The sequence below is a fragment of the Malaya genurostris genome, chromosome 2 (assembly GCF_030247185.1).
Source record: "Malaya genurostris strain Urasoe2022 chromosome 2, Malgen_1.1, whole genome shotgun sequence".
NCBI classification, from domain to species: Eukaryota; Metazoa; Arthropoda; class Insecta; order Diptera; family Culicidae; genus Malaya; species Malaya genurostris.
The window spans coordinates 141,285,583-141,357,671 of record NC_080571.1 but is presented as its reverse complement, the minus strand read 5'-3'; positions in this window follow the sequence as shown (position 1 = coordinate 141,357,671).

Below are 72,089 nucleotides of genomic sequence, written 5' to 3'. Positions count from 1 at the left end.
ATGCAGCATTGGGTTTTGTGTTGAAATGAAAACGAGTTGAATACAATAAAATGGGTATTGTAAGAAATCATTTATTCTCTTCATTTATTTTTTTCATTTATAATGCTAAAAATGTCCATCTCTTTTGAGTTCAATGCATTGATGTTTCTGAAACAATAATGCTTGGCTGTGTAATACAATATAATAGGTATAATTTTAGATTGTAGCAACTTTAATAGCAAAACTAAACCTTAAACCTTGACAGTGTTCTGAATGAAATGAATACAAACCAAGTATTATCGTTCATGTAGAGTATTTTAAAATATAACTTTTATATATCCTGTGATACAAACAATGTGGCCTGGTGAACTACTGGCAAAGATATCGAAAATACTTTAATGTTCTCTTGTCTTCAATCGTTCTTTTGGAGAAGAATCCATGCTTGCTACTAAACTCAGGCAGATACATGGTTAGCAAGTTATTCAATACATATACATATAATTTCCTACAGCAACTATTCGTTTTCGACTTGCTCTCAAACAACATTCACTGTGATGCTCTTATAGCTAAATCGGATATCAAAGTTTCAAGCAGATTGCTACGCCGACTGGATTTCTTCCGATCATCAGTTCAAAGAACGCAGTACGGCCAAAAAACGCAGCACATTTGCTGTCAGCAATTCAATAGAGTTTAAAATTTATTTGATTTTAATGTTATCAAAGAGACTTTCAAACAAAGAAGTCTGTGTCTAAATTATTTTTTAACTCGAAGACAAATAAATAAATAAAAATATAAATAAACATTCCACTGATAAAACATTTATTACGACGATCTTCGGTCTGAACCAAAAAGTTCATTTTTACCTTTAAAATTTTCATACATTTTTCGACGGTATCATTGGTTATGAAACACTCTCCGATTTAGAAGCTCTTATTGACGTGAGCAATTATAAATTATTCCTCTCACAAAAAACACTTGCCATGCAAATAAGAAAATTAGGTCCGCCGCAGATCACACTGACTGAAAATTCGACGAGAATCAAATTTGGATCGTACTAAAAATACTTGATGCTAGTGGCAAGAAGAAATGATTACCGCAAATTAAATTAAAAAACCGTGGATAGGCTTGGTCTTAGTACCTACTTCACTACGTTCCACCAGATTGAAGTCCATCCCAAAGACAGGCCGAAACCCGCTTTCAGTACTGAATAGCTTGTATTGCCGCGAAGGTGTTTTTCACAATTAGAAATAATAATCTCTTTTTTCTGTTCTTCTTTAAACTTCTTTTATTTACTTTCATTACTTCACAATTCAGATTTTTACACAATGGCGTCGAACTACACAATGGCAGAAACATCATCGCAAAAACTGTTATCACTTGTTATCTTTTTTCGGTAACACTAAAGTGGATCTACGTTTCTTGTGCTGAATGTTTTGTTCACGAAAAATAGCTATTATCCTCCTTCCTTCTTCCACTTGCTACCATCAGGCTATGTGCTGACAAATCCGATAATTACTTTCATTTGTCACTATTCATTAAACTGCTTTCACGCTTTTCTGTCAGCTAGATTTAGCGGATTCTTTTCTTATCACTATTCAAAACTCTTTTCATGCTTTTCTGTCAGCCACATTTAGCGGATTCTTTTCTTACAACGATATTGTACAAGAAATGGTACTACTTGAAAAACGATTATTAACACGAGAACGACCTTTTTCTTTTTAGTGTTAATCGCACAATGAATAATATTTTCATTTCGTCCTAAACTTTCGCCGACTACGCTCTAAACTGTGTTGACCGTGACTTTCGACTGATTGACCGCTGATTGACGAACTATTATCCGTACAGTATCCGAAAACTGACTGACACCTAACTCTTCCCAACTATGGGTTTTTAAGCTCCTAACATGTACTTTCGCGTGAAGCCCGAAAATTTTAGTACAAGCTGAGCTTGCGTTTTTAAGTCGAAGGTTCATCCGACTTTCTCCCGAAGTTCTCCAACATTGCTGCGCTAACTAATGTCCGGAACTGTCCATGTTTTTATTACAAAATTTCTACACCAAGGTTGTCTTAACGCTGATGTGAGAGTTTGCTTGACGAGTCTCCTTCACAACTTCCTACTGTTCTACAATTTTGTCAAATTCACAGAAAAATTGACTAAGGGCGCTGCATGCCCTTTTACTTACTGAGCTTGATGTTACTTGAAGGGTTATCAAGTCGAATGTGTCGGCTTGTTTTCTATTTTTTTAGTTTTTTAGTTTTTTACTAGCTTAATTTAGACAGATCTACATTTTATTCGTAATTCTTAGGCTACAGTATACTTGCGCAAAATCATATTTCGTTTAACTTCCGGAACCGTTGCGGCCGATACTAGCGTTGGTCGACATGGATGAATATCCGGGGGTAGGACACCGACGACGGGAAACGGGAACTAGTGACAAACAGATCGGGTATCTCCATCGGTCAACATCCAGTTGCAGCGGCCTTTCAGCCGCGTAACGGGTGGCCTACGCTTCCGAAAATGGTCCGGGAGTGGTACCGTGTGCACAAATTGACGCGAGCGACTTCGTAACATCTAGTGGGGTTTATAACAGTTTGGGTCGGGAAGTTTATTCGTAGCACCAGTCCGCAAACGATTAACGTGACTTTCATCCAACCACCTGTTGCACTAGTGTTCAATTCTTCTTGGACTGGGCTTGTTTTTACGGAACACTACACTGTCACCCCACTCGACTGATCTAACCAGGAATTAACGTCCGTGTAGTGCTTCTGGTAGATCGGGCTTCGGATCTCCTGGACCCCACTAGTAACGTTCAAAATAGTAAGATTTATCGGAAAAAGTCCCAAGATGGCGACGGGACTACGCTGCCGCGAATCCTCACTCCTCGAACAAAAATTCATGAAAACCTCTTCCTTGATGCTGACGCTCTTCCTTTTATATCCTCTACCCGCCGGAAACATTACTTTTGTAGATCGATGACAGTTGGTTAGAAACAGGAACTTGCAGGCAAAATCGATGTACAATATTATGCCGATTGGTGCACTGATAGAAAAGATCCTTTATATTTTTGACTTGAGCCGGTTACATGCGAAACCTTGAAATTATTTAATTATTCAGTTGAGTGATATTAAAGCCAAATAACACAAATAAATAAATAGGTAAATAAATAACGTTGTAAACAAGTCAAATATTATTTCATGTTTAGACATTCACTGACAATGTTAGGAAACAACTATATTACAAAATGCATATAGTACATATTAAGCTGGCCCAATAACCAGCGGTGACAAAAACATCGAAGGCTTTTAACAGTAAGGTTTGTAGCTGGATCACAAATTTCTGTATTTATAATTACTGTAGCCGGATTTATTTTCACATGGGATGTTTTTTTCTTGTTTTCGTTTTTTACAGGGGAATTAAATTTCCCAACCTTACGATGGTCGTCTTATGTGTGTTCTTCTTTGACGCCATTCGGTTCCATGGTATGACGCTATCGTTGCTTTATCTGTGGGGTGATCGAACGGTTGCTAGTCTCGGACTCTGGGTACCGTGTCGTTTTCATTCCTAACAGATTGTTATTCTGGATTGGTGATTCGTATTAGAGTTTCTCGTTGATTAGTCATATGGTTTATTGACCATAGTTTTGAATTACTTGTCTCATTTGCGTTTTGGACATCATTAGAATTAGTGCCAGGAGCAAGAAATTGTTCCACAAATTGTGATGAAGCTTCTTCGTTGGGTAAAATATGTTGAGGCTCCTAGCGGCTTTTCATGTATTTCATTTGATTTCGTGATCGTGTTTTCTCAGTACTGTTTTAGTTTTCTACGAATTAATAACTTTGATTTTCATATGTTTGTTTATGGTATTCAGTTGAGCTTGGCGATGCTCACTGAGTAAAATATGGGGTAGCAATTTGTAACGTTGTGGCATACCCACGCAAGTCATGTTTAACTTCGTTGACTGCGTTTACTTCCTTCTTGTTTTTTTTTAGTTGTACTGTCGATGTAGTTAGCTTGGTTAAGCTACCGACATCCTTCCTATTTTTTGGCACACACAGTTTAGGACTCCAAATTGAGAGAAAAAAAACTCCTACTCATTTTGTGTGATTCTGTGCCTCTAGTGTAATTTATTTTCTATTCTATGATTGTTATTATTATTATTTTTATATACGTTTTTTTCATAATTGCATTGTACATCATATTCTTATTTTCATTTTCATATTCGTGTGCATCGTATTTTTTGCCTCTCTCATATAGAAAGGCTATGTAATCACTGTGAAAATCGACTTTTTAACCGAGGCCCGGATGGCCGAATGTCATATACCATTCGACTCAGCCCGACGAACTGAGCAAATGTCTGTGTGTGTATGTGTGTGTTTTTTTTTTTGTTTTTTTTACAAGGTGAAATGCATTTACGCACGGAGTGTGGGACTCTCCACAGGACTACCCAACTGTTGATTGGAACTACCCACTAAAACACCTTGGATCACCCTACCTCCCCGGCACCACCGCTAGGTATTACTTCGGGGTGGAAGGCTATTGGTGCTCACAGCACCCTCCCCAGATTTATGCAGAATGGGGATCAGCATCCTGCTCTCAAGGGATCGACCAGTTGGATGACGAGGTCGGTCCAGTGATGCCGGCTGGAGGGTAACTTCCGGTTCACTGGCGCCTCGACGACCCAAAACTGATGCTACGTCGCGGAACTACTCGACTAGTCTCCGCCAAAAGATCTAGTCTACACCGACGGAGGGTTCCCCGACGAGGGAAGTCCTCCCGAACCGACGCTTACGGTACGCGTCTACGACCCGACCAAAAGGATGCCTAAGTCGATCCAATGATTCCGGTTGGAGCGTGACTTCCGGTTCACTGGCGCTCAGACGATCCTATCGGTACCACGCGATGATCTACTCATCTAGTCCCCGACAAAGGATCTAGACTACTCCGACGGAGAGTTCCCCGGCGAAGGAGAATCTCCCGACACCGAGTCTCTTACACCACACGGGACACCCGATGGAGTGCCGAGGTCGGTCCCGCGATTCCGGTTGGAGCATGGCTTCCGGTTCGCTGGCGCCTCGACGACTCGAATCGGTGTTGTGGCGGCTACTCGACTAGCCCCCGCCGAAGGATCTAGCCTACACCGACGGAGAGTTCCCCGACGAAGGAGGCCCTCCCGAAACCGACGCTTTCGATTCCCGTCAACGCCCGACCGAGAGGATGCCTGGGTCGGTCCAGTGATTCCGGTTGGAGGAAAGCTTCCGGTTCACTGGCGCCCTGACGATCCTAGCGGTATTACACCACGATTTACTCGTCTAGTCCCCGACGAAGGATCTAGACTACTCCGACGGAGATTTCCCCGGCGAAGGAGAATCTCCCGACACCGAGTCTCTTACACCACACGGGACCCCCAATGGAGTGCTGAGGTCGGTCCCCCGATTCCGGTTGGAGCATGGCTTCCGGTTCGCTGGCGCCTCGACGACTCGAATCGGTGTTGTGGCGGCTACTCGACTAGCCCCCGCCGAAGGATCTAGCCTACACCGACGGAGAGTTCCCCGACGAAGGAGGCCCTCCCGAAACCGACGCTTTCGATACCCGTCAACGCCCGACCGAGAGGATGCCTGGGTCGATCCAGTGATTCCGGTTGGAGGAAAGCTTCCGGTTCACTGGGGCCCCGACGATCCTAACAGTTTTACGTACTACTCGTCTAGTCCCCGACGATGGATCTAGACTACTCCGACGAAGAGCTTCCCGACGAAGAAGGTTCTCCCGGACCGACGTTTATTCGCTGATCCCTCTTGAGCCTGCTACGGTACGCGGCTGACCTGTTGTTGATCCGCACTCCATTTCCGCTGCAATATTCCCACAATTTGGGATGCCGCGGTCGACACTGCGTTCCAGTTCTCTACGCAGTGGCACATTCTCTGGATCAGGTTTTCCGGTGTGGTGTCCCTGCCGCATGCCTCCAGTAGCTCACTCCTTTGAGCCGCGAAACGGGAACATGCGAACAAGACGTGTTCAGCCGTCTCGATCTCGTCTGGGCAGCCAGGACATACAGGGGATGTCGCGTGGCCGAACCTGTGGAGGTACCATCTGAAGCACCCGTGCCCTGTGAGGAACTGCGTCAGGCCGAAGTTCACTTCTCCGTGAGGTCTATCTAACCAGCTCGAGACCCTAGGTATGAGCCGATGTGTCCACCTGCCCTTGGTTGAGCTGTCTCACTCTTGTTGCCATCTGCGTAGAGAAGCGGCTTTGGAGGCCCTACGGGCGTTCCTGTCTCCTCGCATGCTGTAGCGCTCCGCGTCTTCCTTCACTAACAGACTGATAGGCATCATGCTTGCAACCACGCAGGCCGCATCCCTCGATACAGTGCGGTATGCACTGATTACGCGAAGACACATCAGTCTATGCGTACTCTCCAGCATCTGTGCGTTGCGTTCCACATTCAGTGCCGACGCCCATACCGGGCTGCCGTACCTGAGGATCGAAAATGCCACTCCTGCCAGTAACCTTCGTTTACTGGAGCGCACAGGCGAGCTGTTGGCCATCAAACGAGAGAGCGCCGCGATCGCTGTTGATGCGCGCTTGCAGGCGTATTCAACGTGCTTGCTGAAACTGAGTTTGTCGTCAAGCATCACACCCAATTGCTTCAGTGATCTCTTGGAGGGGATCACGCAATCTCCGGCATGTACCAGCGCCTCCTGTTCCGATTGGCGGTTGTTTACCACCATCACTTCTGTTTTGTGGTGCGCGAGTTGCAGTTTCCTGCTACGCAGCCAGTCCTCCACCAAGCAGATTGAGTGTGATGCACTCAGTTCGACCTCTTCGATGGATTCGCCGTAGACTGTCAGCGTGACGTCGTCCGCGAACCCGACTATCTTGACACCCGGAGGGAGCCTCAACCTCAGTACTCCATCGTACATTATATTCCACAGGATCGGGCCCAAGATAGATCCCTGTGGTACTCCAGCCGTGATTGGAGTGCTACGTGTGCCTTCGTCGGTCTCATAGAGCAATACTCGGTTCTGGAAGTAGCTTTCCAGAATCTTGTACAGCCCTTCCGGTACTCCTAGTCGAAGTAGGGAATCAGCATTGTCTGCCCAGCAAGCACTATTGAACGCGTTCTTGACGTCTAGTATTACAACCGCACAGTAGCGGATCCCTCGTCGTTTGGGCTGTATAGCTACCTCCGCCGTGGTTACCACCGATGTTATGGCGTCCACCGTCGACCTGCCTCTGCGGAACCCGTACTGTTGACCGGACAGTCCTCCTGCCTCCTCTATGAAGGGGGCTAGCCTGTTGAGGATGATTTTCTCAAGGAGCTTACCCACAGTGTCTATCAGACAGATTGGTCTATACGCCGAAGGATCCCCTGGGGGTTTCCCAGGTTTCGGTAATAGTATAGTATATCTTTTCCAAATGTCTGGGAACATACGCTCGTCCAGACATCTCTGTATGACCTCCCTGAACATGTCCGGTTTTGTCATTATAGCCGCCTTTAGAGCCACGTTCGGGATACCGTCTGGCCTCGGGGCTTTCTTTGTATCGAGTGATCTCGCCGCAGTGAGCAACTCCTCGTTCGTCACCTTTACGACTTCATTCGCTGGTAGCGGAGCTGGCTGCCAGGGGGACGTGTCGTGGTGGGGAAAGAGAACCGTTATGATTTCCTTCAACCTCGCCGGACTACGTTCAGGGGGTGCTAGCGCCCCTCTCGTTTTGGCCATCACCATCCTGTAGGCATCGCCCCATGGGTTGGAGTTGGCTCCCTCGCATAGCTTGTCGAAACAGGCTCTTTTACTTGCGCAGATGGCCTTGTTTAGTGCTATTATCGCCGCTTTGAATGCCGTGTTCCTCCCCATCCTCATCTCCGCTGATCGAGCTCTTTGCATCCTTCTTCTAGCCCTGAGGCAGGATGCGCGAAGGCGTGCAATTTGCTCGTTCCACCAGTAGACCGGTGGTCTATTGGTCCTCGGTTGAGCCTTTCTAGGCATGGTCGCGTCACACGCCCGTGACAAGATAGCGACCAACTCGTCCCCTCTCAGGTTCGCGTTGTGCTCCTCTAGTTCAAGGGCAGCGCAAAACGTTTCGCGGTCGAAGTTAGCCACCTTCCACGCTAGAGTTTTGGGAGTATTACTCCTCCTTGTGTTTCTCGCCAATTGGTTGATCGTGTAGCGAATGGCTAGATGGTCGCTATGGGTGTAGCCATCATTAACTCTCCAATTAAGATCTCCAGCTAGGCCGGGACTACAGAAAGTCAGGTCGATAAACGACTGGACTCCGTTCCGCTGGAAGGTACTTTTCAGTCCATCATTCGCTAACATGACGTCCAACTTGGCGAGGGCCTCCAGTAACGTCTGTCCTCTCCTATTGGTGAAGCGGCTGCCCCAAGCCGTTGCCCAGGCATTGAAGTCTCCGGCTATCACCACCGGCTTCCGACTCACCAGGTCTGCGGTCAACATGTCGACCATCCGAGTGAACTGGTCTATTGACCATCTCGGTGGAGCGTAGCAGCTACAATAGTAAACTCCGTTTACCTTAGCTATGGCTACTCCCTCCGCTTGTGTTTTCACCACCTCTTGCACTGGGTATCGACCAGTCGTCAAGATCGCCACCGTCTTGGCTTCGTCAGACACCCAGTTCCCGTTATCTACCGGTGTGTGATAGGGATCCGAAAGAATCGCGACATCAATGCCCCATTCCGTCACTGACTGGTGCAGCAATTGCTGGCCAGCTGCACAGTGATTAAGGTTCAGCTGTACTACTTGCATGCTGATTCACTCCCTCCACTTGTTGAGCAAGTATGTCCGCCCATGACGTGGTTTGTGGCCTTCTTCTTGCTCGCGCATAGCATGCAACGTGGCGTTCTTTCGCATGCATACGCCTTGTGCCCCTCGCCGCCGCAACGCTTGCAGAGGTTGCTCCGGTCTGGGCCTTTGCAATTCCACGACTTGTGGCCAGGTTCGAAACACCTGAAGCACATGTCGACCAACGGCGGTTGGTAAGCGGTCACTGGGCATACCGACCATCCGACCTTTAGCCTGCCCACTTTGAGGACCTTATTGGCTTCCGTGGCCGATAGCTTAAATGTAGCTATCTGGGTGCCCTGTGGTCCTTTCCTCATGCGGATGGATTCCCGTGAGACATCCACACCTCCTTGCTCCTTGATGGCCATGGCAAGTTCTTCTGCGGTGGCGATTTCGTCCAACCGTTTGCACTGGAGTGCAAGCTCGTTACGCAGGGCTTTAACTTCGGCCGTATCGCCCAGGACTTGTTGGGCAAGCGCAACAAGCTCCGTTCCGCCCTGAGCTCCCTTTTTAAGCTCGAGCAGCATCTCTCCCGTCTTCGTACGACGAATGCTGCGAACCTCTTTGCCAAGCTCGGCTAGCTTTGCCTCGCTCCGCATGGCCTTGAGCACATCGGCGTACTTTTCTTTGTCGACCTTAACCAACAAAGCCTCTCCTTTGTCCCTAGCCTTCCTCGCGGGAATGAGCCCGGCCTCTTTTGGGACCTTTTTCTTTTTGGCGACCTTCACCCATGGATTCTCGCCGGGTTCGCTTACATGGCTCGGATCCGGGGTTCGAGTGCCGAGGTTTGGGTTGAGCCCCTCGCCACGTTCCTTCGCCCCATCATTTCCGCCATGGTCTTTGCTCCTTTTGGCCTTGGGATTCAGGCGTTCACTGCCTGGAGAATCCCTGGCGCGTTTTCGGCGCTGTTTATTCCGCTCAATCGTGAGCCGGAGCGCATAGTCGACCGCCTCCTGTTTTTTGTCGGTATCGAAGGTGAAGGGCTCTGTTTGAGAACACTTCTCCGACTTTCCGCCACCCTCTAGCCGCACTATCAACGCCTCTTGGTCCCTTTTAGCTACGTTCACGGCCTTACGTAGCTTCAGCAAGTTCGCCTTCAGCTCCTTGCTGATGTTGGATTTCTCCTGCGCGAATTCAATAATCGCGTCGAGTTGTTCTATGACCGCTGTCATACTCGGCTTGATTATTTCCTTCCCTTGCTGGGACTCAGGCTGGTTCACTGGTTTGACGTGGACATTGCTGTCACTCGTCTCCTCAGCTACTGCCTCGCTCTCCTCTCTCGCACCCGTTCTGGATGGAGACCTCCTCAAACCTCCTCTTGCGAAAGGGTTTACCTCCTTACTCGACGCCGATGTTGTTGATGAAAAGCTCATTTTATATGGGTCCCCCTTATGGCTAGTCCTAACGTGCCGAGTCGGCACTCCCGTTGGGCTTGTGCACTTTGAGCGGCACACGATCGCTTTGGTAGGACTTGCTTGCGGATACATGCAGCTTTTTGTAGAGGATTAGCAGAGCCCACTGCCAAACCCCACCGCATCCTAGGCAAGCCCTACAACTCGCAGTTGCCGGGGGAGGGGTCGGCAAGCCCTTAGACATAGTCCCTGCTGCCCCATGTGTGTGTATGTGTAGTCGTCCGTGTGTGTGTATGTGTGTTTTATGTAACAAAAATATGCACTCACTTTTCTCAGAGATGACTGAACCGATTTTCACAAACAAAGATTCAAATGAAAGGTCTTATAGTCCCATAGCCTGCTGTTGAATTTCATTCCGATCCGACTTCCGGTTCCGGAGATATACTATGATATGTACCAAAAAAATAAAAAAAATATGCACTCACTTTTTTCAGAGATTGCTTAACCGGTTTTCACAAATTAAGATTCAAATAAATGGTATTATGGTCCCATAGTTTGCTATTGAATTTCATTTGAATGTGACTTTCGGTTCCGGAGTTATATGGTAATATGTGAAAATTTGAGAAAAAGTTTACACTAAATTATCTCTGGAACAACTCGACCGATTTTCGCAAACTAAGATTTAAATGAAAAATATTACAATATCCTGGAAATTTGTAGAACATTTTATCTCGATCCGACTTCCGGTTCCGGAACTAAAGCGTTATAATTTTAAAATTACCGATTTTATTAGTATTTTTCCACGAACGATGGTTAAAAACAGGTACAAATCCCATAAAACTGTCTGATACATTCTTCTAGTTTGCAGAGCTTGTTAGTTTGTGAGCATGAAAACTTAATTCGGCCTTACTGGTCCCCTCTTTTCCGGTTCCGATAGCACCGAAAGTGGAGAAGAAAAACTTATAAAACTAAATTCACCTCGATTTCTCTGCGATGCTTGAACCGATTTTCACAAATCTTGATATGAATTAAAGTTCATACTGCCTAAAATTTACCACTGTGAAATTTCATTTGGATCCGACTTCCGGTTCCACAGTTACAGGGTGATGAGTGTCAAAGTTTTCAAATCGCCATATAGAGTGACAATATGTACAACACCGAAAGAAGACGAAAACACAAAACGAACATGGCGTGCTTTGTTCTATTTCGTACACGTTGTGTAGTGAGGTCAATAATAATTATAATATAAATAATAATAATAATAATAATAATAATAATAATAATAATAATAATAATAATAATAATAATAATAATAATAATAATAATAATAATAATAATAATAATAATAATAATAATAATAATAATAATAATAATAATAATAATAATAATAATAATAATTATAATAATAATAATAATAATCTTACTACATGTATTATGCTGCTGATTCACGCTGTTTAGATTGACTAACATAAGCAAAAGTAACAGAAACGCAGGTTCGTTTCATTTGTTAGATTTAGTTTAATTGGTTTAATCGAAATAGAGCATTAGATAGTAAGTATAGGTTTAACTACGTTCAAAATTGTTCCAATTTGTAGGTCATATTTGTTGGTAGCAAGCGATCCAACTTCGGCTATTCCGTTTATCTGAATCCGGTTTGGAAATAGTGATAAAAAGCTGCAAAAAGGATCTCGCTTACTTTTCTTGGATCGATTTTCACAAACTTATACTGCCCATACTCGCATATCAGTTCCATATCGATTTTCGATAATATTGAGTTAGCTTGAGGAATGCAATCCATCCTCAATATACTCTCAGAAATTTCAATAAAAGTTGAGGGTTTATTCTGTAAAATGTGAAAAAAATATCAACTCATGTCTGTCCCATGTACGAAATACCCGCATATCAGTCCAATTCAGTGCAAATTTCAATAATTTCATTTGTTGCAATACTGGAATAGCAAAGGTGTATTACCGATATTTCATGTAATAATACTATGATTTAGCATTAGGTAGCACAATAAATCAAAAAATTTGAAAATAAAATTTTGATCGTCTTTTTCTCGACATGCCGATTTTCCATATGGGACTGATATGCAAGTATGGGCCTTATAGGTTCAAAAGAAAAGTCTTACAGTTTCATATGGAATTCCTTAAGGCCATCGTCCAAGTACCATGCGCGCGGGTGGTTTTAGGAAATTTTCGATGGAAATTTCGAAAAATTTGACAAAACCAAAAACATACAGACCTTTGAAATACTTTTATCTATCTACAGGGTGAAAATGACTAGAAAATTCGGAGGATTTTACGAGTCTTATCAAAAATAGCGCTGAAAAAATGAGCTTTTTTTGTAATTTTTCACAATTATTTGAAAAAATAATTCGATGGAATGAAATTTTTTTTTCAAAAAAAACCTCATGCTGGCAACAAGGATCACATTCGGACACATTTTTGGAAAACCTTTTCACGCTTTTCATGGAAAATCAACGAATTTCATATAACCGATTTCGTGGAAATTTTTGAAATTCGTGGATTTTCTATGAAAAACGTGAAAAGGTTTTCCAAAAATGTGTCCGAATGTAATCTGTGTATCCATAATAAAGTTTATTTGAAAAAAAAAGTTTATGTCATCGCTTTATTTTTCCAGATAATTGTGAAAGATCACAAAAACACTTATTTTTCAGAGCTATTTTTGATAAGACTCGGAAAATCCTTCGAATTTTCCAGCCATTTTCACCCTGTAGATAGATAAATGTATTTCAAAGGTCTGTATGTTTTTGGTTTTGGCAAATTTTTCGAAATTTTCATCGAAAATTTTCTAAAACCACCCGCGCGCATGGTACTTGGACGATGGCCTTAATTTATTGTGGACACTACTTTCGGTTCCAGAACTACAGGGTAAACAGGATTTATAGAGTTTGTGAGATTAGGTCCAAGCAAATTTTCCTATTTCTATTCAATAAACAGTTGTTTTTGCGAATTTCTCGGTTATATTTATGATGTAATGAGTAATATGAGAAAGGCATCATTACACCACTAGGTGGATTGAAATAGGTTTTATTAATTGAATCTATGTTTATAACTTCAATGCATTTAAGTGTATCTGTCGATATATTTATTCGTCTATATGTTATCTTGACTGAATTTCCTTTAACAGAGAAGTTTTCATGTTTATGTATATTTTTTTTCGTTGAGGTACCTCGCAGATTCATCCATGTGTGAGTGACGATCATGATAACTTGTGCATCTATTGTGCCGAATCAAATTGTGATAGAATCCTTCTGCTGTCTCGGACCGTTTGGTTTGCGCAGAAATGATGGGTGAGTGTGGCAGGTGCAAAGAGAAGCTAACAGTATCGGATCGGATAGTATGTTCTTTTTGTAATAATGGTTTTCATCAGAAGTGTTCAAACCTTACGAAGGCAATGATGAACTGGCTTTCCGAAACTCCGATGCTTTTGTATAAATGTGGAGAATGTCTTTCAGGTGCATCTAATGTGGTGTCTGGTGGTGGTGATCATTCGTTCAGTAGCTATATGAGGAAGGAGATTCGTTCAGTAGCTATATGAGGAAGGAGATCCATCGCGGAATCATTTGCTGGTGAGCGGCAGAGCATCATATCGCAGATGAACATCGCATTGGAGAACGGAATTGAGAGACTGATTAAATCCTACAATAATACTCTTGAGAGTAAAATGACATGCTTGGAAAACAGTGTGGCCAGAAAGTTGGAGGATTTGAAAGGTTTCTTGATTTCGAGTATTAAGCGAAATGATAATGAATTGGATGTAGTGAACAGAAAAAAAGTTGTTGTAGGAAGAAAGACTTACTCTGAGTCTGATGGTAATCCTAAACGAAAAAGAAAGTTAATGACTGATAATGAAGATGAATCGACAGGTATGGACATTAACGATTTTAAAAATAATGACGAGGTTTTTAATAAAAATAATAAAATGACATATGCGAATGTTCTGTCTGGAAAATTTACAAATAAGAACAAAAGTAATAAAAATAGTAAGACTCGTTCATTTTGATAAAACCAGTCGAGACATCACAAACGAGTGATGATACAAGGAAATTTTTAAAAGACAAGCTAGATCCAAGAGCACATAAGATTAGTAACTTTAAAAACGGTAAAGATGGCTCGATTATTGTTGAGTGTGCAGCCGGGGAAGATTGGAACATGTAGTTAAGGACCAGTTGATGAACTATTTGAACGGTAATAATTTGCTAATGCCGGAACAATCTGGATACCGAGAGGGACACTCTTGCGAAACCGCTTTGAATCTGGTATTAGCAAAATGGAAAGAGAGAATCGAAGTTAAAGAGACTATTCTTGCAGTGTTCTTGGATCTAAAGCGCGCTTTTGAAACAATCTCAAGACCTTTGTTGTTACAAACTCTACAACGCTTTGGCATTGAAGGAGTAGCATACAAATGGTTTGAAAGCTATTTATATGATAGAAAACAAAAGACTGTATTTAACGATTTTGTGTCCAGTTCTCTAGATAACTCACTTGGAGTGCCTCAAGGCAGTGTCCTAGGACCAATTTTATTTATTATGTATATTAATGATATGAAACGAGTTTTACTGTTTTGTGATATCAATTTATTTGCTGACGACACGGTTCTGTTTATTGCATCTAAGGATTATAATGAAGCTGTTGCACACTTAAACGAAGACCTACATTCTCTAGCACGTTGGTTAAAATTCAAGCAATTGAAATTGAATGTCGCAAAGACGAAATACATGGTTATTTCTTCTGCGAGCACTAGACATGATGCTAACGTTGAAATTGATGGTGAGATTATTGAACGCGTTAGAGAGATGAAGTACCTTGGAGTCGTAATTGATGAAAAGTTAACATTCAAATCTCACATTAATAACGTGATCAGGAAGATTGCCAAAAAGTACGGAGTATTGTGTCGTTTGAAAAATGATTTAACGATCAGTAGTAAAATTCTTCTGTATAAATCAATCATTTCACCACACATTGACTTCTGTCCATCCATTCTGTTTCTTGCTAATAGTACACAAATCATGCAATTACAGCGACTGCAAAATAAAGTCATGCGATTGATACTTAAATGTAATAGATACACTTCCTCTACTTTTCTGCTGAGTGCATTACAATGGCTTTCGGTCAAACAAAGAATTTATTACTTAACAATGGTGTTAATTTTTAAATTAATAAATGGTATGCTGCCTCGATATTTGTGTGATCGAGTTGAGAGAGGAAGTGATTTACATAGATATAATACCAGAAATGCATCAGATGTAAGAACACCAAACTTTCTATTAGGCAGATCACAGAATTCGCTACTGTACAAAGGAATAAATTTTTTCAATTCGATGCCCAGACAAATTAAACGTGCTACAACTCTAAATGAGTTCAAACAATTATGTATTTCACATGTAAAATCTGTCTTATGAACCGATTTTAAAATATATATTATAATGTTATTTCTTTAAAATTATGTAAAATGAAGAAGAATGTATTTTGACTATTTTTTGTAGATGTTAGAAGTTATTATGATCTGTATGATGATGATGGATTTTTTTTTGTTATTAGTATTTTAGAGTTGATAAAGATAAAAAGTAAATGAGATGTCTACAAAAGTTTGAGCCCGCGCGCGTAAAGCAGTCAAAGACAATCTAGAAATGGAATAAGGCTGAATTAAGAGATGTTATTGTTTGAGACCAATTATGATTTTCTTGAGCTATGCTGGGATCTACAGTTGTTGATGAAATTGGGCTTGGCTCTGCTCATTCGCAGTCTCGTTATTCCATCGTAGCTGGTGGTGATAACGATGAACTGGTCCGGCGGGAAGGGCCTGGTGAATTATTGTCTGATACTGGTCGAGATATTGGGTTCGATTCCTAATTTGTTCAAGGATCTTCCCGGGTTGGAAATTTTCTTGATCAACCCTGGATAGTAATTGTAATATATAATGTAGTATAGTAATTTCTTTTTGTTCAGCTGCTCTATCGAAGGAATATCTATGCCTGCTAAGTTAACCAGCTCGTTTCAATTTTTGATTACTGGTTAAAGCATGTAATAATATTAATTATCACTTAGATAACTCGTTCAGCTCACACCTTTGTAGGGGTATGAGGTGGGACCATCATCATCATCAGATGCAGGTCGACTTTGTCTGTAGAAAGAAATTTATTATTGTAGTTGCGGCATGCCAATGCTTGTTGCAAGTTATTAATTTCAATAATGTATATGCCATCTTTTCTAAACTGTGCCACAACTAGCTTCAATGCCGTATTCATTTTAATGATGCCTTACCATCCTCGCCTCCATAGCTTTAGAAGTCGTCCTTCCGTTCTATTACTGGAGTCGTTTCCAAACAGTAACCGTTCGGTTATAGTATCCATGCCGTAGCTCCTCTCCCCGACTACCCGAGCTGGTTCTTTTGGCGTGTGTTCCTGTTTTTCCTTTCTAAAAATAATCTTAAATCTGGACTTTAACACCTTTCCGATAATAAGAGTAACCATAAAGTAACTTAGATTCTAATTCCTTGTTGAATGTGTTGTTTTAAAATTTTACATTTTCGTATTGTCGTCTGTGTTTTATTGAAATCTTGATTTGAGTGCGTAATTTGCACTTAAGAAATTATCAGTGCATTTCATTCCGGGGTCGCGATCCCCCTTGTTCACAAACACACTTAATCACTCAGTTTTCTTCATATTATTTTATTCCGGTGGACTTCTACATCTGCGTTTCTGGATTCATTTACTCCTCTATATTTGGCCCCATGTAAACATGGATGGAAGTTTATCGCTCATATTCACCGTCACTGGGGCCGATATCATTTCTTTCGTTATATTATATTTTTGCCTTTCTCATATAGAAAGGCTATGCAATCACTGTGAAAATCGACTTTTTAACCGAGGCCCGGAGGGCCGAATATTATATACCATTCGACTCAGTTCGACGAACTGAGAAAATGTCTGTGTGTATGTATGTGTCAGTGTGTGTGTGTGTATGTGTCCGTGTGTGCGTGTGTGTGTGTGTGTAACAAAAATATACACTCACTTTTCTCAGAGATGGCTGAACCGATTTTCAGAAACAAAGATTCAAATGAATTCAAAGGTCTCATAGTCCCATAGCCTGCTGTTGAATTTCATTCCGATCCGACTTCCGGTTCCGGAGATATAGGATGATATGTACCAAAAAAGTGAAAAAAATATGCACTCACTTTGTTCAGAGATGGCTAACCTGATTTTCACAAACTAAGATTCAAATAAAAGGTATTATGGTCCCATAGCTTGCTGTTGAAATTCATTTGACTTCCGGTTCCGGAGTTATATAGTAATATGTGAAAATTTGAGAAAAAGTTTACACTCAATTATCTCTGGAACAGCTCGACCGATTTTTGCAAACAAAGATTCAAATGAAAGGTCTTATAATATCCTAAAAATTTGTGAAATATTTTATCTGGATCCGACTTCCGGTTTCGGAACTAAAGCGTGATAAGTGGAAAATTACCAATTTTATTAGTATTTTTCCACGAACGATGGTTAAAAACAGGTACAAATCCCTTGAAACTGTCTGATAAATTTTTCTAGTTTGCAGAGCTTGTTAGTTTGTGGGCATGAAAACTTAATTCGGCATTACTGGTCCCCTCTTTTCCTGTTTCGAGAGCACCGAAAGTGGAGAAGAAAAACTCCTTAAACTAAATTCACTTTGATTTCTCTGCGATGCTTGAACCGATTCTGACAAATATTGATTTGAATTAAAGTTCATACTGTTTTTAAACCTGCTGTGAAATTTCATTCGGATCCGACTTCCGGTTCCGCAGTTGCAGGGCGATGAGTGTCAAAGTTTTCAAATCGCCATATAGAGTGACAATATGTATAACACCGAAAGAAGAAGAAAACACAAAACGAACAAGGCGTGCTTTGTTCTATTTCGTACACGTTGTGTAGTGATGTCATTAATAATAATAATAATAATAATAATAATAATAATAATAATAATAATAATAATAATAATAATAATAATAATAATAATAATAATAATAATAATAATAATAATAATAATAATAATAATAATAATAATAATAATAATAATAATTATAATAATAATAATAATAATAATAATAATAATAATAATAATAATAATAATCACCTCAAATATATAATATTTGCGACAATTTTAGCATGACGGTACTAAATATGGGTAGCATGACACGGACCCAAGACCTCCTGCACGTCCAAGTGCATTAGATTTATCTCTTTGCTCGACTTCAATTCGACTAGATTGCACCTGGAAAGTATTTCCTGATTTACACGGTAGCGATCATTATTTACCAATCATCATCTCAATTAGCTGTAACAAATGTATTGCTAATTCAGTTAATATTCCATATGATTTGACAAAAAATATTGACTGGATTAAATTCCAAAGTAATATGTCAAGCATCTTAAATTCCATGGAAGAGCTCCCCCCACTTGAGGAATATAACTTCCTCATTTGTTCGATACTGGAGGCCGCTGAACAAGCACAAACCAAACGATTTCTCGGCCCATCGTCTAACAGAAGACCTCCAAATCCTTGGTGGGACAAAGAGTGGTCAGATGCTAAACACGCGAAACAAAATGCTTTCAAGACGTTTTTAAAACGAGGAGGAGGAACTCCTCAGAATTTTGAAAAATTCTTGGTTTTAGAAACCAAGTACAAGAACATACTTCGGGTCAAGAAATGCATCTATTGGAGACATTTTGTGTAAGGTTTGTCAAGAGAAACCTCAATGAGCACTCTTTGGAATACGGCCAGACGAATGAGGAATCGTAACGTAGGAAATGAGAGTGAGGAGTACTCGAATCGATGGATATTTGATTTTGCGAGGAAAGTTTGTCCAGATTCTGTTCCTACGCATAGCATTATTAGGGAGTCTTCTTCAAATGATGATTCCATTGATAGCCCCTTTTCAATGATGGAATTTTACATAGCACTCATGTCTTGTAACAATAACGCTCCTGGGTTGGTCAGAATTAAATTCAATTTGGTGAAGAATCTGCCCGACCTCGCAAAAAGACGTGTGTTGGAATTGTTCAACAAGTTTCTTGAGCAAAATATTGCTCCACCTGACTGGAGACAAGTGAAAGTTATCGCCATTCAAAAGCCGGGGAAACCAGCTTCCAATCACAACTCATATAGACCTATTGCAATGCTGTCCTGCATCAGAAAATTGTTCGAAAAAATTATTCTTCGACGTCTCGACACTTGGGTCGAGACGAAAGGTTTGTTATCAGATACTCAATTTGGCTTCCGAAGAAATAAAGGGACGAATGATTACCCTGCATTGCTTTCGTCTGACATCCAAATTACCTTCGCTCAAAAACAACAAATGGCCTCTGTATTTTTAGACATTAAAGGAGCATTTGATTCAGTTTCCATTGATGTTCTTTCAGACAAGCTCCACCAACATGGACTTCCAGTAATTATAAATAATTATTTGCACAACCTTTTGTCAGAGAAGTGCATGTATTTTGTCGTGAATACGACTTACTTTACTATGGGGTGCCTTTTCAAAATTTACTCTCTGAGAGAGTGATAAGTTTTTGATCGTGAATATCTCTTGTTGTATCTAACGAATCAACATAATTTTTGCTACATGCCATCGGAAATATGATCACAATTTCATGATAAAATATTCAGTTGTGTGACATAATCTCAAATAATTCAAAATTAAACATTTCTGAAATGTTTGGTATAAACGAGTATCAAAGAGGATAATTCATAAGGTGCGTTTGCCTTCTTGTATTTTTAGAGCTCATAGCTCAGTGATATATAATCTAACTACCAGTAGAATCGAAATTTTTCAACTTAAACGTGTATAGAAAAAGCATTGATGTATTTCAATAGTACACTATTGAAAAACCTGTCTCATTTTACCCATGTCAACACCAGCTAATCAGAACCCGTTCTGAGGAAGAGAACAAAATATCTGCTGCTGTACAACAAATCGTTCAAGAAAAATATTCCGAACAGTGCTTAATATCGCAGTGAGTTCCGCAGTTTGACCTTTCTGAATGCTAGAAACGAATCCCTACAGCATATTGATAGTTTCTTTCAATAAATTATGCAAATCCGAAATGAAATAATCGACATTCAAATTCTGTATGCGGCTATTTTTATAGCCGTTAGGACAGCCCATTAGTGAAAAAGCTACAAACGAAATCACGTAAAAAGAAAGCTCTCAACAAAAATTGGATCAGTTCGGATTCTATCGCCACTGCGAGCAGATGTATTTTGTGTCGTTTGCAAAGCTAGTTTCGCTTCCGACAAGAGCGATTACGTCACAGCTGCCAGTCATTTGCATTGGTGAAAAAATAACGGTGGAGAGCATTACACAAAATCAGCCGTTCTAATGGTTCTCAAAGTTTTCTAAAGAACTATTAGGATTTGTTGTTCGCAAATCGAAGGTAAATATCCTCAGTTTAGTGCAAATCTAGAACAGTTTGGTTAGATTTGTGCACTTTTCGCTGTGTGAAATTCACAGTAATCGAGATCAAGTGATGCCTTCTTTGTTTTTGCGAAAAATGTGGAAAAGAGGAATGCTTGCATATTTCATACAATTGATCAACTAATTGATTTTCGGAAGTGTTAAGAAACATTTCAGTTGTTTTCGTATTCACGACATCCAATTATGTCTCTGACATTACCCACCCGCCTTTTTCACATGGCGATTTGGCAACATTCAGAATTAGCTACATGGGTCTCCCGCAAGGCTCAGTCCGCTCCTGTATAATTTCTATGTAAACGACATTGACAGCTGTCTCGTAACCCCATGTACACTAAGGCAATTGGCAGATGATGGCGAGGTTTCAGTTACTGGATCCAAAGCTATTGATCTGCAAAAACCATTGCAAGATACCTTAGATAAATTGTCCGTTTGGGCTGTTCATCTGGGTATCGAATTCTCTGCGGAGAAAACAGAGCTGGTTGTCTTTTCAAGAAAGCATGATCCCGCGCAACTTCAGCTTCATATGATGGGAAGGTTTTGACTTTCAAATACCTCGGGGTGTGGTTTGATTCCAAATGCACGTGGGGAGGACACATTAGGTATCTGATAACAAAATGCCAACAAAGAGTAATTTTAGTAATTTTCTTCGAACGATAACAGGGTCTTGGTGGGGTGCTCATCCGCAAGATCTAATAAAATTGTATCAGACAACGATACTTTCAGTGATGGAATATGGATGCGTTTGCTTTCGTTCCGCTGCAAATTCTCATATTATCAAACTGGAGCGAATTCAGTATCGTTGTTTGCGAATTGCTTTAGGCTGCATGCATTCGACACATACAATGAGTGTTGAAGTTCTGGCGGGAGTTCTTCCATTGAAGGATCGTTTTTGGGAGCTTTCGTCGCGACTGCTAATAAGATGCGAGGTACTGAATCCCCTAGTTATTAATAACTTCGAAGGTTAGTTGAGCTTCAATCTCAAACAAGATTCATGACTGTATATTTTAACCATATGTCACAGGAAATCAACCCTTCAAGATATATTCCTATCCGTGTCAGCCTCCTAAATGTCCCTGACTCAACTTTATTTATCGACACATCCATGCAGCGCGAATTGCGTGGAATCCCGTATCACCTACGCTCTATGGAAATCCCAAAAATATTTTCAAGTAAGTTCAGGCATATTGACTCTGAAAAAATGTTTTACACGGACGGATCGCGAATTGAAGAAGCGACAGGGTTTAGTTTGTTCAACAATAATGTTTCGGCCTCATTCAAGCTTCAAGAACCTGCATCTGTTTATATAGCAGAGTTAGCAGCAGTTCATTATAGCTTGAATGTAATCGTCACATTATCTCCAAACCATTATTTCCTCTTCTCAGATAGTCTGAGTGCAATTGAAGCCATTCGCTCAAACGCTGCTGGCAAAAATGAAAAGTTTTTCTTGGGCAAAATAAAACAGTGTCTGAACGACATATTGAAAAATAATTATCAAATCACAATAGTCTGGGTCCCGGCTCATTGCTCCATTCCAGGCAATGAATGAGCCGATAGTTTTGCCAAACGTGGTGCTATTGAAGGTGAAATTTATGAGCGACCGATTGCTTTCAACGAATTTTATAGCGCGACTCGCCAAAGAACACTTGCCAGCTGGCAAGCTTCTTGGGATAAAGATGATCTGGGTCGGTGGATGCACTCAATTATTCCTAAAATATCGACAAAGGCATGGTTCAAGGGGCTGGATGTGAGTAGGGACTTCATTCGTTTGATGTCCAGACTCATGTCCAATCACTACACCTTAAATGCACATCTCCTTCGAATTGGACTTTCCGAAACCAATCATTGTACTTGTGGCAATGGCTATCGCGATATTGATCATGTCGTTTGGACATGCGTGGAGTATCGTGATGTCAGATCTCAACTAATAAATTCTCTGCGTACCCAAGGTAGACTATCCAATGTCCCAGTTCGAGACATTTTTGCTTGTCGTGACCTTTCTTACATGAAACTGCTTTATCATTTCATAAAGACAATTGAAGTTTCAATTTAATAATTGACCCTTTTGAGGGTTAGTTCTGACTCCTACTGCGTCCATGATTTCATCCAATAGCAAAATTTTAATTAAAATGATGTGCTGATACAAACAAACTCAAAAGAGGTTACGAAATCAACAACAAAATGTATAAAAATTAAAGCTTATCTTATAATTTATAGCAGTTAATCGCTTGGTTCAAATAATGTTCTTAAGTAGATTTAATAATAAATAACGAAATAGCTAATATGATATTTAAAATATAAGAGGAATATGTTTTATTAAACTCAAATCGCTGTGACTATATTAGTATTATATTAGGTTAAGAATTCTATGTAAAAGTGAAGATACGGCAATGAAAAACTTATGTAAATTGCCTTAAGAAATAAACGTATTTATGAAAAAAAATAATAATAATAATAACAATAATAATAAGAATAATAATGAGAATACTAATAATAATAATAATAATAATAATAATAATAATAATAATAATAATAATAATAATAATAATAATAATAATAATAATAATAATAATAATAATAATAATAATAATAATAATAATAATAATAATAATAATAATAATAATAATAATAATAATAATAATAATAATAATAATAATAATAATAATAATAATAATAATAATAATAATAATAATAATAATAATAATAATAATAATAATAATAATAATAATAATAATAATAATAATAATAATAATAATAATAATAATAATAATAATAATAATAATAATAAGTATAATAATAATAATAATATTAATAATACAAATAATAATCCTATTACATGTTTTATGCTGTTTAGCTTGAATTACATATGCAGAAGTAACAAAAACGCAGGTTCGTTTCGTTTGTTAGATTTCGTTTAATTGGTTTAATCGAAATAGAGTATGAGATAGTAACTATGTTCAAAACTGTTCCAATTTGTAGGTCATATTTGTTGGTAGTAAACGAACCAACTTCGGTTATTCCGTTTATCTGAATCCGGTCTCGAAAGAATTGGAAATAGGGATCGAAAACTGCAAAAAGGATCTCACTTACTTTTCTTGGAGATGGCCAAATCGATTTTCACAAACTTATAGATTCAAAAGAAAAGTCTTACAGTTTCATACAGAATTCCTTAATTTGTTGTGGATACTACTTTCGGTTCCGGAACTACAGGGTAAACAGGTTTCATAGAGTTTGTTAGATTAGGTTCGAACAAACTTTCCTATTTCTATTCAATAAACAGTTGTTTTTGCGAATTTCACGGTTAGATTTATGATGTAATGAGTAATATGAGAAAGGCATCATTACACCACTAGGTGGATTAAAATAGGTTTTTTTGTTTAGCGACCTTAACTTTGCATAGCTCTATTGGAACCTTGTATATTCGTCTATCTTTTCTTTCTATGTCGTTATTAGTTTGTGTTATATTAATTAGTTTGTGTTATATTAATTTCTGTTGGTCGTGGTGCCACATATACCTATTTATTTGACCGCGCTGTTTCGAACCACATTGTATGATTTACGCGCGGGCAACACAGGTCCTTGCCTTTCCTTTAAAAACCATATTTGCGAGGCATTCGCTGCTTGTCTCTAAATTGCCTTTCATTTAAATCGTATTACATATCTTCGCCCCGATACAGTCACTGCATTCCTTGTACGTCTTGTCATCTGTGACGTACCCCATCTCCTGTTTTTCTCTACAATTATTATGTTAATCTTCAGATGTGTCAGCGTTACTACGTTACCATGACTTCGCGGCATAACTACGCCCTTAAGTGTCGTGAGCTCCCCTTTCGTAACCAGAGTAAAAATTTCTGAAGTGCCCCCCATTTATCACGAGGTAACCGATCTTACAATAAGTGTTATTGTTTTGTAGTATTAGTATCTATGAACATGTTCGTGAAATATTTTGTCGATATTCGATTTTTTTATACTATTTTTAGTTACATTAACATTTATATGCCTTTTCATTGTAATGCTTCCTGAAACTCAAGTTCTCTTTCGAATTCTACGAGATTTTGCAAATGGTTAAACAACTATTTTTGGCATAGAATGAAGAAAAAATTGTTTAAAAATGTTGAATTTTACTAATATTTCAACTTAAATTTTCCAAAGATATCGATATTGAAGTACCTTCTTCACTGTTAAATGCTAAAATGTTGCATATGTTATTGAGTTTCATAATCAACAAAAAAATTTTGTGCTCAAATAGGGTTTTTGGTATATTTGATTTTTTGTATATGCGCGCTGTATGCAAAGTGCACCGCGCGAGAGAATCGGTATGGTGCGGCAGGGTACGGTAGGGTGCGATGTCGTCGGTGTGATTGAAGCGAGCTTCGACAGGTTTTTACAAGTGGGCATAAAAAATCAAAATAATCAAAAAATTCATGTGCACTTCTGCACAAATCGGTACCCACGAGGTACCAAAACCAAAATGACTAAAATATGTTTGCGGTCATAAAGTCGTAAATTCGTTTTCGCCTGGGACGTCAGGATAGACATAGCACTTCGGTGTAAATAAGTGCATTGTAAATAGCAATGACTTTACGTCTACTTAGCGGATTATGTTGATCCGCGAGGTGGCATTAGCGGTCAACATAATCTGCTAATGCACTGATGAGCTGAATGCGAAACGTAAAATAAACAAAACAGTCATGTGCAATTCTGCACAAATCGGTACCCACGAGGTACCAAAACCAAAATGACTAAAATATGTTTGCGGTCATAAAGTCGTAAATTCGTTTTCGCCTGGGACGTCAGGATAGACATAGCACTTCGGTGTAAATAAGTGCATTGTAAATAGCAATGACTTTACGTCTACTTAGCGGATTATGTTGATCCGCGAGGTGGCATTAGCAGTCAACAAAATCTGCTAACGCACTGATGAGCTGAATGCGAACCGTAAAATAATCAAAACAGTCATGTGCACTTCTGCACAAATCGGTACCCACGAGGTACCAAAACCAAAATGACTAAAATATGTTTGCGGTCATAAAGTCGTAAATTCGTTTTCGCCTGGGACGTCAGGATAGACATAGCACTTCGGTGTAAATAAGTGCATTGTAAATAGCAATGACTTTACGTCTACTTAGCGGATTATGTTGATCCGCGAGGTGGCATTAGCAGTCAACAAAATCTGCTAATGCACTGATGAGCTGAATGCGAAACGTAAAATAATCAAAACAGTCATGTGCACTTCTGCACAAATCGGTACCAAGGAGGTACCAAAACCAAAATGACCAGAAAAATGATTTTTTACCTTTTGTCGTGAATACGACTTACTTTACTATGGGGTGCCTTTTCAAAATTTACCCTCTGAGAGAGTGATAAGTTTTTGATCGTGAATATCTCTTGTTGTATCTAATGAATCAACATAATTCATGCGACATGCCATCGGAAATATGATCACAATTTTATGATAAAATTTTCAGTTTTGTGACATAGTCTCAAATAATTCAAAATTAAACTTTTCTGAAATGTTTGGTATAAACGAGTATCAAAGAGGATAATTAATAAGGCGCGTTTGCCTTTCTCGTATTTGAAAGCTCATAGCTCAGTGATCTGTGAAAGGATTTATATAATTTAACTACCAATAGAATCGAAATTTTTCAATTTAAACGTGTATAGCAAAAGCATTGATGTATTTCAATAGTACACTATTGAAAAACCTGTCTCATTTGCTCCATGTCAACACCAGCCAATCAGAACGTTAGAACGCGAGCGAACGAAGAGAACAAAATATCTGCTGCTGTACAACAAATCGTCCGAGAAAAATGTTCCGAAAAGTGTTGAATATCGCAGTGAGTTCCTCAATTTGGTCCTTGTGAATGCTAGAAACGAATCCCTACAGTATATTGATAGTTTCTTTCAATAAATTATGCAAATCCGAAATGAAATAATCGACAATAAAATTCTGTATGCGGCTATTTTTATAGCCGTTAGGACCGCCCATTAGTGAAAAAGCTACAAACGAAATCACATAAAAGGAAATCTCTTAACAAAAATTCAATCAGTTTGGATTCAATCACCACTGTGTTTTGTGTCGTCTGCACGCTTTCGACAAGAGCGATTACGTCACAGCTGCCAGTCATTAGCATTGGGAAAAAATAACGGTGGAGAGCATTGCACAATATCAGCCGTTCTAATGGCTCTAAAAGTTTTCTAAAGAACTATTAGGATTTGTTGTTTGCAAATCGTAGAGAAATATCCTCAGTTTACTGCAAATCAAGAACAGTTTGCTTAGATTTGTGCTTTTTTCGCTGTGTGAAATTCACAGTAATCGAGATCAAGTGAAGCTTTCGTTGTTTTTGCGAAAAATGTGAAAAAGGGGAATGCGTGCATAATTCATACAATTGATATTCGGAAGTGTTAAGGAACATGTCAGTTGTTTTCGTATTCACGACATCCAGTTATGTCTCTGACATTACCCACCCGCCTTTCTCATCTCAACTTTTTTAAATTGTAGTATTTCGATGAATTTTTGCTGTTTTTTTGTATTACATTCCTTTTTGTTTATTGTTGTTTATTGTTTATTGGAGCAGGGAAAAACCCTCTTGAGTTGATCAACTATTAGTACTTACTCAAAAGGGCGCAAAACCTCCTCATCTTTTAGTACCAACAGATAATACAAAATGCAAATGATTTTTTTTACACTTTTACTTAAAACTAATACGAGCTATACTTTACATACAAACATTAACTACATTACACTTAAGCAAAATTGAATTACATTCGAAGGTTCTTAAATACATTCAATAATAGGTCAAGTTTTAAAAAAGCTATAAATAAACGTTTGAGAGTGACACGAGATAGATTAAAATCAAATATTGTATAACACCGACTAAATATGCGAGCCATAATAGACAGGGGTTCATTCTTCGCGTAATTTGTTCTAGAAAACTGAATGACGAGGAAAGAGTTGCTCCGGATAGTTCTGCCTCGAATTTTTCATCCATTTGATCAAGAAGATCAAGACAGTCTATATGACCAAGTATCAAATCGGAAATAAACATTGCTTTATGTTAGAGACGTTGTGTCGATCGCTAAGTAGCTCAAGTCCAATTAGGTTACATCTGTGTTCATATCTAGGAAGATTATTAGGGGCTCTCCAAGGCAGCTGACGTAGAGCAAATCGGACAAATTTATTCTGCACAGCTTCGATTCGTTGTACTCCATTACGGTAATAAGGTGACCAGGCTACTGCCGAGAACTCAAGTACAAAGCGAACCAGGGCAATGTATAATGCTTTTAAGCAGTGGATGTTTTTGAACGACTTCGTCATTCGGAAGATAAAACCGAGTTGCTTGGATGCCTTTGAGACGATGTACGATATATGCTCACAAAAAGTTAATTTGCTATCAAGTATGACACCAAGATCTTTGATGCAGCTTACTCTATGTAGCTCAATACCGAGAAGCGAATAGTTGAACATTATTGGATTTCGTTTACGGTTAAAACTTATTATGGAACACTTTGATGCGTTCAGTACCATTCTGTTGACCTGACACCAGTTTCCGAAAATATCAATTTGTTCCTGAAGAAACTTAGCATCGTTTTGGCAGGACACGTTGAAGAATAATTTGAAGTCGTCTGCGTATGAGAGCTTAGAGCAATTAATCGAGAGATTGACGTCATTAATGTAAATTAGAAACAGAAGAAGTCTTAGGTGACTTCCTTGTGGTACGCCAAATGTGATAGCAAAGCATTGAGAAGTGATGTCTCCGATTTTTACCGACATTTCGCGGCCAATAAGGTACGACTTTATCTAGTCAAGGAACCTTCCCTGGAAACCGATGCGCTCAAGTTTTGCTAGTGCAATTCTATGATTAATCTTGTCAAATGCAGCTGATATATATAAGAGAAAATGAATAATATGAAAAAGGCATCATTACAGTACTAGTTAAATTAAAACAGGTTTTTCTATTAAATGTACGTCAGGAAACTTATTGATCACATATTATTTTACAATTTTTTTTCATTTTTTCGTGTGGTTTGGACGCGAAAATAGTCAAGGAAAAAACAAAAGTTTGTGATCATTCCGGAAAAAAGACTAACGATACAAATTCAGTGCATTTACTGCACTTCATGAAAAGGTTATAAATCTAGGAAAGAGTGGAATTCTTTCGCAGCCTCACATGGGATAAAAGTTATCTTTGGAGAACCGTGAAAAGACACGCGTATAAAATTAGTTTGCATTAAATCAAAACCAATCGAATTCCAACTGCGCACAATCTATTCAATTGAGTAACAGATTCATTCAAAAATACAAACTTTGATTTTTGCATGATAAACGAACCAGACATTCAGGATAGACAACAGTAACATCGATTTAAAAATGTTATGACGATTAAAACTACACGCGAATTTAAGATTTTTTCCGACAACGATGAATTTGTAGTAAATGTTCTGTTCAAACAACCAGAAAATATAGAATAATCTAGAGTCGAACTTGTAAATTAATATGTAATTAATAAATTTTCTGACGTACATTTAATAGAGAAACCTGTTTAAACCTTATGCTGTAATGACGCCCTTTTCATAATATTCATTTTCTCTCATATATTACAGCAAAAATTCATCGAATTACTACAATTTAAAAAAGTTGAGATGAGAAAGGCAAAAAATCACACCGACGATGGTGCGGCAGGGCTCGGTAGGGTACGATGCCTACCGAGCCCTGCTGCACCATACCGATTCGCTCGAGCGGTGCACTTTGCATACAGCGCGCGTATACAAAAAATAAAATATTTCAAAAACCCTATTTGAACACAAAAAATATTTTGTTGATTATGAAAACCAATAGAAACATTTTAGCATATGCAACATTTTAGCATCCAACAGAGACAAAAATCGCGTGAAGAAGGTACTTTAATATCGATTTGTTTGGAAAATTTAAGTAGAAGTTTTAGTCAAATTGAACATTTTTAAACAATTTTTTCTTCATTCTATGCCAAAAATAGTTGTTAATTCGAAAGAGAACTTGAGTTTCATTAAGCATTGCAATGAAAATTCATATAAATGTTAATGTAACTAAAATTAGTATAAAAAAATCGAATATCGACGAAATATTTCACGAACATGTTCATAGATACTAATACTACAAAACAATAACAGTTATTGTAAAATCGGTTACATCGTGAAAAATGGGGGGGGGGGACCTTCAGAAATTTTTACTCTATAACTAGTCTTACTTTCAATATACCTCTTTCATCTGTAATGTGTGTGATTTTGGCCATACTAAAGATTTCCAAATTTAAATATCCGCTCTCTGTCCGCGGAAAGTCTATATCCAGGAAATCTTTTCCAATGCGTCTCAATTCCTTTTAGCATTTGCATGGGTGCTGCCAGCTCCGTTAATATTTCTACTGCTCTCGCCTCCCCGGCTAGGATTTTCAATGTTAGGATTTGTCGACGACGGAGTGTAGTACGTTTTCTCGCCATTCCACTGCTTTGTTTATTGCTGTCATTTCCATTAACAGTAAGTCCCTTGTTGATTCTGTTTGGTTCGTATCCCTGAGAACCTCGTTTTTCATTTCTTCGTCCTTTCGATACGTTTCAATAGCCTTCACATCTATCTGATGTACTGACTCACCACACCAAGTTATAAATTGAATCGACTGCCGCTGTTTGCTGGTACGTCAGCTCTTCTATTTTTTACTCATTGTCTCTTAGCCTATCTATGTTCATATCTATTCTTCTCCTATCTGCGGAGTTCATTAGCCCTATCGCGTTCCACACGCTCCTGCGTTCCCTTCCCCTCAGCGATCTTCTTATCATCTCTCCGAGGTCGTATATTTCTTTTATGTCTTCCTCTAGCATTTTAATTAACTCACTGCACCGGCTAGGATCTATCGTCTCCGGTGCAGCTTTGCAGTTTTCCACCAGAACCTCTACGCCCTGTCTAGCCCTGTCCATACTTGTTAGTAATTATTCCAAATCTATACTCACACTAACATCTTATGATCCGCTTATCGCTCGCGTTACCCCCAGCTTCTGTAACATGAGGTTGCCATCGTAACTTCCGCTGTTTCCTCCTAATACCCGTCACAATACTGGAATGTATACAAGCAGACACATTCCATACGTGAAATCTCTTGACTTTATTATTAAGTAATTTTACAAAAGATTATAGCGGAATCAAAAAAAAATACTAATAACCCTTAAAAGTTGTTACTATTTGTTCGAAATTTAGAGGTTCCTAGTGTTATAGGACGTCCCTTTTGCTGATGTATCATTGCAATTTGAAATGCCTTTTCGCCGCACAGGCTTAGCCGCGTGCATTTTTTTTGCATGCTTATTACCGGGCTATATTGTTACGCGACAATGTATCTTCTAACATTAACGTCGTATCCCACGAACGTCATGTATCATGGTAGTCGCTTCATAGGTGCTTCTAAATTGAGTTTTACCTGTACTTTTTCGTGCAACAGTTGTTTTCTATAACCTCCTTATACTGTGCGCTCCATACATTACCTCATCCATTCGTTTCTGCGTGTGTCGGCAAGAAATACGCACGTCGCATGTTTTCTCATATAGAAAGGTTATGCAATCACTTGAGAAACCGACTTGTAAAAATTGGCCCGGAGGGCCAAGTGTCATATACCATTCGACTCAGTTCATCGAGCTGAGCAATGTCTGTGTGTGTGTGTATGTATGTGTGTGTATGTATGTGTGTGTGTTTATGTGTCAATAATCTCACTAGGTTTTCTCGGAGATGGCTGAACCGATTTTGACAAACTTAGATTCAAATGAAAGGTCTCGTGGTCCCATACGGAATTCCTTAATTTCATCCGGATCCGAGTTCCGGTTCCGGAGTCATAGGGTAAAGTGTGTTCAATATTGTACACCGTCACTTAAACCGGTAAAATAAAAAACGTGAAAAATTTTCTAAACAGGTCTCAAAACTACACAAATCGATAGTCATTATCAGTAGGCAACTAAACAAACCGATTCCGGCTATCGTGGTTCCCGGTATCCGGTTCCGGAAGTACCGGAAATAGTGGCCATATATACCAAAATGGATCTCACTCACTTTTTTCAGAGATGGTTTGACCGATTTCCACAAGTTTAAATTCAAATGAAAGGTCTTCCGATCTTATATGGATTTCCTGATTTTCATCCGGATCTGACTGCCGGTTCCGGAGTTATAGGGTAAAGTGTGTTCAATATTGTACACCGTCACTTAAACCGGCGGAACAAAAAACGTAAAAAAATTCCCAAACTGGTCTCAAAACTACACAAATCGATAGTCATTATCAGTAGGCAACTAAACAAACCGATTCCGGCTATCCTGGTTCCCGGTATCCGGTTCCGGAAGTACCGGAAATAGTGGTCATATATACCAAAATGGATTTCACTCACTTTTTTCAGCGATAGTTCGACCGATTTCCACAAACTTAGATTCAAATGAAAGGTCTTCTGGTCTTATATCGAATTCCTGAATTTCATCCGGATCTGACTTCCGGTTCCGGAGTTATAGGGTAAAGTGAGTTCAATATTGTACACCGTCACTTAAACCGGCGAAATAAAAAACGTAAAAAGTTTCCTAAACTGGTCTCAAAACTACACAAATCGATAGTCATTATCAGTAGACAACTAAACAAACCAAATCCGGCTATCCTGGTTCCCGGTATCCGGTTCCGGAAGTACCGGAAATAGTGGTCATATATACCTAAATGGATCTCACTCACTTTTTTCAGCGATGGTTTGACCGATTTCCACAAACTTAGATTCAAATGAAAGGTCTCGTGGTCCCATACGGAATTCCTGAATTTCATCCGGATCCGACTTCCAGTTCCGGAGTTATAGGGTATAGTGTGTCCAATATTATACAACGTCACTTAAACCGGCGAAACAAAAAACGTAAAAAGTTTCCCAAACTGGTCTCAAAACTACACAAATCGATAGTCATTATCAGTAGGCAACTAAACAAACCGATTCCGGCTATCCTGGTTCCTGGTATCCGGTCCCGGAAGTGTTCAATATTGTACACCGTTACTTTAAATATTTTCGGATGCAACAAACATTTAAATCGTAATTTAGAATGCGATTGCAGAAATGTATAAAATCTTCAAAATTTGAATAAAAACTAGAAGAGTTTGTGTGTCATGTTAGTTGGTGGCCGTACGAACCAACTTTGATTATACCGGTTCTCGGGTTCTCCGGTGCCGGAAGTGCATATAATAGTTAACCCACTTCGTTTTCTTAAAGATGATTTACGAAATCAAAGCACTGTTTTATTCTGTATTTTATGCACAAACAATCTCTTGGTTTCTTTCAAAAATCGAAGAGAAAAATTTTGAATGGAATACCACAATATTATATGTACATGAGAAAGGCATCATTACACCATTAGGTGGATTAAAACAGGTTTTTTTCGGTGCCAATGTTGATACTTTACTTGGTTGCGGTTACTGTATGGAGTTCGCGTGGTTTATATTATTGTCGTGAATACGACTTACTTTACTATGGGGTGCCTTTTCAAAATTAGCCATTTGGAAGAATGGGCAGAACTTAATCGTGAATATCTCGACTTGTCATAACGGCAGCAACATGATTCTTTCACCATTTCATCAAAAATATGATCAGGAATTTAGGATAATATTTTGAACATTGTGAGATAACCACAAACAACTCAAAAATTAGGTTTTCTAAAACTTTGAAAAGAACGCTGAAAACTCTTTACATTTGCTTGACTTTTTAGCGCAAGGACGACGATTTTGAGGTAGTCAGGTACATATCTTCATCTGAATGCGTATAAAAGAGTAAGCGCGGTCGAAAATCGATCATTTCTTCTTGTGCGTTGGATGGAATTAGACGTCGTGGGAATGATTTGATCAATCAGTAGCGACGTAGAGTGCACCTTCAGCGTGGTTAAAACCTCTAACGCTCAAGTCACAGTTCTCATTTACTTTCCGGTTGTCAAGCCGAGAGGACGCATTCTACCAGCAGCGACAAAGAGTGCACCTTCTGCGTGGTTAAAACCTCAAACGCTCAGGTCGCAGTTCTCATTTACTTTCCGGTTGTCAAACCGAAAGGACGCATTCTACCAGCAGCGACAAAGAGTGCAACTTCTGTCGGGTTAAAACCTCAAACGCTCAGGTCGCAACTCTCAACTGCTTTCCGGTCGTCGAGGGAGCGATCTCAACTACCAGCAGCGACGGAGAGTGCACCTTCCAACTGAATTCTGAGTCTGTTAATGTGGAACACATTTTTGTTTTCTATATAGCGGTGCAAACTAGAAACTCAAGAAAAATACACGTAGAAATGTGGTCAGGTTTTGAACAATTACAGCTCAGTCAATTTTGTATCAATTAATAATATCATGTCACCATTTGATTTGAAATATTTCTACGTATTGATTTGAATATTCATAGCCATTTATTTTTAATTTTATATTATTGAAATGTTGATTAATAGCTAGCAGTGTCCTATTTTGGCTGCAAAAAATTCCCGGCATACCGGATTTCCCTGCCATAGTCGACGGTTTTGAAGGAGTAAGCGATATATGAAAGGGAAAGCAGCGCTCTGATTGGTCAATCGATGCAAAAGCGAAGCTGTTGGAAGCACGCGAAATTATAAATAGAAAAAAAATTATAGCTAACGTTTCAGTCCTACACGTAGCTTGCTAGAGGTAGGTTGTTGCTACACAGCAATACAAAAAGTGCTATAAACGATTTGAAGCTTGTATTGGTATGCTCTGATCTTGTGTCATGCAAGATTGGATGAAATCCCATGTTATGTCGTTTCACCTGAGAAATTGGCAACTATCCCAGGGTAAATTTTGAGTGCATAAGACTAATTTCTAATTTATATAAGATGAACTCGATTGATAATGAGAAATATTTTATCGCTTCAACCGAAAGCGCAAAATGGTAGTAATGGTAGAGAAACGCTATAAAAAAATCATGGTAAATAGAGTCTATATTCTGGGTTCACGTGTTCGGTGTTGATTCCTAATAAGGATCAATCTAAACAGACTCTTGTGCATTTGCGGATTCAAAAGTGTGACGATTAATTGAAAATGTCAATCATTGGAAATTTTGGTTGCCTTGTTCCACATCAACGGCTCGAACAACCCCATGGGGCTGATCCTTGTAGTTTTCTAAGTTCTGAATTTAGTTCTTGAGCTCAAAGAGTTTTGCGAAATTTTACTTCACTGTACTCTATACTCTATTTATAAACCAGTTGCAGTTTGTAGAACTTCCTGCTGATTTGCCATTTAAAATGCATAGCACCGACTCAGAAGCCATTCATTTCAAATTTGGCTGTCGTTGTCATCGTGTTGATTATAGTGCGATCGAAGAATCTCCAAGCAAAATACAAAGCTTGTTACCGCAAGCGGAAGAACCAGGAGACTCCAACAGAACACATATCAGTATCGGCTGTCAATGGCATCCATCGGAATTTGAACTCAACTTGTCACTCTCCATCACAGACGCCTTCATAAATGATTCTTTCGACCGTGACACTCTCTTGATTTTCCATCGGTGCTACAATTAAATATCTAGTCAGATCGTCTTGCATAACAAGTCCGTATCTGTTACCCCATTCTAACTCAGGTAATACTGCTATGTCCATATACAATTTTTCGATTGGTTCGGACGATGTCGTAGTAATTTTCATTGGGATTTTCTTTGATCGACCGATTTTATTTTTCTGGCACGAGTTACATTGTTTAACAAAATTTTCAATATCTTTTCCCATATTAGTCCAATGGAATAGCGAACTCATTCTCTTTAACATTCGTTTGCTTCCAACATGTCCACCTAGAGGAGCATCGTGGAATTCTTTCAATATAGTTTCGCGGTCTTTCTCTGGCACCCACATCCTGGTGCGTATAGTGTGAAAATTTTATCAAATTTCCCTGCGATGAATCTCAGTACGTTTGCCTTTGGGATTTTCTGCATGTTTCGAAACGAAATAATTTGAATGTTCTTTGCTTTTTCATGTCAGGACAGTTAGTGAATGCGTCTACTATCCCGTCTATTAGATCGGTCATGTATCGGTTATTGTTTTACTCGAGCCATTTAAAACCAATCCCCGTATTTCGCATTCTGGAATTGCCAATACTCTTCCATTCAGATAGTCCTTCAAACCGTGTGGTAGTTCTACCAGTTCGGCTAATTCTTTATACGCTGATCTACTGTTTACTACTATGAAAGTACAGTCAAATTCGCTTCAATTATCTTTGCCTTGTCTATAGCGAATGTCCATTTCTTACCCTTATAGTTTCAGACGTAGACGCGTTTGCGTAGGCGAAGTTTCTTTTAAATGCCATATTGAAATCGGTGGTCTATGATCTGTGTATACAATAAATTTTTGATTATAAACAAAATATTTGAAACGGTTCACTGCCCATACGATGGCTAACAATTCATTTTCAATCGTATGATATTTTCTTTCAGCACCTACTAAATTTATACTTGCATATGAAATGGGCCTATTGATCGATTTTTCATTAGATGGTACCGCTCCAATAGCGTACTCGCTTGCATCTGTCGTGATCACGAACGTATCTTTATACTTCGGTCTAACTAACAGTGTGTCGGAAGTGAAAAAAGGCGGGTGGGTAATGTCAGAGATATAACTGGATGTCGTGAATACGAAAACGACTGACATGTTCCTTAACACTTCCGAATATCAATTAGTTGATCAATTGTATGAAATTGTATGTAGAATTTGTAACGATGCACCTAAACTAAAGAACAGATTAGTTACATTTAACATTCTGAAACACAAATATTATGAAATAACCAGTATAGTTCTTTATAATAAAATAATGGTGGCTCTGAAAAGAACCTTTTATGAAAGCGTTTGTGATGGGGAGTGATAAGTTGAATTCGAATTCCGATTTATACCGCTGACTTCCGTCATCTAATCCCAGGCTGAACTGTTGTACGTGGGTGCGATAGTGATATGGTTGGTGTAAGTGTAGCGTTTAAAATCGATTATAATCTTCCAATAAAGAAAACATTAATTCGCTAGGTTGATCAATGATACAATAGGCCCAATTTATTGAACGAAACTATCAATACGCTCTAGGGATTCGTTTCTACACACATAAATGGAGCGTCGCAGTTCACGCAAATTTACGTGGAAGAACATTTAATATTGTGTCTAAAACTCGATAACATGAAATTCATTGAAATAAAAAAAAGAATACTGATTAGCAAACAGCCGCGACTTGAACCTAGAATCATCGGATCGCAAGTACGTCTATTAATCGACTGAGCCACAGAGCATGCATCTGCTTGGCTGGTAAAAGGTGCATTTAAATTCATACAGTCGCACCTGCTAGCAGAACGCAAGTTACAGTCGAAACCAGTAAAATTCAAGCTCATATAACATTAAGTCATTCCAAATAAAATTTTCCGTCATTTGACAAATTAAGTCTTCAAGAATTACATCGTATGAGGGATTAAGTCACTTGTAAAATTCAAATTTTTGTCGTGAATACGACTTACTTTACTATGGGGCGCCTTTTCAAAATTTACCCTCTGAGAGAGTGATAAGTTTTTGATCGTGAATATCTCCTGTTATATCTAACGAATCAATATAATTCTTGCTACATGCCATCGGAAATATAATCACAATTTTATGATAAAACTTTCAGTTGTGTGACATATTCTTAAATAGTTCACAATTAAACTTTTCTGAAATGTTTGGTATAAACGAGTATCAAAGAGGATAATTCATATGGCGCGTTTGCCTTTCTCGTATTATGAAAGCTCATAGCTCAGTGATCTGTAGAAGGATTTATATAATCTAACTACCAATAGAATCGAAAATCTTCAACTTGAACGTGTATTACAACAATATTGAAGTTTTTCAATAGTACACTATTGAAAAACCTGTTTGATTTAACCCATGACAGCACCAGCCAATCAGAACGCGAGATGTCTGTATCTACACAAGAGCATCCATATAAAAGTTGAATGGTTCACTTTTCCTATCATTTGCTGAGCAACTCTTCCCGAAACAAGACACACGACAGCAACATCGAGGACCTATCGTCTCATTGTTTCCCGATATGAATGCACGAGACACCGTCAGCACAATGACACCGAAAAAGGCAGCCAAAAAGTCCAGCAAGGCCCATTGCCGAAACAAAACACACACGAGAACCATCTCAAATCTCAATATTTCCTACCAAAAGATTCATCAAGATGGGAGTTAAAATAATTTGCACCGTCACTAACACATTCAATTACGAACGGCAATGCAAAAGCGAAAGTGATGATTTTTAACACATCTTTATACAAGTTTACAAATATGCCGTGCGAAACAGAGTTGCCACAGATCAATATGTATTATTGTCGCGAGTACTTTAGTATGCGGCCGAAAACAAAAATTGTTAGAACAAATGTTTCCACTTGATTTGCGCATTCTACTTTCCAGGCGTATCAGAACTGGCTAAACTTAAAGCAATTCTAAATATTTCTTTATCACAGTGATGTGGTCATCCTGAAAAGGACGGGGTTTTCAACGGATGGCCAGCTGCAGATGGCGAGGGATGATTTTCGTTTTCGTTGTCATGGGCAGCGTTACCGGTCAACTCCAACACTTCGGCAACCAAATACTCCATCACTGCCGCCAGATAGACCGATGCACCAGAACTGACACGCTCGGCTTAGTTCCCCTTCCAAGGCAAACGATGGATTCTGCCGCCAACTGGGCACTTCAGACCAGCACGGTTTGAGCGGGACTTTACCTTGCCCTTAAATTGTTCCTCCACAATACGCTGTTAACATCTCGACGACCCATTCAGTATTACTGGCTGCCGCTCTGCTAACTCTCTCTTTTATATCGTTTCACTGTTTCCCGTTCTGCGTATAGGAAAGGAATTCTAACAAAGGGGACGTCCTACCGTGCTACCACTAGCACGTATAAAAGGAAATGTGATGTGAAAAATAGCGTCATTTAAGTTAAAGCAGCTACTCTGTACGTACGAGACACCGTCAGAACGATGGCTCCGAAAACAGGTAGAAAAGCAGATTTGTACCGTCACTAACACATTCAATTAAGAACGGCAATGCGAAAGCAAAAGTGATGATGTTGAACACATCTTTATACTAGTATGGGGTCGTGTGAAAATATGCCATGCGAAACAGGGTTGCCATATATACAGGTTAATCTGTATTATTATTATTATTACTATCATTATTATTATTAGAATCACTCTTGCATACCGAAGATACATTTCAGACCAGGCCATTGCAATTGTCTCGTACTGAAATTTCGAGAAGAATCAGATATCTTCGAACTTCATAGCTTCAATAAAAATAAACTACAAATTTGTCGTACCTAGCTTCCTATATTAGCAAATTAAAAAGGAATTGTTTCAAGTTTGGAATATATAGTTGTAGAATAGTAGCTGTTTAATGTAACTAATCTGTACTTTAATGTAGGTGTATCGCTTCAAATTCTATTAGTGAAAAAGAGGAAAGCTTGCACAATTCATACAATCAATCAACTAACTGATATTCGGAAAAGTGATGGGAGCGTGTCAGTTTTTTCGTATTCACGACATCCAGTTATGTCTCTGACATTACTCACCCGCCTTTTTTTTGGAGTGTAGCATTCAGAAAGGTCAAATTGCGTAATTTTCCACGACATGAAACTCTGGAACATTTTTCGCAAAAACAAAGAAGGCTTCACTTGATCTCGATTACTGTAAATTTCACACAGCGAAAAATGCACAAATCTAACCAAGCTGTTCTAGATTTGCACTAAACTGAGGATATTTACTTTCGATTTACAAACAACAAATCCTAATAGTTCTTTAGAAAACTTTTGAGCCATTAGAACGATTTTGTGTAATGCTCTCCACCGTTGCTTTTTCACCAATGCAAATGACTGGCAGCTGTGACGTAATCGCTCTTGTCGGAAGCGAAACTAGCTTTGCAAACGACACAAAATACATCTACTCGCAGTGGCGATAGAATCCAAACTGATCCAACTTTTGTTAAGAGCTTTCTTTTTACGTGATTTCGTTTGTAGCTTTTTCACTAATGGGCGGTCCTAACGGCTATAAAAATAGCAGCATATAGAATTTTAATTTCGATTATTTCATTTCGGATTTGCATTTCTTTGAAAGAAACTATCCGGATGCTGTACGCGATTCATTCCTGCCTTTCAGAAGGACCAAATTGTGGAACTCACTACGATTTGAAACACTGTTCGGAACATTTGTTCGAACGATTTGTTGTACAGCAGCAGATATTTTGTTCTCTTCCTCAGAACGCGTTCGGATTGGCTGGTGTTGACATGGGTCAAATGAGACTGGTTTTTCAATAGTGTACTATTGAAATACTTCAATGCTTTTTCTATACACGCTTAAGTTGAAAAATTTCGATTTTATTGGTAGTTAGATTATATAAATCCTTCTACAGATCACTGAGCTATGAGCTTTCAAAATACGAGAAAGGCAAGTGCGCCTTATGAATTATTCACTTTGACACTCGTTTATACCAAACATTTCAGAAGAGTTTAATTTTGAATTATTTGAGATTATGTCTTACAACTGAAAATTTTATCATAAAATTGTGATCATATTTCCGATGGCATCTAGCAAACATTATGTTGATTCGTTAGATACAACAAGAGATATTCACGATCAAAAACTTATCACTCTCTCAGAGGCTAAATTTTGAAAAGGCACCCCATAGTAAAGTAAGTCGTATTCACGACAAAAACTGACACGCTCTCATCACTTTTCCGAATATCAGTTAGTTGATTGATTGTATGAATTGTAATCACTAATATAATTGTAATCACTAATATAATTTGAAGCGATACACCTACATTAAAGTACAGATTAGTTACATTAAACAGCTGCTATTCTACAACTATATATTCCAAACTTGAAACAATTCCTTTTTAATTTGCTAATATAGTAGGCTAGGTACGACAAATTTGTAGTTTATTTTTATTGAAGCTATGAAGTTCGAAGATATCTGATTCTTCTCGAAATTTCAGTACGAGACAATTGCAATGGCCTGGTCTGAAATGTATATACTATCTTCAGTATGCAAGAGTGATTCTAATAATAATAATGATAGTAATAATAATAATACAGATTAACCTGTATATATGGCAACCCTGTTTCGCATGGCATATTTTCACACGACCCCATACTAGTATAAAGATGTGTTCAACATTTGCTGTCGCATTGCCGTTTGTACTTGAATGTGTTAGTGACGGTACAAATCTGCCATCTTTTCGGTGCCATCGTGCTGACGGTGTCTCGTACGTTCAGAGTAGCTGCTTTAACTTAAATGACGCTATTTCTCACATCACATTTCATTTTATACCTGCTAGTGGTAGCGGTGGACGGACGTCCCCTTTGTTAGAATTCCTTTCCTATACGCAGAACGGGAAACAGTGAAACGATATAAAAGACAGAGTTAGCAGAGCGGCAGCCAACTGTTTGAACTACGGCCATGGAGCGAGGAATTGCCACATGAAGAGTCGGCGCGGGAAATGTGCCGAACCACACAATACCAACGATTGCCTACTAGATGACATCGCTGTAAAATGTGTGAACTATGATGGTGACCATCCATCTACTAGCAAATCGTGTCCCAAACGTGCTGAGTTCACAAAAATTCGACAACAGGCGTCCCGTGAACAATCAACGCGCAAGAATGTTCCACAGAAGGATGAAATTAATTTCCCACGGCTCCCACCGAAGAGGGATATTCCGAATTTGCCGCCACTTCCTCGAAGCAATCCGAAAGATTCAGCCGCTGGATCACAAAAAGAATCTTCCTCGAAAATCCCTCCTGGATGGGGCAATAATCAACCACAAGCATAGGATGACTCTGGTGATTTATTCTCTGCTGAACAACTGATCGTCATTTTTGAAACAATGACAACAAAACTACGAAACTGCAGAACGCGGTTAGATCAAATCAACGCCTTAGGCAAATTCATCATCGAATATGCAATATAATGAGTTGGTTATAGTAAATTGGAATGCTTGCTCACTCAGGAGCAAAACTGCTGAATTGTCCGACTTTCTTCAAGAGAAGAATGCCGATATTGCTATTTTAACTGAAACTCATCTTAAACCTGAAATTTCTATTTTTATTTCCAATTACAGGATTCACAGGCTCGACAGGACAACTACCAGAGGAGGGGGAGTTGCCATTGCCGTTAAACGATCCATTCAGCACAGGCTTCTGTCAGCCTTTAAATTGCAACTTATAGAAGCCATCGGAATTGAGATTACAACGACGATGGGACCCATCATCATCATTGCAGCGTACTGCCCCAAACAAACAAATCTTCGAGATGGTACGTGTGCATCATTGAAGCGAGATCTGGCTATGCTCACTCGACGACAGAACAAATTCATCATTGCTGGGGACCTGAACGCACGGCATGAGTTGTGGGGAAACAGAAGACAGAATAGAAACGGATTTGTACTTAGCGAAGATTACGAAGCTGGACAGTACAACATCTTCGCTCTGGATCAACCAACGCGACTTTCCATATCGGGAGTTCATTCCATTTTGGATATATTCATCAGCAACATCGCCATAGACAGCTCTCCGGTTGTCTTCAACGAGCTCTCTTATGACCACTTTCCAGTAGTATTGACGTTGGGATCTTCACCAGAAACAGTGCCTATTCGACATCGGAAGAACTATTATCGTACCGACTGGGTCCAATTTCAACAAATCGCCGACCAACTTATTAATATCGATTTGCCACTTGATTCCCCGATGGAAATCGATGCAGCCCTATCTTCCTTCCAGCATTCAATCACAGTTGCTCGTGATAGGACGGTTCCAGTACAACATATGCCGAGTTCCTCTTTTCAAATTGACAGTGTCACCAAGAAAATCATCCGACTTCGAAATATCTACCGGAGGCAGTATCAACGAACTGGCATCCTAGATAGGAAGATTTCTTATAACAACTTAACTAGGATAATCCTGAGCTTCGCAACAGGAACTTCCAGCAAAAGCTTCGAGAAATTCTCCCACATTCAAAGCCCTTCTGGTCCTTAACGAAGGGGCTTAAGAAAAAACCGAAACCTATTCCTCCTCTGCTGCCACCCCAGAACGCAGCTGAAGGAATACTTTTAATCACACCAGTAGAGAAGGCAAATGCGCTAGGCCAGCAGTTTGTGTGTTCTCACAATTTAGGACTCAACATTGTTAGTCCACATGAAAGAGCCGTTGCAGATAGAGTAGCTGAGGTTGACCAATCAGACAGCTTAGTTCCTGAGGAAAGTAGAGTCACTGCGAATGAGCTGATGGCTATTGTGAAAAAATCCAAAAATATGAAGTCCCCCGGTTTCGACAACACATTCAACATTGAGCTGAAACATTTGAGTATTCGCTCATTTGTCTTCTTAGCTAAAATATTTAACAGGTGCTGGGAGCTTGGTTACTTCCCTTCAAAGTGGAAGTTAGCTAAAGTTATCCCAGTTTTGAAACCGGGGAAAGATCCTTCCCTTTCCGAAAGCTATCGGCCCATCAGCTTACTCTCTGCCCTATCCAAGCTGTTTGAAAAGTCAATACAAAGGCGAATTCTTGCTTTCGCAGATGAAAAGGATATATTTTTGGAAGAACAGTTTGGGTTCCGGAAAGGAAGATCCACCATCCACCAACTCACAAGCGTTAACAACGTCATCCAGCAAAACAAATCAGTGTCCAAAACGACTGCCATGGCAATATTGGATATTGAAAAGGCATTCGATAATGTGTGGCACGATGGCCTGGTGTTTAAACTGCATCGGTATAATTTTCCCATGTATCTTATTAAAATTATCAAAAATTATCTTGCAGATAGAGCTTTCCAGGTTTCTCTGAATAATGCACTTTCAGAAAGATTTACTATTCCTGCTGGTGTACCCCAAGGAAGTATCCTAGGTCCCATTCTATACAACATTTTTACATCAGACATCCCACCTCTTCCGGGTGGTGGTGTTCTGTCACAATTTCCTAATGATACTGCCATTCTTTACAAAGGTCGTGTCATTAATGCTCTGAAGAATAAACTACAGACAGGTCTGGACGCTCAAACTGAATATTTTACTAGTTGGAAAATTGTGATCAATGCAGCAAAAACTCAGGTCATCTTGTTTCCACATTCAAGATCTCCAAAACTTGTTCCATCAGACGAATGCCGAATACGATTCGGTGATGAGGTCATCCAATGATCCGACGAAGTTATCTATCTAGGACTCACCTTTGACAAACATCTGATATTCAGGCCACATGTTGACAAAATCGTTCAAAAATGCAGCATACTCATCAGGTCTCTGTATCCGCTGATTTGTAGAACATCTAAACTGTGCCTGAAGAATCAGATGGCTGTCTATAAACAAATCATCTACCCCGCAATTGAATACGTAGTCCCTGTTTGGCGGTGCTGTGCATGAACACACAAACTTAGGCTTCAGCGCATTCAAAGTAAGATCTTAAAGATGATTCTAAATCTACCCTCTTGGACAAGGACTAGTGAAGTACATGAGATGGCCTCCCTGAATATACTAGAACAAAAATTCGAACAATACTTCACGACATTTTGAAGAGAGGTGCTCAATCTCTGAAACACAAATAATTCAAAATTTGTACGTATTAGGTTAGGGATAGTTATAAGTAGGTAGATATTTTATTAATAATTAAAATAAATATTATGATTAAACATTAGTATGTAAAACAAGAGTAACTAAAACACCTATTATTAATAACGAATCGTATGAACAACAAAGATGAAAGGCCAAAGGGTCAAAACACTTGTACTGTAAAATGATGATGTAATACACAAAAATAAGATTGATAAACAGATATTTATGCAAAAAAAATGAGCGGCAGCCAGTAATACTGAATTGGCTGTCGAGCTGTTAACAGCACCTTATGGAATTTTTACGCAGAAACACACACACAGGAGGAACAGTTGAGGGCAAGGCAAAGTCCCGCTCGAACTGTGCTGGTCTAAAGTTCCCAGTTGGCGGCAGAATCCATCGTTTGCCTCGGAAGGGGAACTACGAAGAGCGTGTCGGTGCTGGTGCATCGGTCTATCTGGCGGCAGTGATGGAGTACTTGGTTGCCGAAGTGTTGGAATTGGCCGGTAACGCTGCCCGTGACAACAAGAAAACGAAAATCATCCCTCGCCATCTGCAGCTGGCCATCCGTAACGACGAGGAGTTGAAAACCCCGTCCTTTTCAGGACGACCACATCACTGTGATAAAGAAATATTTAGGATTGCTTTTAGTTTAGCCAGTTCTGATACGCCTGGAAAGTAGAATGCGCAAATAAAGTGGAAACATTTGTTCTAAAAATTTGTCCATCTCTTTCATTTGTTCAATTTGTTCAACTGTGTTTCGCACGGCATATTTGTATACTAGTATAAAGATGTGTTCAAAATCATCACTTTCGCTTTCGCATTGCCGTTCGTAATTGAATGTGTTAGTGACGGTGCAAATTAATTTAGCTTCCATTTTGATGAATCTTTTGGTAGGAAATATTGAGATCTGAGATGGTTCTCGTGTGTGTCTTGTTTCGGCAATGGGCCTTACTGGACTTTTTGGCTACCTTTCTACCGATTTTCGGTGTCCTTGTGCTGACGTGTCTCGTGCATTCATATCGGGAAACAGTGAGACGACAGGTCCTCGATGTTGCTCTCGTGTGTCTTGTTTCGGGAAGAGTTGCTCAGCAAATGGTAGGAAAAATGAACCATTCAACTTTTATATGGAAGCTCTTGTATAGATGCAGACATCTCGCGTTCTGATTGGCTGGTGCTGTCATGGGTTAAATCAAACAGGTTTTTCAATAGTTAACTATTGAAAAACTTCAATATTGTTGTAATACACGTTCAAGTTGAAGATTTTCGATTCTATTAGTAGTTAGATTATATAAATCCTTCTACAGATCACTGAGCTATGAGCTTTCAAAATACGAGAAAGGCAAACGCGCCTTTTGAATTATCTTCTTTGATACTCGTTTATACCAAACATTTCAGAAGAGTTTAATTTTGAACTATTTGAGAATATGTCACACAACTGAAAGTTTTATCATAAAATTGTGATCATATTTCCGATGGCATGTAGCAAGAATTATGTTGATTCAAAAACTTATCACTCTCTCAAAAACTTATCACTCTCTCAGAAGGTAAATTTTGAAAAGGCGCCCCATAGTAAAGTAAGTCGTATTCACGACAAAATTTCGCAATTCCTCGAAAGATTTTTGACACTCTTCTGTCCAAGTATACTTAACATTCTTTCGCAAGAGATCGTTCAATGGCTTACGTTTCTCTGCTATGTGAGGTTTGAATTTTCAGTAGAAATTTACTGTTCCTAAGAATGACCGAACACCTTTGACTGTTTTTTGGTGCCGCCATCTCTTTTATTGTTTTTATATTGTTCTTCATATGACGAATTCCTTATTTGGCAATTACGTGTCCTAAATACTTTAGTTCATTTTTCACATTTGGCATTTACCTGGTTCGTCTTTTCGATTATGTCGGCGGAGAGCCTCTAAAACTTTGCGTAAGTTTTCATTGTGTTCTTCGATTGTAACACCAAAAACAATTATATCATCCAGATAGACGATTGTTTCTACGCCTTCTATCTCATAAAGTACCGTTTTCATTAATCTTTGGAACGTCGACGGGCTGTTACGCAAGCCCATAGGCATTTTTGTTAATTTAAAGTAGACTTTTGGAGTTGAAAACGCTGTCTTGGCTGCATCTTTTGAGTTAATTGGTTCTCGGAAAAACCCTGATTTTAAATCCAAGGTAGAAAAATATTTACTGTTTCCAAGATTATCTAGAATCTCGTCAATTAGTGGAATTGGGTTTACAAATGGCTTTGTAACTAAATTTAAAGCCCAAAAGTCAACCACGATTCTGTATTTATTGTTTCCAAATTCACCGTCCTTCTTGGGAACACATAGGACTGGTGCATTCCACGGACTTTTGCTAGGCCTTATGATACTGTTTACGCATTTCTTCAATTTCTTCATCAATATGCTTCTTCGTAGCTTCTGGAAATCTGTATTGCCGTTTATTGATAGACATATTTGAAGTGGTCTCAATTTCGTGCACTGCCGCATTAGTGATAGTTCATTTATCCCCCTTCAGATAGAATTCATCGCTATATGATGCCATAATTTTCTCTATATCCATGAAAATTGTTCTCTTTAAATGATAAATATTTAGTGATTCTAATACTTTATCCGTTCAGTTTCGACCAGTTTCGACCACAAACTTAGATTCAAATGAAAGGTCTCGTGGTCCCATATGGAATTCCTGAATTTCATCCGGATCTGACTTCCGGTTCCGGAGTTATAGGGTAAATTGTGTTCAATATTATACACCGTCACTTAAACCGGCGAAACAAAAAACGTAAAAAATTTCACAAACTGGTCTCAAAACTACACAAATCGATAGATTTCATTGTGTTTATATTTTCTTATCTCTATACAGTTAGTTATAACACCGGAATGAAAGATTTGTCCGAAACTATTGCTTGAGTGCCTGGAGGTGTAGCGTATGGCTATGCGACCACTCGACCACTTTTCCGCACTTTATTTTTCACATCCTTGCTCTTCCTTAAGTACTATGGCTCTATAATTTCATATTCTTTCTCCTCTTATAATCTCTAGTTAGTTTGATATCGTTAAAAAACCGAAAAAAGTAGAAATTACTGACTGACCAGAAGTCATAAATAAATAAAAAGTAAAAAGAAAAAATTTCATGGGATTCCATCACACACAGCGCTGAATAGAGCGCTGTCCGTGCGCCGCTTGCACCCTGGGACGCATAGCCATACGCTACAACTCCAGGCACTCAAGCAATAGTTTCGGACAAATCTTTCATTCCGGTGTTATAACTAACTGTATAGAGATAAGAAAATATAAACACAATGAAACACATTGTGTGAGAAACCGTCGTGGGCAGAATGTGACAACTTCTCGCAACTTTACTTTTGCCGGTTCGGACAGTAAATGGCAAACGACCTTTGCCTTTACTTTCTGACATATCAGAGACTCGTATGACTCGTATCGCTAAGATGCCTAAGTTCGACTCCTCTGGTAGAAGGTAAAAGTTTAGATACGAGGAGCCTTCTGCTTACTTAAATGACCCTTGTCACGTCTTACTTTTCCGCACTTTATTCTTCACATCCTTGCTCTTCCTTGAGTACTATGGCTCTATAATTTCAAATTCTTTCTCCTCTTATAATCTCTAGTTAGTTTGATATCGTTAAAAAAACGAAAAAAGTAAAAATTACTGACTGACCAGAAGTCATAAATAAAAAAACCTGTTTTAATCCACCTAGTGGTGTAATGATGCCTTTCTCATGTACATATAATATTGTGGTATTCTATTTGTACTTCCGGAACCAGATACCGGGAACCAGCATAGCCGGAATCGGTTTGTTTAGTTGCCTACTGATAATGACTATCGATTTGTGTAGTTTTGAGACCAGTTTGGGAAATTTTTTTGGTTTTTTGTTTCGCCGGTTTAAGTGACGGTGTATAATATTGAACACAATTTACCCTATAACTCCGGAACCGGAAGTCAGATCCGGATGAAATTCAGGAATTCCATATGGGACCACGAGACCTTTCATTTGAATCTAAGTTTGTGGAAATCGGTCAAACCATCGCTGAGATAAGTGAGCGAGATCCATTTTGGTATATATGACCACTATTTCCGGTACTTCCGGAACCAGATACCGGGAACCAAGATAGCCGGAATCGGATTGTTTAGTTGCCTACTGATAATGACTATCGATTTGTGTAGTTTTGAGACCAGTTTAGATATTGAACAGACTTTACTCTATAACTCCGGAACCGGAAGTCGGATCCGGATGAAATTCGGGAATTCCGTATGGGACCACGAGACCTTTCATTTGAATCTAAGTTTGTGGAAATCGGTCAAACCATCGCTGAGATAAGTGAGTGAAATCCATTTTGGTATATATGACCACTATTTACGGTACTTCCGGAACCGCATACCGGGAACCAGGATAGCCGGAATCGGTTTGTTTAGTTGCTTACTGATAATGACTATCGATTTGTGTAGTTTTGAGACCAGTCTAGATATTGAACAGACTTTACTCTATAACTCCGGAACCAGAAGTCGGATCCGGATGAAATTCAGGAATTCCGTATGGGACCAAGAGACCTTTCATTTGAATCTAAGTTTGTGGAAATCGGTCAAACCATCGCTGAGATAAGTGAGTGAGATCCATTTTGGTATATATGACCACTATTTCCGGTACTTCCGGAACCGGATACCGGGAACCAAGATAGCCGGAATCGGTTTGTTTAGTTGCCTACTGATAATGACTATCGATTTGTGTAGTTTTGAGACCAGTTTTGGAAATTTTTTACGTGTTTTGTTTCGCCGGTTTAAGTGACGGTGTATAATATTGAACACACTTTACCCTATAACTCCGGAACCGGAAGTCGGATCCGAATGAAATTCAGGAATTCCCTATGGTACCACATGACCTTTCATTTGAATCTAAGTTTGTGGAAATCGGTCAAACCATCGCTGAGATAAGTGAGTGAAATCCATTTTGGTATATATGACCACTATTTCCGTTACTTCCGGAACCGCATACCGGGAACCAGGATAGCCGGAATCGGTTCGTTTAGTTGCCTACTGATATTGACTATCGATTTGTGTAGTTTTGAGACCAGTGTAGAAATTTTTTTACGTTTTTTGTTTCGCCGGTTTAAGTATAATATTGAAAACACTTTACCCTATAACTCCGGAACCGGAAGTCGGATCCGAATGAAATTCAGGAATTCCCTATGGGACCACGAGACCTTTCATTTAAATCTAAGTTTCTGGAAATCGGTGAAACCATCGCTAAGAAAATTGAGTGAGATCCATTTTTGTAGATATGACCACTATTTCCGGTACTTCCGGAACCAGATACCGGGAACCAGGATAGCCGGAATCGGTTTGTTTAGTTGCCTACTGATAATGACTATCGATTTGTGTAGTTTTGAGACCAGTTTAGAAATTTTTTTACGTTTTTTGTTTCGCCGGTTTAAGTGACGTTGTATAATATTGGACACACTATACCCTATAACTCCGGAACTGGAAGTCGGATCCGGATGAAATTCAGGAATTCCGTATGGGACCACGAGACCTTTCATTTGAATCTAAGTTTGTCAAAATCGGTTCAGCCATCTCCGAGAAAACCTAGTGAGATTATTTGACACATACACGCACACATACATACACACACACAGAAATTGCTCAGTTCGATGAACTGAGTCGAATGGTATATGACACTTGGCCCTCTGGGCCAATTTTCACTAGTCGGTTTTTCAAGTGATTGCATAACCTTTCTATATGAGAAAGGCAAAAATGTAAAAACTTTTATTTTCCGTAAGAATTACGTTTTGATTTGTATTTAAATCAAGAAAACATTTATCTTCCTCGACGCACTCTCTAGCTATATAATCTTTTCCTTCATTAGTAATATTAGTCCCACAACAGGTAAGCATACTATCTGAACGATCGTCGTTATTGTATATATCATAGTTGTTCTAATACGGTGCATTAATGTTAGTATTTTTATTAACTTTTTTGTTCATTTCATATTTATTATGCTTTGATAAACTGCCCTCCAAGACTTCAGCATTAACGATAATTACTTCATTTTTGTCATTCTCTGCATCAGTTTAAATATGTTTCTTGGTTGTCTTATCTCTATTTGGAGGTTTTTTTTTATTTCCGAATTGTTGTCTGATTTAGTTGTGCTGTCGGGCAGTTTCTTTTTCTGTTCGTATAATGTTTTTCCCATATCTAGCTTGTCTAGCAGTATATCTGTTTGTTTGTTAGCGTCCATTGGCTTTTCTCTATGTATCCTCTCCCGCATGGATTCTTTACCCTGTGCTAAATATAATGATCCTCTTGGACAAGGTCTCACTTTCGTGCTGAACTCTATAGGTTCTTCTTGCATGTATATTATTACTTTTTTGTTATCTAAAATTGAGACGTATCTATTTATGAATTCCATCCCGAGAATTCCATCGAACCTCAATTCTACGACTTCCTCGAATTTTACTTTTAGATTTACATCTTGCGTTATAAATTCTGCCTCGGTTGTAACTAGACTTATCCGCGGGATGTTTTCCACTCTCGTGTACCATATTTGCTCTTGTCCGTTTATCTTGAGCCTGTTTCTTCCGCACATTTTCTACTGATTAAGTTGAAACTAGCCTCCGTATCGATTAAAAAGTTCTTTTTTTTAATACTAGCCTCCGTATCGATTAAAAAGTTCTTTTTTATATATGGGTTAGCTGTAGACCTCAATTCAATCTCATATGCATCAAACCAATTTCTAGTCATTACATGACTTGTGGTTCCTGACTTCCTTTCTTTTCGAATGCGTTTCTGGTTAACTGACCCAAGATTCATCTTGGCCGCCTCTTGCTGTCTCATATCTTGCATCATATCATGATTTGGCCGACTTGAATTCACAATTGTGAAATAGATCTTTGAATTTCACGTATATTCATTTTTAAGTCTTGCTTAAGTCTAATGTCATGGGGTGCTCGGTCCTCTGTCCACTCGATCGGCCCCTTGTTTAGTTTTTTCTATAGTTGTTGTGGTTGTTATAGTTATTATATATATTGTTTTGGCGTTCCTGCCAGTACGAGCACTCCGCTGTTTCATAATAGTTTCAAATTGTTCCAGCTTCTGCTTTGTGTATGAGTATTTTGTGGTTGAAGCCCATACGTTTGAGCACTTAGTCGTTGTCAATCTTCTCTCTCATACTCTTTTCTTGTTACTCGGTTACACGGTTCCTGTCGGAACGCCTGGTGCGATTCGCCATAATGTCTCTGGTTGGACCCACCGCTTAACGCATTATATTGCCGCGGTGTACCTGACTGTGTCTCGTGGTTCCTCTATCGGGAACTGGACCCACTTCGCCTTGTGGGATTCTGAAATTATCTCCCTGGTGGTATGTATGATTTTGCCTCGCGCCGCGTTTCGTTCTCGTGTGCGCGATGTTATAGTTATTATTTTGATTATAGTTCCGCGCCTGCCTATTGCCATTCCCGTGTCCGACATACGCCTCTTGGTTCCTTGGGCCACTCCTATTCTCCTATTGGTATGGCCGGCCATTTCCATTTCGTGAGATTCGACAGGCTTCAATTATCTGCTCTATCACTTTTAGGTGATCACAGTCTGTATGTTCTTCCTGAAGAAACTGTACGAGTTCCCTGACCGAGGTGTTTCTTTGGCTTCTTTCCACTTGCTTCAAACTATTGTTTTTCAATCCTCAAATAAAGTAGCTTTTCAAACATTTTTCTGCACACGAAATCTCAGTTTGATTATCTCCCTGCATCCCCTCGATACACTCATAAATGTGTAACGCTCTGTTGGCGTATGATGTAAACGACTCTGTCTGCCGCTGCTCAAGTGGCTCCACTTTCTGTTGGATATCCCCACTCGAAGTTTTTCTACTGAATTCACGTTTCAGCTTGTGAAACATCGCCTCCCATGTATTTGCCCGTATTTTTTTTGATAGACCCGGATGCTTTTCCCTTCAACTTCATTAATACGATATTAAGTAGTGGTCTGTCGCTTTTTCCTTCCGGTATATCATCTGCAAAATATTGTATCTGGACCAAAAATGGCTCTAGTTCGTTAGCGTTACCCTGGTACTCAGGAATACACTGTATTGCCTCCTGCATCGGAAATTTATATTCTCTGTTTACGCCCTGCCTTTTGTCTTTTTTATCTTTATTACTTCCGCTTCGGCTGCTACTGTTTCCTTATTCGTGTTGCAATTTCTCACGAGTCCTTGCTATAGACCCACATTTTCTTCATCAAATTTCCCAAACAGACACAAAAACGTCGTAGTCTACGTCGCGCGCGGATTTTTTGTTTTATAGCCTTTCGGACAAATTTTATCTAGAATAATGAAGTGCGGTGTAAAATCGTGTGTTAATATTGACGATCGCTTCCTTTGGAAATGCGAATTCTGTGAAAAATCGTACCATTCAGCCTGCATCGGCGTGCAGCGGCATCAAGAAAATTTTATTCTGGCATTTATGGTACCAGTGTGTGCCGACTGTCAACATTTAATAAGGACAGGAGCTGAAACTCTAAAGCTACTTCATAAACAGGAGCAACTTCTAAAGTACACAAAAAATCAAACGGAAACGTATCACCGGACCACTGCAGACATGAAAACCCATTACCTGGAAATATTCGACAGTGTCGAGCGCTTGCTCATCGACGTGAAGCAGTCATTGTCCAGTATCAGCAGAAACGACCACAACATTTGCAGTAAAGTAGGTCAGCGCATGCAGTCATTCGAGGCCTCGTTACACAGTGCCATAAAAAGCGTTAGCGATTTTAGTAAAGTAAATGACCAGCACATCAAGAAAATGGGCGGACGGCTTCTTCGCCTCGAAGAAAAATTCTCACGACCTACCAAATCTGAAGTCCCTGCAATAATACCTAACACTATTCTGGAAGAATTGAGAGATGAAGTCAAAGCAATATCGACTTCAATCTCCAGTATCGGAACCAAAGACCAAAATACCAAACCTGAGTCTCCAGCTGAAGACTCTGCACCGGGCGAAGCAACAATTCGTAAGTGGTTTGCAAAATTTCGTACTGGTCATATGAGCACCGAAGACGATGAACGCAGTGGACGTCCAAAAGAGGCTATTACCGATGAAAACGTGAAAAAAATCCACAAAATGATTTTCAATGACCGTAAAGTGAAGTTGATCGAGATAGCTGACACCCTAAAGATATCAAAGGAACGTGTTGGACATATTATTCACGAATATTTGGATATAAGAAAGCTTTGTGCAAAATGGGTGCCGCGTGAGCTCACAATCGATCAAAAACAACAACGAATTGATGATTCTGAGCAGTGTTTGGAGCTGTTATATCGAAATAAAACCATTTTTTTTCGTCGACATATAACAATGGACGAAACATGGCTCCATCACTTCACTCCGGAGTCCAATCGACAGTCAGCTGAGTGTACTGCACTTGATGAACCGAACCCAAAGCGTGGAAAGACTCAACAATCGGCCGGTAAGGTTATGGCGTCTGTATTTTCTGATTCGCATGGTATAATATTTATCGACTACCTAGAAAAGGGAAAAACCATCAACAGTGACTATTATATAGCATTATTAGAGCGTTTGAAGGACGAAATTTCGAAAAAAACGGCCTCATTTGAAGAAGAAAAAAGTTTTGTTTCATCAAGACAATGTACCGTGTCACAAGTCGATGAAAACCATGCTGAAATTGAACGAATTTGGCTTCGAATTTCTCCCTCATCCACCGTATTATCCAGATTTGGCCCCCGGTGACTTTTTCCTGTTCTCAGACCTCAAGAGAATGCTCGCTGTTAAAAAATTTAGAAGCAATGAAGAGGTAATCGCTGAAACTGAGGCCTATTTTGAGGCAAAGGACAAATCGTACTACAAAAATGGTATCGAAAAGTTGGAAGATCGCTATAATCGCTGTATCGCCTCTGATGGCAATTATGTTGAATAATAAAAACGAATTTTGGCAAAAAAATGTGTGTTTCTATTATACGATACGAACTTTTCAGCCGAACTGTTAGGATCAGATTGTCTAATCAAAAGCGATAAACGCCCGTTATCAGAACGACCAGAAAAGCTGGAATATGAGACAGGCATAAAACGGCATTGTAGTAGCATCTTGTATCTGATAAAGATCTCGGATAGATAGAACAGTGTAAATTCATTATTATTTAATTTGTCCTCATTTAATTGAATTAGTATTAACGTGGAATATAAAAAACGTGAGCTATAAAGCGTGAATTTGTAAGGTATGCATCTGTTTTTCATGCAACAATTATAATTATCTAGTTACTTAACCTATCTTCAGGTCACTCGAATGAACTTAACCTAAACTTAGCTTAAAGCTAAGAATTGGTATACACCACTAAAAATTGTAAGTAATTTTATACACCTTGAAAACTTTGAACTTAGAAATATATATTACAACTACAGCTGATTATTCACACAGATAGCGTGTTTGATCTGCTACGAGAAAGGTGGTAAAACGTTGCAGCGGCAACATTCTGTAGAATTTTTAACCTTGATAAATTTCAATGGATGTTCGATAAGAGTTATCCGACACCAACTGGAGTATGCAGCAGGTACTGCAAGTACAATGTGCTCGATGCACGGATCAGTATTCATTACACGGAATTGTTAATCCCAGTACGATCGTTGGATGGACTTGTGCGAAATGTTAGATCCTACGATCTCGTGAGAATTTAACAGAATGCGTCCACAAGCTGCAAGTGCTGCGTAGGAAACACTGGGCTCGTGAGAAGGAATTAGAAAAACAACGTTTGAAGGAGGAAGAAGCACTGGAGAGAGTATTTGACAGATACCAATTTGAAAGATTTTAGCGATTACTTAATGCGCCTAGTCAAAGCAACAAGTCAGGTTATCAGAGCAGGCAAGCCGAAAGAAAAATTTTCGCTTAACACGCATAAAGGCGAGGAAAATATCTCGGAGTCCAAAGATACAATTGACTAGTTACCACTACCTTCGACTTCTAATGGAAATGTTCGTAGATGTCCTGTATGCCAACAGTTAGAACATCGAGTTAGAGACTGTGCTAAGTTTAAATCCATGGACCGACCGATGGAAGGTTATTCACTTGCAAAAACTATGCCGCACTTGCCTCAATAATCATGGTCGAAAACCGTGCTTCTCGCCAAATCGTTGTGGAATCGAGGGGTGTCAATACAGACATCACCCATTGCTTCATCAATCATTCAAGAATCAAAATACTGTGCCAACGTTAATTGCAGAAAATCACACACATTGTCAGGGATCAACTCTCCTGTTTCGTATAGTACCAGTTACGTTACATGGGGAAAATAACAAGTTCGAGACATTCGCCTTTTTCGACGATGGTTTGGATGTAACTTTAGTAGAGGAATCGTTAATCGAACAGCTCGGCATAACGGGATCAAGACAACCTCTAACACTTATGTGGACAGGCAGTGATAAACGGGAAGAAGTTGACTCTCAGATTGTTTTCCGTAACATATCAGGAAGAGGTCAAAGAGCTACAGCTGCCAACACAATCACTAAATTTCGATGTACTCGCGCACCATTATCCTCATCTTAAAGGTTTACCCATCGAAAATTACTACAAAGCAAGTTAACAAATTATTATTGGAGTGAACAATGTCCACATATCTTTGGCACTCAAGTCACGGGAAGATCGTGAGCATGAACCATTGGCAATCAAAAAGCGCATAGGTTGGGGCGTATACAACGGATTAAACAAAACCAAGCATCATTTTTTCCTCCATATGAAACAAGAAGACAGTGCCGAACCATTGCAACGACTTCAAGAATTAGTAAAATTTTATTTTGAACAGGAAGATTGTGGTATCAAACAGACAGCTACTATTCAATCTAAAGCTGACATAAGTATGAAGTTGGAATTCTCTGGAAAAGTGATTATGTTGAATTGCCAGATAACATGGCATATTTTATAAACGCCTATATGCTTATCCAGTTACCGTTGCTGAAATGCTGGATGCCGAGCCTAGAAAGATCTGGTATTTGCCATTAGGGGCAGTAACAAACTAAAAAAAACGAATAAAATCAGGCTGATTTGGAACTCTGCACCGAAAACGGATGGTACTTTCTTGAACGACATGCTGCTTACTGGACCCGATTTTTGCGTTCCTCTTCCGGCGGTTCTATTTCGCTTTCGACAGCGACAAGTAGCTGTATGCGCCGATCTGCGAGAAATGTTTCACCAAATTAACATTTGTCATAAGGATCGACATGCTCAGAGGTTTTTATGACGTGAACACCCCTCGGGGACCCCAACCACATACCTTATGGATGTAGCCACCTTTGGAGCTAGCTGTTCGCCGTGTATAGCACAATTTATAAAAAATATAAACGCATCGGAAATTTCATCACAAAATCCTCAAGCCGTCGATGGAATACTTAACGAACACTATGTCGATGACTATCTAGATAGTTTTGATGATGTGGACCAAGCAATTCAAACATCTTAAGAAGTAAAATGGATTCATAGCATTAGAGGATTCGATTTACGAAACTGGCAGTCCAATAGTGACGAACTATTAAAACATTTCGATAAAACCACGTCGGCAGTATCGAATGTGAGAAACTTATGCTTGGATACATGTGAGACAACTGGACGAGTTCTTGGTATGCTATGGGATGTTGATCAGGACATGCCGGGATTCGCTACCAAAATGCGGAACGACATCGAGAAACTGATTACAACCGATGCTCGTTCGACAAAAAGAGAAGTCCTTAGATGTGTTTTGACGGTCTACGATCCTTTAGGGTTGCTGGTCGCGGTATTAGTACACGGCAAAGTTATCATGCAGGAAGTTAGTGACGGCTGCTCGGCCATCCATGGAAGTTGATCATCAATGTCAACTTCCCTCTCTGAGCAGCCTAGATAGCCGTGTAGTGTCGGTAGCGGTTTCCCAACCGGCTAAGAATTACGCTACGGTTCACCTGTACCGGTGGTATAAGTCCAAAAGACAGGTAAGCCGTGTGGCATCCGGCGGAATTATTTTTTACCAAGAATTGATCCACTGGTTTCCTGTTCCATGTCGTAAAAGGCCACAAAAATAGGAGCTCCTAAGTCAAGGTGTATTTCCGTGCCGACGGCTGGATGGCTGCAGGAGGTTAAACAATGCAGTCGTGAACGGAGTATCTTGGGGTTTTCCCTTACTGTGTTAAGCGAAGCTCTGGCACAGTGGACGACTTCTTTAAACGTTTAAAAAAATCCTTACATGGTTCGCTATAGGCGATTATAAGCCAATATATTTGGTTTCTTGTAGTTGTTGTACGGTTGGTGCTGGAGGTGAAATGTTCGTTACTCTAATTGATAATGGTTAGAGTGGCACAAATCAATCTTCAGCATAAACGTACAGCAACTATAAATCTTTTCACACTTCTGCAAGAAGGTAAAGCTTCTATAGCTTTGGTTCAAAAACCATATTTCCAAAAGGGAAACTTCTACGTTGGAAAATTGTTCAACCCAGTCTTTGTTGCCTTCAACAAGAACGGTATGACTAATCTTGCAAATAGTGCTCTCGATGTTTCTCTCATATCGGAGCTCACAACTCGGGATATTTGTGCTGTCACAGTTGGTATGACTATTGATGGCATAGACAGAAAATATGTCTATTGTTCGGCATATTTGCCGCATAACCAACCTTCGCTAAGCGATGACTTCAAAAAGGTTGTATCATACTGTTGCAAAAGTGATTTACCGCTTGTAATCGGCAGTGACATAAATGCTCACCATATCATTTGGGGCAGCACAGATATAAATTCGAGGGGCTCTGATATGATGGAATTTGTGAGCAGTACAAACCTGCACATAGTCAATGCAGGAAACCGTCCAACTTTTGCGAGATCTGGAAGAGAGGAGGTTTTGGACGTAACTCTCTGCTCTGATAGAATTGCGCATGAGTTGGTGAATTGGCTCGTCTCCTATGAGCTTGAACCTTCGTAGTCTGATCATAAGTACATATTCTTTGATCATTCAAACGTTAAATTCAAGTATCACAAATTGGATACACGCAATGCTTAGCAATCGACTTCTTTGTTCATCGCTTCGGCAAGCAGAGATTAAAAAGCTGAGTGTCTGTGGCTGTCCTCAAGGTGGTGTACTATCCCCACTTTTATGGAACCTAGTCGCTGATGGTTTGTTAAGGAAATTTAATAACCTTGGATTTCCAACTTATGGTTTTGACGACGATTATCATATATTGATGACCGGTATAAGCATTAACACTCTCTTTGATTTAATGCAACAATCCCTGCGATCTGTTAAACAAAGGTGTTGTCAGGTTGGATTATCTGTAAATCCGAGCAAAACATCAATAATGCTTTTCACGCATCGTAGGATAATCACAGGAGCTCGTCCGTTGCAGTTCTTTGGTTCAGAGGTCACTGTGGTCGATCAAGTTTAATACGTCGGGGTTATTTTAGACTCAAAACTGAATTGGTCTGCTCACATTGATTTCAGGATTAAAAGAGCTTGCATGGCTTTCGGCCAATGCAGACAAGCTTTTGGAAAATCATGGGGACTCAAACCCAGATATATTCATTGGATCTACACAACTATTGTTAGACCAATTTTAGCATATGGATGTCTTGTATGGTGGCAGAAAGGAGAAGTCGCGACAGTTCAGTCAAAGCTATATCATCTCCAAAGGATGGTCCTAATGGCGATGACAGGAGCATTCACGACAACTCCTACTTCTGCTCTAGAGGCGCTACTGTGCATTAAACCACTACATGTGTTCCTAATACAAGAAGCATTATCTTGTGCATACCGTCTTAAGGTTACAGGGCTTTGGAACAGTAACCCATTAGATTATGCTACCAGCCACACTCGCTTGTGGTCTCAAATGGTTACGTGGGATGAGTATTTACTCGCTCCTAGTTACCTAACTCTCACATGCAGTTTTCATTTCAAAACATTCAATGTGAGCTATCCTCTTCGTGAGGAATGGTTGTCTGGTTGTCTTAAAAGCACTCAGTTCGCATGATTCACGGTCGAATCTAGTGATCGCATGTCGAACTCAAATTGAAGACCTCAGCATTTCAAATGCTGTTTACTTCTTATGGGTACCCGGCCATTCTGGTATTACTGGAAATGAATGGGCTGGTGAGTTGGCTAGAGCTGGTGCAACGAATGATTTCGTTGGTCCTGAACCAGCTTTACCACTTTTAACTAGTTGGATAAAGCACAAGATTCGATCTTGGGCTGCATCCATACATGCCAGCTACTGGCGCAGCTTGCAAGTTCAGACAAAAGCATTTCTACCAGATTTAAATCTGAAAATGTCAAAGTGTCTACTGCATTTCTCCAAGCATCATTGCAGTATTCTGGTCAGAGCTTTGACTGGACATTGCAAACTCAATTATCACATTGGTTTTCCATACATGGTTGAGTCTGTGTATGCGGAGCTAAAATTGAAGGATATTCTCTCGTTTCTTACCTAATGTGGTAAGGAGCTATAGTCAGAAGGGTTCATTGTTCTTCCTGGAGTTAATGAATCCCTTCTGTATTCACCTTAAATAGGGTTTAGCAGATTGTTTGGCATCCTTTAGGGTGTACCGAATTTACTTTTGCTCGTACATACTCGTTCTGCATTCTTCCGGGAGTGCAGAATGGTGTCGCTTTTGTAAGATCTCTAAATGCTCTCGGGGGTTGGAGGTTTTATTAACAGCAGACTGTTCGGGTCCTCGTATAGCTTCAGAATTTCGTATAGCTTCTGCTTCCACTAAATGTGATCCTCAGCAGATTGTTCAGCATCCTCTAGGGGTGCAGAATTTACTTCTGCTTTTATGTGTTTTTGTGTCGTCAATTTTTCCCATCCTCCTAGTCCAACCCTTACCATATCCTTTCAATCCTTCCCTCATATATATCGGGAAAATGATGCTAAAAACAAATTGATATCAAGGCACAAATCTCCAAATATCAAGGGGAACGTGCCATTTGAGCCAATTTGTTCTGATTCCTGATAGATGTGTTATGACGGTCTACGATCCTTCAGAGTTGCTGGTCGCGGTATTAGTACACGGCAAAGTTATCATGCAGGAAGTTTGGCGCAGTGGCATCGATTGGGATGAAAAGGTGACAGATGCAATTTTTATTATGTGGCAGAAGTGGACTCAATTGCTACGATCAGTCGAAAGTGTTCGCATACCTCGTAGTTACATCAAATTTCCAACAAAGATGATTAAGAATATTCAGTTACATATATATGTGGATGCTAGTGAAATCGCATATAGCTGTGCTGCTTATTTTCTAGTAACCTACATGAACGATGAGATAAGTTGCATTTTAGTCAATGCGAAAATCAAGGTGGCGTCTTTGAAACCGATTTCGGTACCTCGTATGGAGTCAAACGCCGCGTTACTTGGAGCTAGCGATAAAAAAATTGTACATGACAATCATCAACTCTCGATTGATAAAGATGTCCTCTGGAGCGTCTCGAACAACCTACTGTCCTGGATACGATATAATCACAGGAAGTACAGGCAATTTGAAGCACATCGCATTGGAGAGATATTAACGCTCACCAGTACCAAATCTTGAAGGTAGGTACCAAATGGAAGAATAGAAAAGTGTGAATACGTTCAATATGAGCCTAAATTTCCCGTCGTTCTACCATCAAATCATGCTATTACCAAGCTTATAGTAGATTTTTATCACAACAAGTATCACCATCGAAATCAAGAGACGAATGGAAATGAGATAAGACAACGTTTCATCATCCAACATCTCCGGACTCCGGTAAAAAACGATAAAGGTGTGCCAGCATTGTCGGATACAAAGAGCAAAAATAATGACCCCGATAATGGCCCCCTTGCTATCCGCAAGACTGGCGGCCTTTGTAAAACCGTTCACCTACGTTGGCCTAGATTATTTTCGCTCACTTCAGGTTCGTCAAAGACGCAGCTCTGTGAAACGATCAGTGGCTCTTTTAACGTGTCTCACCATCCGCGCGGTTCATCTGGAGGTAGTACACAATCTTACTACTAAAGCGTGTGTCAAAGCGGTCTGACGTTTCGTATGTAGGAGTGGTTCCCCAATGGAAATTTATACCGACAACGCAACGAATTTTCATGGTGCAGAGAAAATCATTCGTGATCAAATTCATCGAATCAACTTGAACTTGGGAGACACGTTCACTAGTACTGACACGAAATGGTTATTCATCCCTCCATTATCCCCGCATATGGAAGGATGTTGGGAGTGGATGGTAAGATCAATTAAATCGGCAATGTCACTGGTAGTTGTAGACGGCAAATTAGACGATGAAAGTTTACTAACATTTTATTCTGACATTTCAGCCCTATTATATATATATATATATATATATGTATATATATATATATATATATATATATATATATATATATATATATATATATATATATATATATATATATATATATATATATATATATATATATATATATATATATATATATATATATATATATATATATATATATATATATATATATATATATATATATATATATATATATATATATATATATATATATATATATATATATATATATATATATATATATATATATATATATATATATATATATATATATATATATATGATTTAGATGTTACCATGAGGACATCATTTGCTTCCGCAATTCTGAGATTTTTGTGTAGGGAAAATTCTAAACCTGCTTGTATTGTGTAATGGGGAAAAGGAACTTATATACTAACTTACTAACTAATACAGAGAGCGAATCGATTCAATTGAAGATTGCATATAATATAATTATGTGACATTACATCTAATGGTTCTATATTTGTGAGTCTGTGTAACTCATTTGTACTAAACCAGGGAGAACGCTTCAAAATCATTTTCAGAATTTTATTCTGAATCCTTTGAAGCGTTTCCTTCCTGGTGGAACATTACATCTAATATTTAGCTTGATCAGACCATGTCAATTCCAAGCCATTCAATTTGAGAATGTGATTATTGTTTGGTTTAAGAAAAGAAGCTCTTGGCTTATGAGGGAAGATAATTAATTGCGTTTTTGGTGCATTTGGTTTAATTTTCCATTTTGACAGATAACCACTGAAAATATTTAAACTTCTTTGTAGGCGACTGCAGATCACTCTTAGATTTCTACCTGTGGCTAACAGACTTGTGTCGTCACAGAATAGCGATTTCTGACAACCAACGGGTAGATTTGGAAGATCAGAAGTGAAAATATTATACAAGATTGGAGCTACGCTCGAACCCTGCGGAACACAGGCTCGTACGGGTAGCAATACAGATTTACAATTCTGATAGCAAACCTGAAGAGTACGATCAATTAAATAATTTTGAATCATTTTGATCAAATAAATGGGAAACTGGAAATCAGACATTTTTGCTATTAAACCTTTGTGCCAAACACTGTCGAATGCTTTTTCTATATCTAGAAGAGCAACATCAGTGGATAACCCAGAAGATTTTTTACTTTTGTTATGTTCGTTACACTGACAAGTTGATGAGTAGTTGAATGTTCATGACGAAATCCTAACTGCTCTGGTAGAAAAATTGAATTCTCATTTATATGAGACATCATTCTCAACAAGATAATTTTTTCAAAAAGTTTACTGATAGAAGAAAGTAAGCTAATTGGTCGATAACTTAATGTTTCTGCTGGGTTTTTATCAGGTTTGAGGATTGTAATTACTTAAGTGTTTTTCCATCTTTTTGGGAAGTAAGCTAATGAAAAAACACTTGTTGAAAATTTTAACCAGGAGTCTCAAGGCAACATCGGGAAGATTTTAAATAAGAATATTGAAAATTCCATCATTACCAGGAGCCTTCGCGTTTTTAAGTTTCCTAATAATTGATTTAATTTCGTCAAAATTCGTCTCAATAGTGTCATCTTGTGATAACACTTGGGTTTAAATATGATCATATTTCAGTAAGACTTCATTTTCAATAGGACTCATAACGTTCAAATTGAAATTATGTACACTCTCGAACTGCTGAGCAAGCTTTTTCGCAATTTGTAAGAAGTATTTGGTTTCCTTCCTTGAGAGCAGCGATTGGTTTCTGAGGTTTCTTAAGAACCTTAGAAAGTTTCCAGAAAGGTTTAGAATATGGCTTAATTTGTTCAACTTCTTTGGCGAAATTTTCATTTCGCAAAAGAGTAAATCTATGTTTAATTTCTTTTTGCAAATCCTTAACTATGTTTTTCACAGCAGGATCACTAGAACGTTGATATTGTCGTCGACGAACATTCTTCAACCGAATGAGCAGTTGAAGATTGTAATCGATGATAAGAGAATTGAATTTAGTGTGAGCTTTGGGAACTGAAAGATTTCTAGCTTCGATAATGTAATGATTCAAATTATCAATTGCTGTGTCGATATCCGCCGAATTTTCTAAAATAGTTTCATGATCCACATGATTTTCAATGTGAGATCTGTAATCCAACCAATTAGTTCTATGATAGTTGAATATAGAACTAATTGGATCAATTATAGCTTCGTTGGAAAGTCTGAATGTTACTGGAAGATGATCTGAGTCAAAGTCAGCATGTGTAATCGGTTCACTACAAATGTGACATTGATCTGTTAGAACCAAATCAATTGTAGACGGGGTTTTCACGGAAGAGAAACAAGTCGGATTACTGGGATGAAGAACTTTGAAGTAACCAGCTGAGAGTTGATTATGAAGTATTTTACCATTACTGTTATTTTGTCTACAATTCCACTGGACATGCTTAGCCCTATTACGAAAAATTTCAATATCTTGTAAGTTTTTGCAAATCGTCTTTAAAGAAATTTAATTGTTCGCCGGTGCATTGGAATGGCAAATATGCTCCAGCGATGAAATAAATTCCATGAATGGTTTCAACTTCGATTGGTATTTGTAACGGTTTTTTGATTTTCAGGTATGTTCTGTAAATGTAAGGTCGTTGATTTGACTTTTCTAAGCGAACGAGCGTTTAAAATTTTTTCCCTGACCGGTCATTTCAAATAATTGGATTTATGATTTCCATCGCAATTTGAACATGAAAATTTATCAGTGGTTTCATTCATTGGACAAACGTATTTTGAATGCGATTTACCACAATTCAAACACCGTATATCCATATGACAATTTTTGGTTCCATGGCCGAAGCCTTGGCAACGACGACATTGCGTTAAGTTTGCAACACGATTATGCCGTTTATAATGTTCCCAATGAATTTTAATGTGGGAAATGAAACGTACTTTTTCTAAAGTTTTCAAATTGTTTACATCACTTCGATTGAAGTGTATTAGGTAAAGTTCATGGGAAATTCCAGAGCATGGTTTAGAAGGACCATTCGCTCTTTTTTTCATAAGTATTACTTGGGAAGGGGCAAAACCAAGCAATTCTTTTAGTTCATTTTTAATTTCATCAGTACTTTGATCATTTGATAACCCTTTCAAGACAGCCTTGAAGGGTCTGTCTGATTTTATATCATATGGATAAAATTTATGAAGTTTCTCGGACAAATATCGAATAAGACGTTTGTAATCTTCCAATCCATCAAGCAAGACTCGACATTCCCCTCTTCGTCCGATTTGAAATGAGACTTTTACTTCCGGGGGAAAAGTAGAAAGCTCAATTAGGAATGCTTTGAAGTCGGAAATCATCACCGTCACTGGTGGCATAGATTGATGTTTCTTCCCAGAACGACAAGCGTCTATTTTGGGAATTTTTGAAGAATTTTCTTCTATGTCGCTACAATCGGAATCAGGAAGAATCTCGTAAATATTGTTAGACGGCATAGAATCAACGGAAGGGAAATCCGTCCGTTGTCTTTTATTTTTACATTCAGATTCTATAAGATCGTGAATGTTATTAGAAAAATGTTGAATAACGGATTGTGATTTATTCCGGATTGAATTACCTCTAGCCTTTCCGGTTGGACGCAGCATTTTTGAAATGAATGAAGTTTTAATTCAAATTAACTAGGCTAAATTAGTCTTCGATTAGACTCCTAGTTTGAAAAAGTCTTGATAAAGACTGATTAGTTTGAAGAATAGTTCTTTGAATAGCTAGCCTTAAAAATGGCTGATTTATTTCTTAGTTACTCTAATATCACTCTTTGTATCTCTTATTCACTCTAATAGCACTCTTTGTATCACTTAGTCACTCTAATATCACTCTTTGTATAGCTTTGAGAAAGGCTGACTAATTGTTATTATTAAAAAAGACTGTTAGTGATTCATTTAGCCTTGAAAAAGACTGAAGCCTTGAATCAATGAAACTCTAGGTAGCCAGCTCTTTTAACGTGTCTCACCATCCGCGCGGTTCATCTGGAGGTAGTACACAATCTTACTACTAAAGCGTGTATCAAAGCGGTCTGACGTTTCGTATGTAGGAGTGGTTTCCCAATGGAAATTTATACCGACAACGCAACGAATTTTCATGGTGCAGAGAAAATCATTCGTGATCAAATTCATCGAATCAACTTGAACTTGGGAGACATGTTCACTAGTACTGACACGAAATGGTTATTCATCCCTCCATTATCCCCGCATATGGGAGGATGTTGGGAGTGGATGGTAAGATCAATTAAATCGGCAATGTCACTGGTAGTTGTAGACGGCAAATTAGACGATGAAAGTTTACTAACATTTATGATCGAGGCAGAAGGAATGGTGAATTCACGACCGCTGACGTACATTTCTATAGAATCGTTAGATCAGGAAGTTTTAACACCTAACCATTTCTTGTTCGGTTGTTCTAGTGGAGCGAAACAACCGTGTTTTTTTTTATTTTTTTTAAATAACTATTTATTGGAATATGAGTTAAAATTAAATTATTAAGATTTAAATTGGGTGTTCAGCCATAAGTGGTGACTTTTCAGCCCTATTATATATATGATTTAGATGTTACCATGAGGACATCATTTGCTTCCGCAATTCTGAGATTTTTGTGTAGGGAAAATTCTAAACCTGCTTGTATTGTGTAATGGGGAAAAGGAACTTATATACTAACTTACTAACTAATACAGGAGCGAATCGATTCAATTGAAGATAATATAATTATGCATATAATATAATTATGTGACATTACATCTAATGGTTCTATATTTGTGAGTCTGTGTAACTCATTTGTACTAAACCAGAGAGGACGCTTCAAAATCATTTTCAGAATTTTATTCTGAATCCTTTGAAGCGTTTTCTTCCTGGTGGAACAACAACCAAATTGGGACTGCATAAAGCATCGCTGGTCTGAAAATTTGTTTATAAATTAACAATTTGTTTTTTAGACAGAGCTTAGAATGTCTGTTTATAAGAGGAAATAAACATTTAATATATTTATTACACTTTGCCTGGATTCCTTCAATGTGATCCTTGAAAGTGAGCTTTTTGTCATGCGTTAAACCTAAATATTTAGCTTGATCAGACCATGTCAATTCCAAGCCATTCAATTTGAAAATGTGATTATTGTTTGGTTTAAGAAAAGAAGCTCTTGGCTTATGAGGGAAGATAATTAATTGCGTTTTTGCTGCATTTGGTTTAATTTTCCATTTTGACAGATAACCACTGAAAATATTTAAACTTCTTTGTAGGCGACTGCAGATCACTCTTAGAGTTCTACCTGTGGCTAACAGACTTGTGTCGTCACAGAATAGCGATTTCTGACAACCAACGGGTAGATTTGGAAGATCAGAAGTGAAAACATTATACAAGATTGGAGCTACGCTCGAACCCTGCGGAACACAGGCTAGCAATACAGATTTACAATTCTGATAGCAAACCTGAAGAGTACGATCAATTAAATAATTTTGAATCATTTTGATCAAATAAATGGGAAACTGGAAATCAGACATTTTTGCTATTAAACCTTTGTGCCAAACACTGTCGAATGCTTTTTCTATGTCTAGAAGAGCAACTTCAGTGGATAACCCAGAAGATTTTTTACTTTTGTTATGTTCGTTACACTGACAAGTTGATGAGTAGTTGAATGTTCATGACGAAATCCTAACTGCTCTGGTAGAAAAATTGAATTCTCATTTATATGAGACATCATTCTCAACAAGATAATTTTTTCAAAAAGTTTACTGATAGAAGAAAGTAAGCTAATTGGTCGATAACTTAATGTTTCTGCTGGGTTTTTATCAGGTTTGAGGATTGTAATTACTTAAGTGTTTTTCCATCTTTTTGGGAAGTAAGCTAATGAAAAAACACTTGTTGAAAATTTTAACCAGGAGTCTCAAGGCAACATCGGGAAGATTTTAAATAAGAATATTGAAAATTCCATCATTACCAGGTGCCTTCGCGTTTTTAAGTTTCCTAATAATTGATTTAATTTCGTCAAAATTCGTCTCAATAATGTCATCTTGTGATAACACTTGGGTTTAAATATGATCATATTTCAGTAAGACTTCATTTTCAATAGGACTCATAACGTTCAAATTGAAATTATGTACACTCTCGAACTGCTGAGCAAGCTTTTTCGCAATTTGTAAGAAGTATTTGGTTTCCTTCCTTGAGAGCAGCGATTGGTTTCTGAGGTTTCTTAAGAACCTTAGAAAGTTTCCAGAAAGGTTTAGAATATGGCTTAATTTGTTCAACTTCTTTGGCGAAATTTTCATTTCGCAAAAGAGTAAATCTATGTTTAATTTCTTTTTGCAAATCCTTAACTATGTTTTTCACAGCAGGATCACTAGAACGTTGATATTGTCGTCGACGAACATTCTTCAACCGAATGAGCAGTTGAAGATTGTAATCGATGATAAGAGAATTGAATTTAGTGTGAGCTTTGGGAACTGAAAGATTTCTAGCTTCGATAATGTAATGATTCAAATTATCAATTGCTGTGTCGATATCCGCCGAATTTTCTAAAATAGTTTCATGATCCACATGATTTTCAATGTGAGATCTGTAATCCAACCAATTAGCTCTATGATAGTTGAATATAGAACTAATTGGATCAATTATAGCTTCGTTGGAAAGTCTGAATGTTACTGGAAGATGATCTGAGTCAAAGTCAGCATGTGTAATCGGTTCACTACAAATGTGACATTGATCTGTTAGAACCAAATCAATTGTAGACGGGTTTTTCACGGAAGAGAAACAAGTCGGATTACTGGGATGAAGAACTTTGAAGTAACCAGCTGAGAGTTGATTATGAAGTATTTTACCATTACTGTTATTTTGTCTACAATTCCACTGGACATGCTTAGCCCTATTACGAAAAATTTCAATATCTTGTAAGTTTTTGCAAATCGTCTTTAAAGAAATTTAATTGTTCGCCGGTGCATTGGAATGGCAAATATGCTCCAGCGATGAAATAAATTCCATGAATGGTTTCAACTTCGATTGGTATTTGTAACGGTTTTTTGATTTTCAGGTATGTTCTGTAAATGTAAGGTCGTTGATTTGACTTGTCTAAGCGAACGAGCGTTTAAAATTTTTTCCCTGACCGGTCATTTCAAATAATTGGATTTATGATTTCCATCGCAATTTGAACATGAAAATTTATCAGTGGTTTCATTCATTGGACAAACGTATTTTGAATGCGATTTACCACAATTCAAACACCGTATATCCATATGACAATTTTTGGTGCCATGGCCGAAGCCTTGGCAACAACGACATTGCGTTAAGTTTGCAACACGATTATGCCGTTTATAATGTTCCCAATGAATTTTAATGTGGGAAATGAAACGTACTTTTTCCAAAGTTTTCAAATTGTTTACATCACTTCGATTGAAGTGTATTAGGTAAAGTTCATGGGAAATTCCAGAGCATGGTTTAGAAGGACCATTCGCTCTTTTTTTCATAAGTATTACTTGGGAAGGGGCAAAACCAAGCAATTCTTTTAGTTCATTTTTAATTTCATCAGTACTTTGATCATTTGATAACCCTTTCAAGACAGCCTTGAAGGGTCTGTCTGATTTTATATCATATGGATAAAATTTATGAAGTTTCTCGGACAAATATCGAATAAGACGTTTGTAATCTTCCAATCCATCAAGCAAGACTCGACATTCCCCTCTTCGTCCGATTTGAAATGAGACTTTTACTTCCGGGGGAAAAGTAGAAAGCTCAGTTAGGAATGCTTTGAAGTCGGAAATCATCACCTGGTCACTGGTGGCATAGATTGATGTTTCTTCCCAGAACGACAAGCGTCCATTTTGGGAATTTTTAAAGAATTTTCTTCTATGTCGCTACAATCGGAATCAGGAAGAATCTCGTAAATATTGTTAGACGGCGAAGAATCAACGGAAGGGAAATCCGTCCGTTGTCTTTTATTTTTACATTCAGATTCTATAAGATCGTGAATGTTATTAGAAAAATGTTGAATAACGGATTGTGATTTATTCCGGATTGAATTACCTCTAGCCTTAGGCTTGTTGCCTTTCCGGTTGGACGCAGCATTTTTGAAATGAATGAAGTTTTAATTCAAATTAACTAGGCTAAATTAGTCTTCGATTAGACTCCTAGTTTGAAAAAGTCTTGATAAAGACTGATTAGTTTGAAGAATAGTTCTTTGAATAGCTAGCCTTAAAAAAGGCTGATTTATTTCTTAGTTACTCTAATATCACTCTTTGTATCTCTTATTCACTCTAATAGCACTCTTTGTATCACTTAGTCACTCTAATATCACTCTTTGTATAGCTTTGAGAAAGGCTGACTAATTGTTATTATTAAAAAAGACTGTTAGTGATTCATTTAGCCTTGAAAAAGACTGAAGCCTTGAATCAATGAAACTCTAGGTAGCCAGCTCTTTTAACGTGTCTCACCATCCGCGCAGTTCATCTGGAGGTAGTACACAATCTTACTACTAAAGCGTGTATCAAAGCGGTCTGACGTTTCGTATGTAGGAGTAGTTCCCCAATGGAAATTTATACCGACAACGCAACGAATTTTCATGGTGCAGAGAAAATCATTCGTGATCAAATTCATCGAATCAACTTGAACTTGGGAGACATGTTCACTAGTACTGACACGAAATGGTTATTCATCCCTCCATTATCCCCGCATATGGGAGGATGTTGGGAGTGGATGGTAAGATCAATTAAATCGGCAATGTCACTGGTAGTTGTAGACGGCAAATTAGACGATGAAAGTTTACTAACATTTATGATCGAGGCAGAAGGAATGGTGAATTCACGACCGCTGACGTACATTTCTATAGAATCGCTAGATCAGGAAGTTTTAACACCTAACCATTTCTTGTTCGGTTGTTCTAGTGGAGCGAAACAACCGTGTTTTTTTTTATTTTTTTTAAATAACTATTTATTGGAATATGAGTTAAAATTAAATTATTAAGATTTAAATTGGGTGTTCAGCCATAAGTGGTGACTTTTCAGCCCTATTATATATATGATTTAGATGTTACCATGAGGACATCATTTGCTTCCGCAATTCTGAGATTTTTGTGTAGGGAAAATTCTAAACCTGCTTGTATTGTGTAATGGGGAAAAGGAACTTATATACTAACTTACTAACTAATACAGAGAGCGAATCGATTCAATTGAAGATTGCATATAATATAATTATGTGACATTACATCTAATGGTTCTATATTTGTGAGTCTGTGTAACTCATTTGTACTAAACCAGGGAGGACGCTTCAAAATCATTTTCAGAATTTTATTCTGAATCCTTTGAAGCGTTTTCTTCCTGGTGGAACAACAACCAAATTGGGACTGCATAAAGCATCGCTGGTCTGAAAATTTGTTTATAAATTAACAATTTGTTTTTTAGACAGAGCTTAGAATGTCTGTTTATAAGAGGAAATAAACATTTAATATATTTATTACACTTTGCCTGGATTCCTTCAATGTGATCCTTGAAAGTGAGCTTTTTGTCATGCGTTAAACCTAAATATTTATCTTGATCAGACCATGTCAATTCCAAGCCATTCAATTTGAAAATGTGATTATTGTTTGGTTTAAGAAAAGAAGCTCTTGGCTTATGAGGGAAGATAATTAATTGCGTTTTTGCTGCATTTGGTTTAATTTTCCATTTTGACAGATAACCACTGAAAATATTTAAACTTCTTTGTAGGCGACTGCAGATTACTCTTAGAGTTCTACCTGTGGCTAACAGACTTGTGTCGTCACAGAATAGCGATTTCTGACAACCAACGGGTAGATTTGGAAGATCAGAAGTGAAAATATTATACAAGATTGGAGCTACGCTCGAACCCTGCGGAACACAGGCTCGTACGGGTAGCAATACAGATTTACAATTCTGATAGCAAACCTGAAGAGTACGATCAATTAAATAATTTTGAATCATTTTGATCAAATAATTGGGAAACTGGAAATCAGACATTTTTGCTATTAAACCTTTGTGCCAAACACTGTCGAATGCTTTTTCTATGTCTAAAAGAGCAACTTCAGTGGATAACCCACACGGAACGACCGAAATCAGCATTTTCGCGAAAAATTTAGTTGATTTGCTGATTTTAGTTAGTTATTTTTTGAGACAACTAAAAAAATCTTACTTTTGCTGATTTAGATTTTTTATTCTCATTCCCTTAATAATAATAAAATATTTGTTGAAATGACTATTTTTTTTAGTTGAATTCACAAATTAAACGTACTGTCATTTCTTAGCTAAGGCACACTTCATATCCAGTCAACTAATTTTTTAGTTGAATTAAAGAAATATAATGTTGTTTTCAACCAATATGAATGGTTGAATTGGCTTCTGCAATCTGCAGCTATATGGCGCCCTGTCACAGAAACGGTAACACCTTAATGACTACTAGCCACTAGATGGCACACTACTGCCGAAAAAAATTCAGACGCGGTTGTCTTTTCTATATTGGCAGGTATAAATACGATGTTGTGTTGGAGAAAAAGACATAAACGAAACGTAAACATCTTTTTGAATTTTTTTTCTTCTAAATCACTGTTTCTTCATTCTCACTGAA